This window comes from Cupressus sempervirens, chromosome 2, assembly GCF_028749045.1.
Source record: "Cupressus sempervirens isolate cs-2001-9-10 chromosome 2, ASM2874904v1, whole genome shotgun sequence".
Taxonomy (NCBI): domain Eukaryota; kingdom Viridiplantae; phylum Streptophyta; class Pinopsida; order Cupressales; family Cupressaceae; genus Cupressus; species Cupressus sempervirens.
Window position 1 is genome coordinate 491,290,994 of NC_143119.1, and position 72,089 is coordinate 491,363,082.

The window sequence follows — 72,089 nt, forward strand, 5'->3', positions numbered from 1 at the left end:
CTATTTGCTAGAATGAAAATTGCTTATAAGATCCAAGTACTATCACTTAGTTGATTGATGAAGATGATTTAATCAATAAGATGTAACAAAAGCACCTAATGGAAAGGTTGAGTTATGGTTTTGTAATGAAGTACAAGGATCAGGTAAGACAATGATAAAATGATGTATTGATAATATGCTTGAAGATATAGAGGTTGGCTACACTTAGAAACTCTAGAAGAATACATTGTAACAAAGTTGTCTACAAAGCTTGACTAAGTTCATCAGTGGGTGCCAAGAAAATTATTAGTAAGTGCCAAGAAAATGTAAAATCTAGTGTGTGTCGAGTGAAATAGAAGGTGCCAAGAAAGTTCAAGTGCTGAGCAAGTAATAGGTGTCGGGCATCAGCAAAAGTTAGTTGATGCCGAGTGAATCCAAAAAGGTGTTGAGCATCAGTAAAACATAGTTGGTGCCAAGTAACACAACATGTGTCGAGCATCAAAAATTCAATAGTGTTGAGCTGTTGAATTAATTGAAAAGTCAAAGATTTGCTAGATCTAAGCCGACAAGTTTGTTACCTTGAAGTTTGTGAACCAAATGGAAGATAAGGATAATGAACTAGTGGCATAGAATTTTAGGTTAACTATTTTTGGGTGAATATAGGTGGACTCTACATGATGTTTCTAGAAGAAAAAATATTAAAAGTAGATTCATTGAATCTTACCTAAGCCATTCAAAATAAAATTAAGAGCAAAAAATTAGAGCAGGAAAAGTATTCTAGAATTCTATTTAAGGAGTTACAAGTCAAAAAGTAAGAGTGGTTGGTTGGAGAGCGTGTGTGGTCTCAAGGACAAGGCATTGAAAGGGAGGAATAGAGTATAGAGACTTTGCTTCGATAGGTGACCGCAAAGGAGATTGCATTGGCACAACGAGCATGAAGACTCAAGGAGACAAAGATTGAAAGAAGGATAAGCTATTAGAGATATAGAGACTGAAAGCCAAGAAAATTTGTGAGCTTAACTAAGGTTTGAAATCTACAAGTTATGTTGTGAGTCATATTAGATCAAAAGCCCTTATTGTTACTCTCTAGAAAATGTATCAGTTATGCTAAAATCCTATGGACTTAGGTTGGTCTAACAGCCATTTTGTAAATCCTTTAATAGGGTGACATTCCAAGTGAATTTTCTAAAGTCCTTTAACCATGCCCACTTCTAACAGGGTGGTCAAAATCCTTTAACCAGGTCACATTTAATAGTGTGTTGTAGCCTTTAACAAGGTAGGCCTTTCACAAGGAATCACTTTAGAAGTGTGAGAAAAGAGTAGCATGTTACTAGTGGTTTTTCCCCAATTGGTTTTCCATGTACATCACTATGTTATGTGTTGATCTTTCAATAATTTTCTAAGAGGAATGTTTAGCTTGGATGCATGGTTAGTTTAATTGGGCATAGTATACTTACTGAAAAAAGTTTTATTAGGACATTTGGATCTTGAATAACTGATTCAACCCCCCTCTCAGTTATTCTAAAGCATTTCTAACAATGTCATGATGAAATGGGTCAAAGTGGGTCATAGGTTAGAACTACGACTCCCTTTAGCCCATTTGATCGATTACAATATGTCCCTAGGGGTCTTGGGACCCCTAGGGATAGATTTCATGATGAGATGGGTCAAAGGGGGTCATCGATTAGCTTATGACCTCCTTTGACTGATATAATCAATTATAATATGTCCTAGGACCCCTAGGGACATATGTCATGATGAAATGAGCTGAAGGGGGATGTAGGTTAGCCTATAACCCCATTGGACTCATATAATCAATTACAATATATCCTGGGGGGGCCTAAGATCCCTCGGGATATATATCATGATAAAATGGGTAGGAAGGGATCATAGGTTATCTTATAACCCTATTCAACTCATATGATTGACTACAATATGTCTCATCATGAAATAGGTTGAAGGGGCCCTAGGCTAGCTTATGACCCTTTTGGAATCATATGATCGATTAAAAATATGTCCTTAGGGGTCCTAGGGACATATATCATGATGAAATATCTCAGAGGAGGTCGTAGGTTACTCTATGACCCCATTCGACCCATATGATCAATTATAATATGTCTTTAGGGGTCTTATGACCCCTAGGGACACATGTCATGACAAAATGGGTTAGAGGGGGTCCTAGGCTAGTCTACAACACCATTGGACCCACAAGATCAATTACAATATTTTTCTAGGGGTCCTAGGAACCCTAGGCACACATATTGTGATGAAATGGGTCAAAGGAGTTTACAAGTTAGCCTACGACCCCCTTTGACTCATATGATTGATTACAATATGTCTTTGAAAATCTTAGGACCCCTAGGGACACAAGTCATGATGAAATGGATTGGAGGGGGATTTAGGTTAGCCTACAACCCCGTTTGACCCATATGATTGATTACAATATGTCCCTAGTAGACTAGGGGTCCTAGGACCCCTAGCAACTCATGTCATGATGAAATGGGTCAGAGGGTGTCGTAGGGTATCCCACGATTCCCTTCGACCAATACGATTGATTACAACATGTCCCTAGGGGTCCTGTTACCCCTAGCAACACATTTCTTGATCGAATGGGTTAGAGTGGGTCATAGGTTAGCATATGACTCAATTAGGCCCATATGACCAATTACAATATGTACCTAGGGGTCCTAGAACCCCCAAGGAAACATATCATGATGAAATGGGTTAGAGGGGGTTGTAGGTTAGCCTTCAACCTCATTCAACCCATATGATCGATAATGATATGTAGGTCCTAGAACCCCTAAGGATATATGTCATGGTGAAATGGGTTAGAGGGGGTTGTAGGTTAGCCTTTAAACTCATTCGACCCATGCAATTGATTATAATATGTCCCTAGGGGTCCTAGGACCCGTAAGGATACCTGTCATGGTGAAATAGGTCAAAGAGGGTTGTAGGTTTTCCTACAACCCCATTGGACCCATATGATTGATTACAATATGTCCCTAGGGGTCCCCTAGGGACACATGTCATGATGAAAGAGGTTGGAGGGGGTTGTAGTTTAGCATATGACCCCATTGGACCCATACAATTGAGTACAATATGTCCTTAGGGGTCCTAAGACCCCTACAGACACATGTCATGATGAAATGGGTCAAAGTATTTGACCCATATGATCAATTATAGTATGTCCTTAGGGGTCCTAGGACCCCTAGGGACACATGTCGTGATGAAATAGGTCAAAGGGAGTTGTAGGTTAGCCTATGACCCCATTCAAACTAGATGATGATTACAATATGTCCCTAGGGGTCCTAGGACTCCTTAGGGACACATGTCATGACGAAATGGGTTGAAAGAGGTCGTAGGTTAGCTTATAACCCCATTAGATCCATACAATTGATTACAATATGTCCCTAGGGGTCCTAAGACCCCTAGAGACACATGTCATGATTAAATGGGTCAAAGGGCATCGTAGGTTAGCCTTCAACTGCATTTGACCCATATGATCAATAATTATGTAATTATAATTAATATTAATATATATATCAAATGTAGTTATAATTTATATAAATTATATATAATAATAATATATCTATACATATGATTATAAATACTAAGATATACGATAGAACTATTATATATTAAATAATATATACATAATAATATATAATAAATGGTTATAATAATATGTAATATATAATAACTGTTAGAGTAAAGGGTTAATTTCATTTTATTTATTAAATTACCTTTACTCCTTTCTTAAAATTTTCATTTACGTACTTGCATTTCAATTTAATAATTAATGAGTAATTATTATATGTCATTTACCTCTTAGGTTTTCCCTTTTAGGTTTTATGATCTCCTTCTATAAGGATTGATTAATTGTATATTTCATTTATCTTTTTAGTTTGACAATATAATTTTCTATATTTTTAGAGAAAAACTCTTGTCTCTTCTTTGTCTTTTATTCTCTGTGATAGGTTCATGCATGTAGGTGTTCTTTAGGTTTTGTGCATTTGTATTGCTCAAATCCTTCATTGTATCAGAGCTTGACCTCTTGTAGCTTGTTCTTGTTTGGAGAAAATGAAGAATGAGGGATTGACAAAATAGATTTGGCTATTTTTGGGTATTTTTTGTGAAATTAGAGGGGTCTCTAAATTTCGGGGTACTTTGAGGCCAAACATACCTCACAAATGAATTTAGAAGATGTCAAAACCACCATTTTTACATATAATTTGTCAATTTTGGACATTGATTAGGGAGGAAATATTTTTCTACATACTAGGGTCATACAGCCTATGACACACAAATTGAGATGAAAAAATAAAATAAATTAAAAATAAAATTAATAGAGCACTTGAAGCACCGGTGGCTTAGAAAACTACAATGATTTTCTCAAAACTGTCTAGTGGCACTACTTTGATCTCCCTCAAACTACCAATGGCGGTTATTTTCTCGGTGACCATCTTCTTTCTCCTAGCACCATCTTCATTTTACTAGCCACCTCTCCTTAGCTACTGAGCTTCACCATTACTCAACTGAGTCACATCCGTTGTGCAACCTTCGCTATACCGCAACCATCAAGCAGCTGACAGGTGCCCCTATTCCACCTATTTTTAGTCACATGGGTGACTAGGGGCTTAAATTTTGGGTTTTAACCCTTTTTTCATTTTTTTGGGGGGTTTGAACTTTTTTCTTTGCTATACAGAGGCCCTATAAATTTCTTTGCTCTAACTTGAGCATACGAAGGTGTTTTTTGGATCTGAAAAAATTGTCAAAAAGTTGATTTAGAGACAAACATGATCATAAAGGTATTTTTAATTTTTTTTCTATTTTAGTACTTTTTTTTTTCTTGAAGTAACATGATTCTTACTATCTTTCAGAGGGGTGTAAATTGCTCAACACCATTTTCTAATCCAAAAGAAGCACCAGAAAGCTCTTCTTGATAACTATCTAGAATCTCTATTATTTTTATTAGTATTTCTCAAAGCTACATGTGATTCTTAAATTGACTCTTTTTTTTTTCCTTTTCTTGTATACGCATTCCTTCTAGCAGGTAGTGTTCAATTTTTTGCATTGTGGGGGGCGTTTTGTATTATTGTTTGTGTTATTTACATTAGTAAACCATAATTTTTTCAAAAGAAAATCCAAAACCTTCTAAAACAATCTTTAGCACCTCTTCTTGTCTAGAATTTTTGACCCCTCATAAATATCACACAAGGAAGTCCTTGATGACATGGCTTCTCTAGTCAAAAGGGTTGTGGTCTTGTTTAGACGTAGTGCGAGAGTTTTATAGAGGCCTTTTGAGGTCATGCATCACAAGAACAAGATGGATGAGGTAATGGGGTTGATTTCTTTACACATATATGACATTCTATAGTTTCATCTTAATTGGTGCAATACCCCTCTAGCTATGTGGATCAAGCTTGATGACTTATTTGGTACAGTGAATGAGTTCAAGGAACTTTAGATTGAAGAAGAGATTATATCTCTTGTACCAGATGTTTTTCCTTCCATCAAGGACTTCTTGATGAAGTTCAAAAAATAGACATATTTATTATAGTGTTATATGAAAGCCAAGACTGATACTAAGTGCATTTACCTAGTTCTTTCTAAGCTTCATGGATACTTTGAAATTTTTCTTCTACCTTGTATTCCACAAAGGATGCTTTGGGCACTAGATTTACCATGCCATTCTTTGAGGTTTTTTATGATCATTTGACTCAAGAGAAAGCTAAGCTCTCTTAGTTGGTTTCTCTCTTAGGTTCACAGACTTATGTATTAGTAGCTCAACCATCTTTTGGGATGAAGGAGAAGAAATATAAGTCACATCCTATAGAGTCTTAGATTGATTCTAGCCCTCACATCACATCAGACCCACCTCTTGCTAAGGGAGATAAACCAAAGTCAGATAGACCAAAGTGTGCTTATTGTAATAAGCCCAATCATCATGAGTCACATTGCTATGAGAAGAAGTTAGATGGTTATTCCAAATAGGTTTTAGATTTCACAACTCTCCTTTAGAAGAGAAACATTAACCTTGCTTCTACTTCTCATAGATCTTCATCATCATCATCATCATTCCAATCAAATGCTAAAGACATAGGAAAGGGTCATGCACTATTTACAACTACTACTCCACATTCTTCTAGATGTTTACTAGATTCAAGTGCTTCACACTATATGAAATCTTCTCAGGATTTGTTCTCTTCTTTTGAGGCTTCTCCTGCTCCACACATTTTGATGAGGAACAAAATTGTTATTATTGTATGTAGAAAAGGTTTAATTGAAATTGATGATGGTACATTTCATGATGTACTATGTGTTCCATCTTTGTCCTCTAGAATTTTGTCTATTTATTAGATTACATAGAGTGGGATAGGGAAGACAATTGAGTTTGCATAAGACTCAGTGCACATCAGAGATAGTGAGATAGGAAATATTTTTGCTATAGGGACTGTTGACCACTCTTCTCACCTATACATTTTCTCTCATTTTGGTCCACCATATCCACTATTGGAGACTCATTCTCCTTCTTGACAAGAGACTACTGAGGTGAAGTTGGGTCACTTGAACTTATGTGTTGTTCTAGAGACCAGCATTGTGACTTCTACACCTCCACCTCTTATTCAAATTCCATCTATTACATAGGATTACTCTTCAACATTACATACCATTGTAGCTCTAGTCATCAACCCACCTACTATAGTTATTGAGGAAATATCAGAGGACACACATCTCCTCTTAGATGATAGATTCAACACACCTGTTATCCCACCTCCATTGGAGATTCTATTTTAGGATTCTCATGCATTATCCTTTGATCATTAGCTAGGTCTTCCAGCTTCACCTTACATTTGGTGGTTTTTACCCTCCTTTCCTACTACCTTTGTTTCTTTTAGATTGGAGCCACATTGGTATGTTCATCGATACATGAGTTCTACCATTCTAGGGGCTATGGAGTCTCAAGCCTCTATCATGGGGGGTTTCATTGTACTTATGGTTTTAAGAGAGTCTTTTGAGACATATCATTTGTACTTTTTCTTTCTATCTCTTATTGGAGTAGGAATTTTCCCATGTGGTTTTCCTTTTTTCTTAATTTCATAGAAATTTGGTTATGATTGGGTACCTCATCAAGCCTTATTTCCAAGACCCAAGTTATCTTTCAACATTGTAGTTTCCTTGCTTTTTCTTGTATTGTTTGTACCTACATTTTTTCTCATCTTAAGTCTTGGGTGTTAGAGTAAAGGGTTAATTTTATTTAATTTATTAAATTACCTTTACTCCCTTCTTAAGATATCCCTTTATGCACTTACATTTTCATTTAATAATTAATTAGTAATTATTAAATGTCATTTACCTCTTAGGGTTTCCCATTTAGATTTTATGATCTCCTTCTATAAGGATTGATCAATTATAAAATTTCATTTATCTTTTCAGTCTGATAATATAACTTTTCATATTTTTAGAGAAAAACCCTTGCCCCTTCTTTGTGTCTTCTTCTCTATAATAGGTTCTTGCATGTTGGTGTTCTTTGAGTTTTGTGGATTTTATTGCTCTAATCCTTCAATAGCTATATTATATAATAATATATAATAAGTAAATTCTATATATCTATATAATTATCCCCTCTTTATTTCCCCCCAAATATAATAATATAGAATAAGTAAATTCTATATACTTATATAATTGGCTCTACTTGGTTTCCCTCCAAATTTTGGGCACAGCTTTTGGGTACCCGATATGAGATCGAGTATTTGATATGGGATCAAATACCTAAAATGGGATCAGGTACCTGAATATGTTTACTAGCATACTTTTACCAAAAGATTCTTTATAATTACAAACCCAACAATCATGCTTTTTTGGCTTTTTCATAGGGTTCAACTGTGTTTTTGCAATTGTTTGGGGCCCATTGTTTGAAAAGGTGACTATAAAACTTGATAAGGTGTCTAATATTGTTGTTTGAATGTGGAGCAGTAGTCATCAAAAGGCTAAATGCAAAAGGAAGGTATCAAACGAAGACATTGCAACATATAGGGAAAGAGATAGGGAAAATCATCAAAGGAAGAGACAAGGTATGTTAAGTGTCAATCAAGTTGATGTTGTATTCATCAAAGGTGATGTTGGTGTTTTAAAATGCACAAAAAAAACTACTAAGCGACAAAAGGCTTAATACCAAGATAACAGTACACACACAATCTAAAGACTAGCCAATTCTTATTGACAATTGCATATGCAAAGTACTTGGACCCAACTTTAACAAAACCATAGATGCTTTTCTGCTCTTTTGGCTCTGCAAAACCAGGGTGGGTATGCCCAGAGATGATTCAAAACTGGAAAACTTGTATGAGGTTTATTCTTAGTTTTATTATAATTCTCATCTCACAATCCTCAAAACATATACATAATTCCTACTAACTGGATAAACACATCCCATGAAACAGATATGGCCAAGAATTCTTCTATAGATCTGCAGATGTCCTTAACAATAGTGGCTAACTGTAGTTAAAACATTTCATGCAGACAAGTGCTGGCCAACTTTGAAGATCTACAGGAAATAAAAGTAAAATTTGATTTGATGATGCATTTGAATAACCATTTATAATATATTTCTCCTTCAGCTGAAATAACTTGATCAGTGCCTAATCCATTAGGGTTCAGAGTCTATAGAAAATTCTTAGATCTAAATTGTTGTCTAACAACAAATTCTATCAACAATTCTTATCAAAATTTATCATTCAAAATCCTTTTCAATACTTAAGGAATCTCATCACATCACCAAATCCTTTATTTAATCCATTGAATTAACAAAAATGATAAATGGATACACAACCTAACTAGATTGCATTCAATTGCACAAGCTTTTACTCATACAACATCAAGGTAGCTGAGTATTTAAAAGGAGACAAAATTTAGAAAGAACTAATATGGGGACAGTTCACAATTTGTATTCATTTCCTTTGAAAATGGTATATCCTTTACAATAGACTCAGAATGGCCTTCAGAAAGAAACACAGCTCATTCTATATTCATTTCTTCTCAGAGAATTGACAAAAAAATACATTATAAACTTGCTTTCAAAATTTGGACCAAAAATAGACTAAGCATAGTACTTAGAAGAAATAGAATTCGGACCATTCTTTAGCCTTGGGATCTCACTTAAATAGTGTGAGATGCAACAAGCTTCAGGCTAAAAGAAAAGATAGGTGTCCTTTACAAAGAATATTTACATACACCTGTCACAAAAAGACAAAATGCACGTAATAGAAGATATACTAGATCAAAACATTCTTTTAAGTGAATCAACTTTTGTTATACGATTTTGTGTTGATGATTGGTTATTGATCCATTTTCTCTGCATAAGTAACTGCCAAATTAGACAATGATGAAACTTGTTCTGATGATGGCATATTAACTTCCACCTATAGGCTTTCTTTGTCTTTATCTCGGGTGGTAGGAACAACTTCTATCTTTTCTTCTTCTCTAGCCGTATTAGCATCCTGTGGTCCCTGGTTTGTAACTGAAAGTGACAGGTTTCTCTTGTCTTCTTCTGATTGGTTTTGAGAAATGATAGTATCAGTGGTTTGGAATCCCTCATCCTGCACATCATCACTGTCAGAGTCATCTGTATACAACTGTTTGCTAGAAACCATTTCTGCCATCCATCTGTCAAATAATGCATCGTCTGGCCAGCTAAAATGCAAAATGTCATTCTATTTTTTTATTACATAATCAGCCATATTATCAATATCAATGAAATCCTATTTTAAAGAATCAAAGAATATTTTAGCTTTCACCATCTCCTCTGTTGTGGTGGCCCACCATGCATGCCTAGTTTCATTTATTACTTGATTCATTCTTAAACAGAATGCATCATCAAGTTCTTTCGTCCATCCCTCTTTGCTTTTCAAATTATTTTTCTTATCCAGGGCATGAGGAAATAATTTGAAATTCTGACTTCTATATTTATCTAAATGATTTATTGCTATCCTCTATAAATGTGTCCTTTTATTATCAAAGTTAGCAAGGTCAAAAACCATATCAAAGATTTTTTCAATCTGATCATGGGAATTATCTATAATAGATAAACACAAAAAGGTTACTTCCTTTTCTCTTCTTACCCACTTGTCCACAATAGGCTTCAGAGCCTCATCATTTCCTTTCAATTCCTCCCAGATGTTCATCACCCTGACCAATTGCTGATGGATTAATGGCCATTCAACTCTGTCTCCCAGATATGTAAGAGCTTTTCTGAGTTTATCTTCATATTTAGACTCCAACTCTATATGTAAGGCCCATAGTTTAGCCTTTTCTTCTTCAAATTCCTTAGCAGTATAATATTGTGGTCCCTGGGGTGTATCTGGCATTTCAATGAGGGGGGTAGACTTGAAAGGTTCTACTGGGGGACGAGGATAGGTTATTCTAGGCCTGCTGGATTATTCCAATAGCTTATTTTCAAGCTCAATCCTCCTCTTTACCTCTTTGTTGTATGCCTCCACCACTATCTCATACTTGCTTTGTAACTCAAACATAACATGTTCCTCTTTCTTAGTAGTGGCCAAAAGAAACTGGGAAGACTCCACATTCCAATAGGCTGCCTGTACATGGGAAGTGTCAGTAATCCTTCTTAAAAGTATGTTTCCCATAAACCCAGACTCATCTGGTTGCGATGATGTGGCTCTAGATCCTTTTTTCAATGACCAACTGACCAAAGCAGCTTGATCCTCGATGAATGTAGTTCCTTGGAAATCCTTTTTATTTTGGTCTTGCAATTCCAATTTTCTTGAAACAGAATTGAAAATTAAAGCATCTGCAATATCCCAATTTCGCAACAATAATATGTTAGAGGTCTTTACCATTTGCCTTCCTTCTTCAGGAGTAATGTTCTAGAATTCCTTCATCATTTCTTCTTTTATCTAGTTTTGTATGGAAGCTTCATCCATTTCTAGATGCTCTGTCTTCATCCTTTTGCATTTGTCCTCAAAGATGTTCATGTTTGTTCTCCATGCAAATTGCTGAAAAGCTCTTGATTTTACAAAATTGTCATCAATCAAAAATTGATGACTTGCTTGCTCTAATACAGGGTCCAATTCCCTACCTCTATAATCAGCTCTTGTCAGATCCAAACTTGGGAGAGGAGGCTCTGGAGGATTACCTTCATCCAATTCTGCTTGGGTAATAAAAACACCTCCTTGTGATCCAATCTCTTTAACTTGCTCACCTGTAAGCTGCTCTTCTCCAATTCTCAAACAAGATTGGGTGGGTGAATATTCCTCAACTTGAGGCCTCCCTTCTCTTATTACCCTATGCCTCTTTGGGCTAGGTTCATTAGGTCTCTCCTCTAAAACTATACTGGTGGATCCCATTATTTGTTTTCCTTTATATATAGGAGCCTTTTTATTCTAAATTATAGTGTAACCAAGTTTTTTCTGTACAATTATTTGACCAACTCCTATATTAGGAGTGAAGGCTAACCTCTTCATGACTTCTGTAGCCTTATTAGGAGAAGAATTAATAAAGAATTGTTTCTTCTCATTCATGGTTTCCATTATTGCAGAGAAGTTATTTATGAGCTTATTTATTCTGTCAGCCTCTATATTAGCATTGTCTAAAGTACTATAATTCTGATCAAAACAATGAATACATTCTAGGACCTGGGTGTATACTCTCCATTTTTCTTTTTTAGTTTCTTGTTCTTGTAAAGAAAAATCATTTCTTATAATGTCTTCTGGGTAATATGAATCATGCTTTACTAGTCCTAGCTTGATCCTATGCCTTAGAGTCTGATTGAAAAATCCCTCAGAATCACAAAAATGGGGGTGGGAGACAGCCATCATATACTGATCCAAAATTTTGTACAAAAAGAGCCATCCTCCTTTAGTAATCACAAACTGATGGGCCACTGTGCAAGTAGGGAAAAATGACCCTAGTTGCCTCTTTGACAAGAGCATTTCCTCTACTCCTCCTAGTTGCCATAAGACTTTTGCCATCCCTATCTTTAGGGGTACTTGGTAAGGAAGGACATGAGGGCTCCCTTTAAAACCATAAATTCTAAAAATTGTGGAAACAAGGTATGGAATAATATCTCCCCAATTGTGTGAAACTTTCAAATTATGGGGGCTATCCATAGGTCTTATGAGATTCATTAATACTTTAGGGATCTTGGGATTATCACTCAAAAATAGACATCTCAATTTAGAGGCAAAATATCTATCAAATCTGACAAAATTGGCTTTCTTTGCATCCCAAGTCATATCTGCACTCCACAACTGGACTGGCAATGTTTCCCCATTTTCTTCTCTATTTAATTTCATCTCATTACCAAAATATGTTACCCCCTTGAACAAGAACATGTGCATTAATATGGAATAGTGGCCAAAATCTTTCTCCACCTTACCTCTCACAATTCCAACCAAGCCAATGTGAATTTCTTTAGCTAGAAAGGAAGCAAAATAAAAAATGACATCTACACCAAAAGAGGCAATTTGAATCATCATATACATGAGGTCAATGGGCATGAAATCCTGCTCATCTTCACCAAGAACACAGCACAGGGTCCTATATATCTCCATAGCCTGGGAACTGAAAAGGCTCTTCTTAAAAGGTTCTTTAGAGGCCACAGTTATTACTGGTAGAGTTCCTATGGTACCAATGTGTGCCCTCAATGCACCTCCCCTAATTATATCCTTTTTCGCTTTGTATTCCTTTTCCAATTCCCACAAATTGAGTGGCATGTAGAAATCTGATAATGGTTCTAAGTGAAAAACCTCTCTAATTTCTTCAGGGTTAATTGATACTAGAGGCACACCATCACTTCTTCTCACAACCCTAATGGCTTGGTCATAGTTTTTGGCAATATCTTCTAGCAAGTTGTAGTCCATGAAAACACTAGGAACTACTAACTTTCCCAAGTCAAAATTCCATATATTAGTGTGAGGGGCAAACAGATTCCTCTCTGAAAACCATTTTTTAAACAAAACAAGGCTAGTTTGATTGGTTACTACATCCCTTACCCAGTTCCCCTTTTCATACAAGCCATCGGCAATTTTAAGCCTAGGATTCAATGAAATTAATCTTTTGACTTGTGCAAACTCTGTAGTGGATCCTGGGAGTAATTCTAAGAAATCATCGTGGACATTCCTATTCATATAATTAACTTGACCAGAGAATGATTTCTTAGGAGGCATCTTGATTGTAATAATTGGGATATTACAAAAGTTATGATCAAATACTTACTTGATTTCGCCAAAGTTATCCTCTTTTGAACTTCTGCAACTGCTTTCAAATAGATATGAAACTGTCTTTGCGTCTTCACCAATGCTTAGTCACGAAATGATCAACAGGTGCCTATGCTCAAAGAAAATAAAATCTTTGCTGGAGTGGACTGTAGTAAATAATAAAAGAAAATATTACATATTATACTCTACCTTTTTCTCACATGTGAAATCTTCATTCATCATAAATGCACGAGACAAAATGTCACCACCCTTCTCCTTTTTTTAAAATGTGCTGTCAATTCTTGGAATAACTTGCGATCTGGTAATGACAACTAAGTTGGCTCATTTCCTCACTTAAAATATTTGCAATCAAACCAATGGGATAGCTCCACCTGCACCTTTCCTTCAATGCTAGTGCTTTAGACTGGGCCCATGGATGACCACGTACATGTGTCATCACATCGCTAACTCGCTATGCTTATCTCTCAAGCATCTTCCCATGGCGAGCTAGTGACAACCTTTGATCTTATATTAATCATATGGCATACATTTGAATGACTTTTCAAAGAATCAATGGTGGGCCATCACGTCGCTAACTTGCTATGCTTAACTTCTGAGCATTTCTTCATAGCGAGCTAACGACAACCCTCGATCTTGGCCCAATCTTGCGGTCAAAAAACCTAGTATTATATTTCTAGGAAGTGGGTCCATGGTACATCTATTGCTGAGCTGGTGGAACACGTTGGCATGCACAAATATATTTTAATAATACTTTATCTTAGGTTCTGCCATGTTTTTTGACTGTTGGGTCAGTCGTTATGTCACTACCGGCAAAACATAACAATATTCGGCTAGCGATGTAACGACCCACCAGAAAATAGGTGCCGAAAAAAGTAGCACAGTCTGCAAAGAAATTTTTCGAGCATTTCCAAATCATTTCTGGTTATAAAAAACAACTGCCTTTAGCACTGATTTAGTCCTCGCTATGTTGCTACTGGAAACTTGCTTGTATATTCTGATAGCGACTTAGCAACTTGTCAGAGTAATTTGGATACCATATTTATTACTCCCAATGACCACGTACATGTGTCATAACGTCACCAACTCACTATGCTTAATTTTCTCACATCTCCTCATGGAGAGCTAGCGACAACCGTAGATTTAAAAGAAATTCGATGGTGTGGTAACATAGGTGAATAAAATCATTTGCTTAATCTTCCTTCCCTCCCCCTTTTTTTTAAAAATCTCGTGCTAAGGAAAATTTTAAAAGGAAGAAAGGACTAGCCCAATAAAACACACACTTAGTTGGAAACCTAATCACCATCTAAAGGATCAAAACCTAAAATTTTATATGGGCAAGATGAAACCTATTATATAGAATTTCAGGCCAACAGGTGAAATTATAGAGTCAAGAAATAAAAATGTTTACTTGGGGAATGAAAATGTAACAATTGATAATGACAATGCTAGAATTGAAAATTTGGAGGATGAAAATTTACCAGTTCATAATATGAATGCCAGGATTGACCATGTCAAAAATGAAAATGGAGAGGAACGTTACATATTTCCTAATTATAACCAAAATTAAGGTCCTAGAACACAAAAATGGTTAATTGAAATTGATAAAATGATTATTAGTAATTTAGACGAAAAAAATCACAAAGAATCATTCAATTATGGGCTTCAAGACTATATAAGATACTTTTCAGCAACAAGACAGTAGTGGAGCAATGTCAACTTTTTATGAACTTATTAAAGATGCAAAAGATGATACCTATGCTTTCTAAATTAAAGATTCATGTCTATAAGAAAATGGAAAGAAATCTCATTATTGTGAAGAATATTTTTAGTGCTCTCAATTGCATTGGGAAAAATAATAGGGAGAAAGATAAGAGAGCTTCTCCTAGGGTTATTACAACCTCTTTGGTAAGTCATCATTTGATAAAGGGTAGATATATGAGAAAAAATTGTATTGAATTGAATCTAAATCATACTAATTTGAGAAGAGAACTTTCTAGACAAGAGAGAATTGATGATCCTCTTCAAAATGAGACATGAACTTTTGGTGGGAGACTTCCATGTTTTGATAAGAAGCTAACCGATGATGTGAAGAAAGAAATTACACAATTTTGGCACTCTAGCTCATGGGGGCTATCAGTGAAATGTTGAATACTTTAGGATGGTGATTTTGAGCTCTATAATAACCTCTCTCATTTTGGAGAGATCACATTCTATTTTGATTTGGCACAATGGTCTCACTCGACACCAAAACTTCTAGTTTCTCTCAGTTTATTAGTGCATCACATTGTTACATTAAAATCACTCATCATGGTATCAAATCATCAACACCATTAGCTCTAGATGTGTGGCTTAACCCTAGTGACACCCTTGTTCTGACCATGGAAAGCCTACAATGTTTGTAACCATGCTATACCAAGGAGTCTCTAAGATGCTCTAAGTAGGTTTGGAGATCAATCTTTTGAGGGTTGTAACTTGAAGCTTGTGAGGGCTATCAGTGAAATGTAGAAGGCTACAATATGGTTATTTTGAGCTCTACAATAACCTCTCATTTTAGAGAGATCACATTCCATTTGGATTTGGCACAATGATCTTGCCTGATGCCAAAACTTGCATTGTATGTCACTTCATTGGTGCATCATTGCCCTACTTTCAAACTGATGATCATGGCATCGAATCATTAGTTTTATTAACTCTAGATGGATAGGTGAACCCTATAGAAAACCCTATTTTTACAACAAACACCCTATAACATTTGCAACCACTACATACATAAGCATCTCCTAAGACAAAAGATGGGTTGCTAAGACCAAATTGGCCATGAATTTGGATAACTATAGACATCTTAAGGGACCACAGACATCATTTCAAATTAAACATTGCATTAAAATTTTATAATAAAGCTGATAAAATGAACTCTTCACAAATTAGTACATTAGAATCAAATATAAAAAACATAATCAAAATGAAAGATATTCCATAAACATGAACAATACACACGATCAATGATAAATTAAACAATACTATACTAAATTAAAATGTATATCCTTTTGTATATAAATGACAAAAATCTATATCAAAATACATGTATCCATAGATGAATTATACAAATATATATCAAAATACATGTATCCACTGACAAATTACACAAATATATATATTAAAACACATAGATCCATATATAAAATGTGGCTGATCATGCCATCAAAATGTGGCATATGTCATATAAAAATCTCTCATTATGCATCCTATGACAACTATATTAGCCTATGTTGTTGGTGGATCATCAAAATGCAACATCTTCACTAAACTAGGTGGATCAAATGCCTCCTAAACAAACCAAAGAGGAAAACTCAAAGTTGGACTACTAAATTTATATGATTCTATGTATCTATTATTGAATTACTCATAATGATCCATTTCTTAATGAAGATTTATAGTCTTAAACTTTCATTATAAATACCTCTCTCGTCAACCTTTTGTGACTGTGATGAGTCCTCTCTATGTCCTCAACAATGCTCAAATCTCATTGGTTGTGTCCTATATATGATCAAGTATGGTTGTGATATGGATCCACAACTTAAAATATAACATTATAATGGAAAGAATACTATATTTATAATATATAATAAACACTAGTACAAAAATACCAATATGTGACTAAAAAACTACTAAAATTTGTATATATGTGACTAAAATTAGTCACGTGACTAATAGTAGTTAATATCTAGTCATTTATAATGCTACCAAATATACTACTAAATGATTTTACTCACTTATTTGATCACTACTTTTGATCATCGATTTAATCACATATTTAGTCATATATTTGATAGTGGATTTACTCACATATATAGTGGTATATTTAGTAGCATATTTAATCACATATTTATTATATCTACTCACACATTTGGTAGTGTATTTAGTAGCATATTTAATAGTATATTTGGTCACATATTTAGTAGCATATTCAATAGCATATTTAGTCACATATTTGGTACATATTTGATAGTGTATTTAGTAGCATATTTAATAGTATATTTGGTCATATATTTAGTAGCATATTCAATAGTATATTTAGTCACATATTTGGTAGTGTACTTGGTCATAATACGGCACGATGGAATCAAACCACCATCCTCCTACTTGTAAAGAAGGTGCTCTTCCATTGAGATGGCATCCTTTAAAAAATATATAAAAAATTATTATTTGTTTCATTTCATTCTCAATATAGCACCCAAAAAGGTTATATAACAAAGAGTCAAAGATAAGAAATTCACATTGCATGTACAAGGAATTTAAGAATAATTAAATGAAATCTTACACCTTAGCAACTATTTGGGACCAAAGAGACATTATAGCAACTATTAGTGAATAGAAAAAAAAATTATATCCAAAATTCACCTTCAAATGATCAAGATGGACAAACATTAGAACTGACCCATCTTGATGTAAAACACCCCTGTAATCTACCTCATCAACCTGTACATGTAAAAGGAATTCAATTAATGATAAGCATGAAAATCATCTGTAGAAAGAGATACAAAAACATAATGTAATTTTCTTAAAAATGTATTGACATCAAGACCAACTCACTTTTACAATTTGAGGCTCCTAGATCAAGTGTTAATATTTTAAATGACTACAAATAAGAATGATAAAATTTAATGAATTAATTAAGAAGTTCAAACAACACAAAATTGAATTCCTTCAGTCAAGACATTGACTGAGTAGAAGTAAAAAAAGAAATAATTAAACAACATTTCCATTGTGGAAAAATAAAAATTGATATAATTTGAAATGGAGAATATCAAAAAAACAGGAAGGGAAGTATAAAGATTCTACAAAAAGAAAGCCTGCAAGAATAAAGTGACACACCTCCTTCTGAATGGGAAGTTGGTTGGTTCTCCTTTGGAAATCAAACTAGTAGTGATGCTTCTCCTCAGAAGGAGCCTATGAAAAGAATAGCTTCTAAAATATCAATACTAAATTTAAAAGTAAAATGATGATTTAGAAAAACATTAACACCATACATGTACAAAGAAGATAGTTGCAAGCTTACCACTCCTTTCTCGAGCTTGGTAGCTTGCATTCCAAGATTCTCAAGTCTTCTACATGGATCTATCTACTCTTTTGTAGCTTCCATCAAGGAAATTAGAATTTTTCTATATTAACCAATGATAAAACTCTCTTTAAAATGATTAGTGGAAACTCCCAAATATTTATAACATATATAAATAATATAATCTAAAAAGTGATACTTGAATGGCCTTACCAATGGTGAATTTCCTCCTACAAGTCATGATCTTCTACTGGGAGTTGATGGCCTACCATATGGTTGTTATCCAACTTGTGGGGATGGTATTCTCATATTTCCTGTAGCCATAGGCCACTAGTTTCTAGGTGCACCCAATCCTCCTATGTGGTCTCAACCACTCATAGTAGGCCTACATGAGCAACACAAATGATTCTACTAAATACGTTATTTAAAGCTTCCAACTCAAACACATTAAATTACTAATGGCTTACCCGGATCCAAATGACCTTTTTTGTTCAACAATAAAGCCTAGTCCTCCAAACATAGGGCCATTTATAGATAATATAACATAAAATTTAACACCTAAAATAAATTGGGAATACACTAGTATTTCAAGATACATGTTGATGTAACATGTTTTAGGTGACAAGATAAATAGAAGTCTGAACCTTACATCTCCAACTTTGGATCTTTTAGGCTCTACAAACTGTACAGTCAAAGGTTGATTGCATCCCTCAAATAATACATTTGCATAAGGCTAAAATGTAGTTTATATTTGAGAACTATATCAAAAATAAGCACCCATTGAAGGAAATATTAGCAATTGAAAACACAATGTTTACCTTCATTGTGAAAGCTCCATGTAATTTTTTAATAGTTGCCACATCCATTTCTCTAGATGGATATTTAACAAATGCACATCCTACACCTATAATTTAATAGTTAACAAAGCCAATATCAACCTTGAAACACTTTTATGAATCAAACTATTAAAAATAGTAAAATTTCCCCACCTTTGTTTTGTTTCTATTCATCTTTCATGATATATATGTCATCAATAGGACCAAATTCAACAGAGATCTATCTATCAAAAAATAAAGGATTTTGTGAGCATCAGCACTAAACTACCATGCCTAATATTTTAAAATTTCAATTATCCACATTGCTCATTGAAAAATGCATTTAGTACTTGTGAAAAACTTTATAAAGATTACCAATACCATAGAACATTCCAACTTACCTACCCCATATATTTATTGATAGTACACTTTTGTCACAAAAAGGAGGTGTTGAAAACAAGTAGTGAGGAGGTTAAGGTTAATACAGTTTGTATTTTAGTTGAACCTACTTCAAATTCCTCCATGTGCTCAAAAAAAGTTGTGAAACTTAAGGAAAAAAGGAGGAGAAGGAGGTGACTACTAGTTTTGAAGAAAGCAAGATTGATATTGTTCATGTTTTAGATGAACTAGTAGTGAAACAAAGAGAACAAAAGGGTAGAAAGAAGGAAAGGTTAATTGTAACAAATAGTATTGAGGAGGCCAAGAACATAGTAACTGGTGTTCCTGTTGAAGCCATCATGAATGATTTTGGGTCTCCCAAACAAGTGATCACTCGAAAGGGTTGTAAGCCTAAGCACAAGAAGGAGATGTTGCAAATTAGTAGTGAAGAGAATAAGGTAGATGCAACTTTTGTCATAGCTAAGCCTACTAAAAGTTCTTTAAAGTCCCTAAGACAAATTTTGACTCAAAGGGGACAATAGTCAAGCCACAAGGAGGAGACACAGACAAATGCTAGCTTTGAAGAAGACAAGATTGGTGTGGTAAATATTTCAGATGAATCTACTATTAATCAAAGAGGATGGAAGGGCAGGAGGAAGGGAGAGCTAGTGATAGCCACCAGTGTTGTTTTCGTGCCCATATTTTCTTACCTAGAATAAAAAATAGATTCTTTTTAAAGGAATGCATGATTTAGATAACTAGTTTCTACTACGAATTTCATATTTGCCCTATAAGGGAAAAAAAAATTGATTAATTAATTTATTTCAACTCAAAAGAGAATTAGATTTAGATTTCTATTTTAAAGTCTTTCAAATTCAAATCTTAATTAGATACAGAACTACCTTTTTTTCTCCTCTTGTTTCCATATATTCAAATGGGAAACCTTTTATACATCACAAATGTAAGATCAAAAACTTCCCTTTTGCATAGAGTCATATACACAAGCTTAAAAAAAATAACAAGACTTAGCTTTTATAATTTTTATTTACATTTCTTTGCAAGATACAATAAAGAAAACTACAAATACTCAAACAATGCTCATTTTCCACCCTAGCAATTAATGGCATCATGAGGCCTCTTGTGCCCTAGCCATACCCCCAAGAAAGAACTCACTGCATCTAAGGATAATAGATGTTATCATATGACTGAGTTCCTAATACAATAACAATGTTTTAAACTACACTTTTTACACATTTCAGACTTACATGAATCCAACTCAAAGAGAAATACTACAAAAGAAAAGGGATAGAAAGACTCATCTCTCTCTCAAGTTCCCCTTGATCTTCTTCTCATCATACTGGTTCTACCATCATCTCTCCCCTTCTCCCTCCCCTTATTTTGTATATAACTTCCCCTTTTCATCTCCAACAATGGTGAATGGTTCATCCTCCAAAGTCTTCCTCCCTTTTAATGAAGGCACATGGCTCTCTTATCAATGTGTCATAACCCATTGTTTCCCACTATTCATTTTTGTTGCATTTGAAGTGGGGCCCTTTTGAGGTGTCATAATGTAAGTTTTAACCATGATTTGACCCTCAACTAACCCCCAACCTTAGGTAGTATAAGTGGGTTAGGTTATTTTAACCCATAATGCACTTTAGGATCCATTTTAACCCCTCTAAAGTCCAACTTTAGTTCATATCCGATTTTACAAAAAGTTTGCATTGAGGTCGACTTTGATTGTTGTACAAGAGTTTGCATAGTTTTCTTGAAGGTCTTCATAATCATCCAATTAGGCCTTCATAATCATCTGCTACACAAATTCAAATTTAGCATCAATAACTCAAACATATAAATATAAATAAAGATTAATACATATACTTGAATTAACCATAAATCAACCCATTAGATCAATATCATATTCCAACATAATTTCTTCAAAATCATTTGCATATGAAATTCATTTACAAATAAGTATCATTCTTTCTACTTTAACTGGTCCAATTACAAATTTTTCAAGAATAATAACCACATTAATAATTCATAGCATATGTATCAAAACACCTTACACCTTACACATACATTAATCAAATTCATCAAGCATGAGTATTTACTCTCACTAATTATAGGATTCAAATCATAACATCTCTTAGAATGATATAACAAGTATCATTGGTATTGATTGTGTTATCTATATTCTATTCATTTTTGTACTTCTTTATTTAGAATTAAATGATACATAATTTACTTCAAAACAAAAATCAAATAACCCAAACTTGATTTCCATTTTCACAGTCACCTTATGTAGAATGTATTCACTACAACACAATATCTATTCAATTCAATTGGCCATAATTTCAATTATTAAAACTATCTAATTATCATGATGAGATAAGATGAACAATATAAGGTATTTATCCATAAGGTAACTCACATTAGCTAATCAAGATGTTAACATAAATTAGACAACCCATCATAGTGTGAATTAGTTCTAATGCTACTAGTCTCATAAACTATCTAAACTATCATATCATATGTAAAGAGGTCCAACCATTTCTATTTGTAATCAATGTCAATTTTATGAAAAAAATCTATAGTTTATCATAAGTTGAGTCTAACTTTGCACATTGATTAAATAAGCAAGATTCTACTATACAATGTATCACATATAGATTTGCACCTAATATTCATATGGTTACAAATGATAAGTCAATCTTATTTAAACAATACTAATTATAGCAAGTCACATAAGGATCCTCCCTAATCATGTTATTGCATAAGCCATATAATGTTCTCTAATGAAAGAATTAATATTTACTTCTAATCAAATTATATTGTAGACAAATTAATGATCCTTCTAGTCCTTACTTGGTTGGGACCTTAGAGTTGTGGTGGCCAAGAACATTGTACCTGATGTTCCCATTTAATCCATTGTGCATGCTTCTGAATCTCCCAAAGGAGTGATCACTCGCAATGGCTATAAAGGTGAGCAGAAGGAGGTATTAAAAACTAGCAGTGAGGAGGATAAGGTTAATGTAGTCTGTGTCTTAGTTGAACCCACTTCAACTTCTGTGGAGTGCCTAAAACAAGTCATGTCTTGAAGGGGACAAAAATTCATCCTCAAGGAGGAGAAGTTGATGAATGTTAGCTCTAAATAATATAAGATTGATGTGATTAATGTTCTAGATGAACCTACTTTTAATCAAAGATGATGAAAGGGTGGTAAGAATGCAGAGCTATTTGTAACTAATAATATTGAGGAGGCCAAGATCACTATAACTGATGTTCCTGTTGAAGCCATTGTGAATGTTTTTGAATCTCCCAAAGGAGTGGTCACTCACATGGGTCATAAGGGTGAGCATAAGGAAGATTTGAAAATTAGAAATGAAGAGGATAAATTATTGCCTTTTGTGTCTCAAATGAACCCACGTCAACTTCTTTGCAATGCGTAAAACAAATTGTCACTTGAAGGGGACATAAGAGCAGTCACAATGAGGAGAGGGCAATCAATGCTAGCTTTGAAGATGTTTTCAATGTACCTACTGTTAATTGAAGAGGATGACATGGTGGGCAGAAGAAAGAATCAGTTGTTACTAAAGGTTCTCAAGAGATCAAAAAAATTGGAACTGATGTTCCTATTGAAGTCACTGTCAATGTTTCTAAATCTAGCAAACAAGTGGTTATTCAGAAGGGCTATAAGGGTGAGCACAAGAAGGAAGAGTTTTTGAAAGCTAATACTAAACTAACTATGAATTCTTATGAGAGCCTGAAATAAGTAGTAACTCAAAGGGGTGTAACATGTGATGAATTATGGGTAAATGATGTTATCAAGGAGTCCAAGAATGACACAACTGACGTTTCTATTGAAGATAATGTGAGTGCTTCTGAGTACCCTGAGAGACTGGTGCATAAGAAGGTATTAGATGTTGAAGAGAGAAAGTCCAACACAGTTAGTATCCTAGAAAAACTCACTATTAAGTGTTCTAAAAATCTCAAGCACATGGTCACTTGAAGAGGAAGAATCAATAAATAGGAGGGGAGCAAAGTAGTCACTATGATTTCTTGTGAGTGCTAGACACTAGTAGTGGTAACTCATTTATCAAATGAACATTAATAGGTTACAAGAAAGTCTCCTTCACATATTTGGCCAAACAATGTGGTCTCCATATTCGTGATCACAGAATAAAAACTTAGCCTATGTATGTAAATTTCAAAAGGGAGAACACATCAGATGTAATTGCAAAAAAAGTGCTAGCCAAAGGTACATTCTTAGCAAAAAAACCTCGACAGTATTGTTAATATGACCACTCAACTCAATAAGAGAAATATCCCTCTCCATGTTGGAGCAAGCTACACTAATTGTGTCCTCAAATAGTGTATCAAACTAATCATGTGAACTACCAAATACATCTTCATAGTTTTCAAATGTGAGATCAACACTTGACATATTAAAACCATCACCATTATCATTGCCATCATAGAGGTCGAGATCTTGCATGTGGGAATCACACAACTGCAGATTCTAATAAAATTGAGCTTTGTTAGACAACACCAAATCATATAAGGGTCTAATCCAAGATAGAATATGTTATATAGCCCTTTTCAAGTGCACATTTAGATGTATATCATATGGATAACTGAGGACAAGGAAAAGAAAAAAGAGATGGAAATAAATAAAATCCCTATCTTATCACAATTTTAATTTGTACTTTTACTTTATCAAAAACATGAAGCTTTGTAACTACAATAGATATCAAAATAATTTATGATTTATTAAAAAAAAATCAATTTATTTTATTTCTTCGAAGAGAACAAGCTATAATAACATATAAAATTACCACTTTAGGAATCATATTTCTTCTTAGTTTAAATCCATTTTTCTAGGACTATCATTAATTTATCTGCAAGGTAATGACTCTGAAAGTAACTTTCATCATTCTAAAATATCTGAAGAATTCATAACTAAATCAATAAGATCAACCATCAAGAATATCAAATATCCACTATGCTTGTAACACACCTAGTTAGTATCATTTGCAGGATTGCATTGCTAATGTGCATCTCCTTCCATGATATGTTCTATATTAGCATCAGGTAATAGTTGTTGCATTCCTAGTAGAAATAATGAAACTAATGGGCTCTCCTTCCACACTGATGGTAGAAATAATATTGAAACATAACTGTGTTCACTGCAACTTCTATGTAGTCTTGGTAGCATGAAGCACTGTTGAAGTCACTAGTAAATCCTAGCTCAGTTAATGAAATGAATTCTATCTATAAGACTACAACAAGTCTCTTTACAATTGATTCTTTTTCACTTCTATGTGGTTGGGAACAAGAAAAATGGCCTTGTATTTTCAACTTCATTTACTCTTCTCTACAAAATATAACTACATCCAATGTTTGACTTCAAATAACCAAAACAATTTAGCACTAACATTTTGTATGTTGTAGGAATGTCACAACTGGAATGAGAAAAATCTACTTGGAAGTATCTGAATTGTAAGCATCAAAGAGATATATTATTAATCTCATGTCTACATCAATTTTTTTTGAGAGGGTTATTGTCAATGAGTTTCATTTCTTTGATGACTCCAAGCTCAGTCCAATCCAAGATGCTTTCCTTATCCTCAATAACCCAATTGCAAGTGAAAAAAATTTAACCAAATAATAACTACCAGGGTTAATTTATATATGATTTAAATATTAATATTTGTAGGTCTAATTTAGTTGCCTAATACAGGGTGCAGGTGCTATTTAAAGAACATAGAAGATTTCTAGAGTGAAGTAGTTCCATGAAAAATTTAAAAATAAAAATATGTTGCTAAATTATTTTTCAAACATTTAGAATTATTCAAAATTATCCTCAAGAAATTTTTATTATTACTTAGAATTATCCTCTAGAATTTATATGACCTTGACCATCAAAGGTTCATATGTATTCACACCTTTTGGAAAATATTGACAAGGCATAACTTCTAACTTGGCAAGGAAGAGGACAAGCTGCTAAAGTAGACACACAACCATCATAAGAATCTCAAAAAAACTCTTTAATATTTAGAATAATCCTCTAGAAGACAATTGTTCATCAACCTTTGACATCAATGCCAACATATAATCTTAGTGTGGGAAAGGTTCAAAGATGGCACTGTTGAAAATGTATCGAATGTCTAAATTCTATTTATAATAGCACATTTATGTTACACAACATACATAGGGTTGATGAAATAGGAATTTTAAAGTACATGAGATTTAAAGAGAAACAAATCTAGGATTAATTGGTGCCAATAAAATTTAATAAGAGAAAATGAAGAGTTATGTTGGTTTGTCTTTATAGTAGTCACCAAAGGTTAAACATGACATATGAAGACTTGAAGTTATGAACTATATTATAGATAGATCCAAACTCACAAAAAAGTTGGTGGTGTAGTATCATCTGGATTGTAAGCATCAAAGAAATACGTTATTAATCTCATGTCTACATTAGAAAATTTTTAGAGGGTTACTATCAATGAGTTTCATTGCTTTGATGACTCCAAGCTCAATCCAATCCAAGAGGCTTTCCTTATCCTCAATAACCCAATTGCAAGTGAAGACAATTTAATCAAACACTAATTGCTAGGGTTAATTTATATATGATTTAAATATTAATATTTGTAGGTCTAATTTAGTGGCCTAATACAGGGTGTAGGTGCTACTTAAAGAACATAGATGATTTTCAAAGTGAAACAGTTCCATGAAAAAATTAAAATTAAAAATATGTTGCTAAACTATTTTTGAAACATTCAAAATTATTCAAAATTATCCTCAAGAGAATTCTTTTATTATTTAGAATTATCCTCTAGAATTTATATGACCTTGATCATCAAAGGTTCATATGTATTCACACCTTTTGGAAAATATTAACAAGGCATAACTTCTAACTTGGCAAGCAAGAGGAAAAGCTACTGAAGTAGACACACAATCATCATAAGAATCTCAAACAAATTCTTTAATATTTAGAATAATCCTCTAGAAGACATTGCTCATCAACCTTTGACATCAATGCCAACATATAATCTTGGTGTGGGTGAGTTTTAAATATGGCACTCTTGAACATGTATTGGATGTCTAAATTTTATTTTTAATAGCACATTTATGTTACACAACATACACAGGGTTGATGAAATAGGAATTTAAAACTACATGAGATTTAAAGAGAAACAAATCTAGGATTAACTGGTGCCAATAAAATTTAATAAGAGAAAATGAAGATTTACATTGCTTTGTCTTTATAGCAGTCACCAAAGGTTAAACATGATATATGAAGACTTGAAGTTATGAACTATATTATTGATAGATCCACACTCACAAAAAGTTGGTAGTGTAGTATCATCTAGACTACTAGCATGTAGAAAATTAAATTATGATGAAAATTAGAATCATTTCAATCAAATAATATCATCATATACAAAAAAATTAAAAAATCAACCTCTTAAAAAAAAAAACTTTACCTATAAAATGCAAATATAGGAAACATTATGATGCCAATTCAAAATAAAAAGAAATATAAAGCCCCTTTTGAAAGGAATATGCATACCAATTACAATAATATACACCATTATCTCTAGACAAAGATATTGCCAATGTATAAATATCAATTGCCTCATAATATCTTTTTGATGACATGGTTGAATTACCTGCCCAATAGCCAACCATTGGAGTAAAAATTGCAAAATTACCTTTTATAACCCTTATATGCTTTGCAACAACATCCAAAGTCGTTCTTTTTTAGGATCTTCAAATTTAGTAACACAATAATTTTTTAAGCCTTATATAATAAACTAGAGCAAGACATCTATATTTCTAATACATAAAGCATGCAATTATGGAATCCAAATGTATGACATAAAAACATGAAATAAAAGAAATGAAATGATGTTTTCAAGAATTACCTTTACAAATAGGTCCTTGAATTAAATTCTAAAGTTCAAGGTCCATATCCTCCAAAATTAATAAATCATCATTTAGTATTTGAAATCCATATTGAAAGGAAATACGTTTGTACTATTTGATGAAATCTTCTTTTCCTAGCTAAGAAAGAAACATGAATAGTAAACAAACCAAAATTAGAAGACTCTAGAAAGGAAAAAGTTGTTGAAACTAAAATAATTACCATACTTCTGATGCCAAAGTCAAATGAAATCCTATGATGAAGTAGTAAAAAGGGTCAACAACAAAGTACACATAACTAACTTGCAACCATTCAAATTGAAGTGGATCTAAAGTGTTAACCATTTATCATGCACTCTAACATTGTGCAAATCTTCAGTAAGCTCCATTATTTTATCTACAAAGAAATTTATACCAAAATAATATCAACTTACTTTGTGGCAACATCGCAAAACATTAGATTAAAAATGATAATCGAACTTGCCAAATTAAGAAGAGAGATTTCTAAAAGTAATGGTAATGAGAATTGTCTATAAGAGAAGCTTGATGTTTCTTTTGGAATCATATTGTCCCTCCCTAGTTCCGTTACATATAGCACAACAATGTAGTCTATAATTGTTTCCAAAACTATACCATTTTCTTTAGGAGATATGAAAATAATTAAGGCTAATAAATCATTGTTGGTCTCTAACAAGGTTTTGATAACCTTTTCTAGGAACCCATGGAGGTTTGAGAACTCTATCAAATTTCTAATAAGCATTAAAATGAATGTATAACTTAGCTCAGCCATCATATTCATTATTTTTCAAAAAGGCTTGTCAAACTTTGATAAGGATAATAATCTGAAATGGCATAGTTCAAAATATCACTAGTTCTCATCTCATATTTTGGAGTTATACACTTTTGAGCACTTCTCTAATTAGAAACTTGGGCTACATGGCTTTATTCCATCTATCAAAGAAAATACTATCATTGTTGCTAGAATACATAATCAGACCAGTATATATAGAAATTTAGAGGTGGATTTAATTCCTTAAAGTCACTTGTAAGCATCCCATCATTTAAATTTTCAATCCTATTTCTGATGAACCATAACATTGGGCTATCTAATAAATATATTTGATTAAAATGACAACCTTAGAGGAATCAATTAAACATAGCTCAATAATACACCCAATTAGCAACAATAATTGAAGTACATCAAAATTGAAATCTGACTACATAGGAGTGAACTTGATAATGAAAGATGATAAATGAACCTAAGTGCATGAATTAATAAAAATAGAGCCCCTCTACATGAATATTTTAGCCTAAACTAGAAGCCAAAAATAACTTCTAAAAGTGTCATATGACTCTTCTAAACCCTCTAAGATCACTAGAAACATCAAATTACCTCTCTAATCAAGTTGATACAAACCCCAAAATTCAAAAACTATACTGCTACAGAACCTAAAAATGGGGACATTATATTGAAGTTGTGTGAATTCATAATATAAGCTACACTTGTAGATGAAACATAATGTCAAGCTTGCAAGCCAATTATTCAATATAGTTTTAAAGTTGTTTGATATCACTGACTTTAATCCTAATATTGGGTGTTATTTGGACGTAAATATGGTGAAATGAGGTAACTTTAGTGAAAATTTTGAACCTACAATGATTTTATTCTAGATCTATAATGTGATTCTCAGTTGTATGGACTTTCTTACGCTTTAATTTACATACTAGATTAGTCTATCCTCTGAACATAAAGTTTTAAGGTGACTACAAATATGATTTTGTGTTTGACTTCAGATTTTAGTCCATCAAATATGGCTTTTGGATTTTTAGAGCTTGATGGTTATGATTCATAAGCTAATGCAGACATGTAACTCACTATTTCTTCAATTATTGGTGAGTTACAAAGGTTGTTTGAATTATATGTTTCTATTGCTATCATTTGGAAACAATCTATGATACTTAGCAGGAGTGATGAGTTTCTTAGCTGGACTGGACCTACAAACTTCCTAGCCTCCCACATCAACAATAATAGTTCAGATTGAGTTTACATGCTTTTCATGATTACACTAACTTATTAGTTTTTGGCACCTTTTCTATGATTATATTTTATGTTTTGAAATAATGTATCAAAGCTGTGGGTTCTAATTTAATGGTATCAAAGTTGGTTGGATGTCTACTTGTGTTGCTTGACTATCTTTGCACATTCTAAGTTAGGTTTTATGCCATGTCAACATTGGAATATTCAAAGTGTCAATTTATTTTCTTAGATGCTGCATTAGTCTTAGTAAATGTTAGCTAATTTTAAACTTATCATATATTCTCAATTCTAGATGACTTTAGAAATTTAAGCTGGGGCAGTTGCATTGAAAATAACTTATTTATCCATATATCTTCTTTTAGTGTGATAACAGTTTTGAGGCAACTTCCAATATTATCTTTGGACCTTATTTGATATATTAAGAGAAAATTCTACATTTTATAGGAGTATCTATTTAGCCATTGCACTTTATGGGAGTCCTTTTTTCCTTAAGAGTGTTGACTATTCTTGGAAAAAAAAGTTTCTTGGAAGGGAGTTGAGTAAGATTTTGAATGTTGTGTTATTCTTTTATTAGAGTTGAAGTTTTTTTGAAATACATAAATCCAATTGGGCATGGTGTGTTGTTCATCCTTTGACATACTAATCTTAATATTTACATTCTTCCATTGTATATGAACTCTGATCTTTGGTTAATTGTTACCTCTACAACTTTGGATGCTAAAAAATTCTTAGGGTATTTCTTTAACTACAATATATTCACTATTCTTGGGAGGACTTTTCCTATAGAGATATTATATACCAAACAACCAGAGAGTGACTATCTAGACGCTGCATTGATCACAATTATGCAGATTTATTTGAAGAAACCTAAAGGTGACCACCTTGTCTTCTTACCTAGCCAAGAGGAAATTGATATTGCATGTCGAATTCTTTATGAGTTAATGAAAGGACTTTGGAAGAAGGTTCTTGAACTAATCATATTTCCAGTATATAGTGTCCTACTCGGTGAGATGCAATCAAGATTTTTTTATCCTGCTCCCCCAAGTAAAAGGAAAGTGGTTGTTGCTATCAATATTGTTGAGGCTTCTCTTATAATAGATAAAATCTATTATGTTGTGGATCCTAGTTTTTCTAAGAAAAATGTAGACAATCCTAAGCTTAGATTGGACTCTCTCATCATCACCCCAATTTCTCAAGCATTAGCCAAGCAATGATCTGGTTGTACTAGTTGTATAGGTCCTAGAAAGTGTTATAGGTTGTATATTAAAAGTTCATATAGTAATGAGATGTTACCTACAACTGTGCTAGAAATTTAGAGGATTAACCTTGGTCTTACTATTAAAGCCATGGGGATTAATGATCGCCTATCTTTTGATTTTATGGATCCCTCTCCTCAGACTCTCATATTGGCAATGAAAAAACTATACAACTTAGGGGCTTTGGATGAGGAAGGTCTTTTAACTAAGCTTGGAAGGAAGATGGTGGAATTTCCATTAGACTCTCTTGCCTTAAAAATGCTCCTCGCTAGTGTGCATCTAGCCTGCATTAATGAGATCCTAACTATCATAGCTATGCTTTAGAGAGAAAAGATTTTCTACAGGCCATGAGATAAGCAGGCTCAGGTTGATCAAAAAGGAGAAAAGTTTTTCCAGCTAGAAGGAGACCATTTAACTTTGTTGGCAGCATACAAGGCTTGGAAGGCTAAGAACTTCTTAGGCCCTGGTGTTTTGAAAACTTTGTTGAGGTTCTATCTTTAAGGAGGGCTCAAGATGTGAGAAAGTAGTCACTCACCACTATGGATAGATATAAGCTAAATTTTGTGAGTGTTGGAAGGAACTTTACTAAGATTAGGAAGGCAATCATTGCAAGGTATTTCTTCCATGCAACTAGGAAGGATATAGGACTTTCGTTAAGAATCAACTAGTCTATATTCATTCTAGCAGTGCTCTTTTCCAAAGGTAGCCTGACTAGGTGATGTATCATGGACTTGTAATGACTACCAAAGAGTACATGAGAGAGGTCACTATTGTTGATCCAAAATAGAGTTCATATACTATTTTGTGTATATATGTGTTGTGCAAAATGTATGTCATTGTTTTGTCATGATAAGGTGTAACAAAAATTGTGATATCTTGACACATAAATGAGGAATAGAATCATTAGAAGAAACTTATAAAAGTGTTCCAATGCCAATTATAGATTTTATTCACCCATCTTCACCTTCACCAGATTTAGTAATTCCCAAATGCAATGGATAATCCCTTCTAAACCAAGGGTATGTTTGGACCATAATTAGTGGGTTTCTTTCTTTCATTGATAAGATGAAGTTGTGGAAATCTAGGTTCCAACAAATGAGTGCAAATTTAAATGTTGATTCCACCTGTTTTAAGACAATGGACATTAGTATGTTGGAAAAATATAATTAACATTATTTATGAACATAAAACAATTTTATAGCAGAGTAAAATAAAGTATACTTAAACATACAATCTATACACCCAACATAATAGAAATATAAATAATAGAATAACTTACCATTCCCCTAGGAGAATCACCATAGTAACTCATGATCTGATCAAAAAGATGTCCATGGTTTGTACCAATGCAGATCACCCTTCCAAGGAAGTTGTAAAATCAGTCCTTGTGCATATGACATGTGAGTTCATCACTATCACTCTACATCATCACTACATCATAGGTTAGAAAATATTTGATGACAAAAACTAGGTTGCTAAAATCATGTTATATTGTTCACTCCTTCCTCTAGGATTTATATCACTCTTCCACCTAATAGTTCACAACTACACCTATTCTCGCAACTCTACTTAGGGCCATTCCCTATCTCCACTTATCCCATTCCAAAGCCACTATTTTCTTAAGCCTTCATCATTACCTAACTCTACTATGACATACCACACTCCTATTACTTCAACACTTACATTTAGAATTCTTCATTATACAAGCCCTTGTCTTCTTTAAACTCTAACTCCCAAACACCCTAAGTCATCTTAGATATTACCCATTCCTTCATTTCTAACATGCAATCCCCTGGTGAAAATTATAACATTATTTTACTATCTAACTAGTTTTCTTGATAGTTCACATGCTTTCTCTATTATTCTGTAGTTGGGAATAGTACTAAAGCAATTTGGAACAAAGAGAATTCTATTAGTTGTGAAACACTTTTTTGTTGGAAAAGTTCGTAACAAATTTTGAAATAGATATTGAAGAGATACCAAAGGAAAAATAGAGATCCCAACTATGAGATCTTTGTAAGCTTACTTTTTACATCATCATTAGTAGATGTATGGCCCCATCTTGTTGAGTTTTACCTGCTCTAACACAAACATATTTAAGGGGCCCATTCTCAAACTTCTTAAGAGATAAACTCAAAATAGCACATGAACTTAATTTAGCTGCTTTCAATTGTCTAAGAAAATTGCAAATAAGGATTTAGCCTTTGAAAGATAGCCATACCCATAACCATCTCTATTATCCCCGTCCCCATGCAACATTGATTTTACTCTATTTTTAGAAAGCGTTCTTTGTCCATTATTAGATCAAATGTATGGCCATCAAAAAACCAAAGTGGTAAATGGAATCAACAATTTTTCTTCATGATAATAGTGTGATATAAAAAGTATTAAATGCTTTTTAATTCTAATAAAATACCTTACCGATTGATAATACTCCTCTTCTAACTCTAAAAGGATGTCTATCATATTAGGATCTAACTCGATGGTTGAATTAACCTACATACTTGAAAAGTATAGATTTATATTAGAAAAAATAAACAATCATTTAATTCCTATTTGATAATGAATAATTTCTTAGAATCACTATATTTTTTCTTCTTAAGTTAAAAATAGCAATTCATTGATCATTCGGCTCCATAATCAGAAGCAATAGTCACAATACAAATATGAATAGAGAAATAAAATGAATCTTCTATCCCATTGGGGTAAGATCTTTCAACCATGGATCTAGAGCCTTACATTGAAATTGATAATGAAATCAATCTCCCTAAGCCTTTGTATGTCCACATAGTTGCACCCATCAAAAATAAAAGTAGTTTTTGCATACTATAATAGATCTTCTAGTACTTTAGAAGTTAAATTCATCTCTCCTCGTTAGAATGCACACTCCATGAGAATCCCTTGTAGCTTCATAGGCATCCCAAACAACTTGAACTTGTTTCATAGTTGAAGGGCTCATTAAATGATCATAAATGAATTTGTTCATAGAAAGGGATCTCTGAATTCACTCCTCTATTACTTGTGGGTCATAAATGTTAATAATTTCTTGGTCTTCAACAAGACTCTTGCATACATCAATTACCAAATTATCAGCTATGCCCCTGTTGAATGTAAACCTAATAATGGCAATCTTCTTCCCCAAAAGTGTATTAAATTTGAGGAAATTACCTTGTTCATCAAACATCTTTTTTGAAAATAATTTATCTTCATAACCTATTTCTAGTAGTTTGCTACCTTAATTATCCCATTGCATTCACACATGTAAACCAAGTTCAAAATTTCCTTTAGATTTGAACCACCAAAGCCAACATCGACATTAAAAAAAATTGGCCCAATTCTTGAATCCCTCCTAATAGGAATTAGCAACCTCTGTAACATCTCCCCCAGCTACTCCACACAGAGTAGAAATAACATTCATTGATGAAATCCTCTAAGCCAAAAGTGCATTTTCATCAATTTTGGAGATTTTTGTAGACCAAAAATTTGTACTAATGATCTTTTTCTGAGGAACCCAATTTGTGTACACTACTCTCAAAGCTTCAACTACTTTCTACCCTTGAGGACTCTTTTTTCCTCCAATGACCACAAGTTTTGGATTGAAAATATCCAAAACAACACTCTCTTTTGCAAAACACTCTTGATTTGAAAGAACCTCAAATTTTAATCCCTTCTTGTTATTCATGAGAACCTTTTCAATTATCAATGTTGTTTTTATGGGTACAATACCCTTTTCAAACATAATTTTGTCTGAGATTGAAACATTTGCAATCATTATTGCAACACTTTCCCAATAGCTCAAATCTATGGCTTTTCCAACCCCCAAACATCCAACTTTTATTAGGGTATTGACAAAAATGAATACAAAGTCTACTTCAATGATATGCTTTTGTAAATCAGTACTGAAAATGAGGTTTTTTCCCCTGCAACTTCTTACAACCTCATGAAGCCCAGCCTCATAAATGGGCAATTGGTCACTATTCTAGGTAGCAATTTTGGCTACTAAGATATGAGGGCATCTTAGTGCAATGACAATCATTGTTGGCCCCCCTACATATCCAGCTCCAAGGAAACATATTTTCACCATCTTTAACTCCTCTATAATTGCAAAATAAAATAATTCTCTTCTACTTCATAATATAGAGTTTAGAATAATAATTAATTTATGTAGCATAAAACAAACAAATAGGTGATTACAACCATAAAAATATTGGTATTTTATGTAGCTTACAATTTGAATGAGTAGTAGAATCATCAAACAACACACATTGATGATTCAATTCATAGATCCAAATTCAATATATTTGGGAATTATAGTAAGACCATAAAGAAAATAAAGAAAAAAATGAGAGAATAGGACGTACAAGGGAAGAAGATGTAAAATTATAACAAAAACTAAAAGAAAGGATCAACTATAATGATAGTTGGAAGTAGGGAAAAAATGAGAAGAAAAGAGGAGGGAGGAAGGATGTCTACAACCACATGAATGAAAACAAAAACCATCAACAACCCAAGAACATATTGGATTTTAACAACATACCTTAATAATCATAGGCTCCTTATCCCTTTGGATCCTCCTATATCAGAATCCTCATTCACCAATGCTTCCTCATACAAAACTTCCTGCCAAAAAGAGGCATGTAATATGGGTGACTCTTATTGTACCACAAAAGAATCTACTTGACTCTTATTGTACCACAAAAGAATCTACTTTTTTAATTCATGATCTAAACTAAATGCAGTTAAAACTAGTGTTAAATTAAATTTAATAATAAATAAACTATGCGATGTTAGTTCACCACAACTTACAAATTAAACATGAAAATTGAAGTTTTGAAATTCTAGTAGTTATAATTTGAACAAGAAAATACATAAATTGTATTCTAGAATTGTTGGATTCAAAATAATTATGTGTAACATCTGCCCCAAGGATAATGGTTGACACACCAGTCATTAAAATGTAGTTCCATCTGAGAGAAACCAAAAGAACATTTTTTCTTCCATCCATCAGAGAGTTAGGCCTAGTTACCTTTAAATTGAATAATGAATGATTTCATGAGTAATAAAAATCAAAGCACTAAAAGAGTTACTAACAAGAAATAATTGATAAAAAGAGAGTGATACTACACATTATTCCAGATTGTGTAACTTACAACCACCCAAATTTCTATTTGGCATCCAACACTACAATTTGAAGCATATGACTTTTTGTTTTCTCAAGTTACAATTTACCTATATAAGTTTTATTGCAATGTCTAGCAATTTGGAAAATAGAAAAAAAACACAATATCACTGATTTAGCTTCATATAATGAAAGTGTATTTCCTTAGAAAACTAGTAGCCTCAAACTCTTGGGGACTTTCTGGTTAGGAAACACTAAGGTGTCTAGAGATATGCTCTAAGAAACTATTATTTCTAATAGTTATAACTATTGCACTCCACATGCATAAAATAGTATGCACATCTGATACTTGAGATTTATGAATGAAAGAAACAAGTGGAGGAGGTCAATGAGCCATTAATAACTTATGTAAAATGAAAAAGGACTGTTTGTACCTATTCACATATGAACCAATCATTGCTAATATCTTCATGAATTAAATAGGATTAATTGAAGTAGTAGACAAAAATTGAGATCAAAATCATAGACAGTGAGGAATCTCTCAAACAAATAAAGGCAAGGAAGAATAAATAATATGCATATGTCATCCTTGTTTTAATTGGGTGCAAGTAATAAGATTTGGAACATTCTAATATTTTCACAATCAAAATAGACCATACCAAACTTGTTATAACTAGGAAGGAGAAGTCATCGGGAATTTGTAAAATCAACAAAACATGGTAGCATTGAAGGATATTTGAAGACTATAAAAGAATCCAATACATGGTTTCATCCTTGGTCTAAACCTCTTAATTTGAAAGGGACATGAACACTAGGAATGGAGTTTTTCATCCAAAATAATGGAGTTGAAATTCATCAAGGTCAAATTCAGGGTAGTTTTTAATGAATATAAGATGCCATTCAAAATGTTTATTACAGATCCCATGTGTGACATCTATGGAAGGAGAGTTCAAACATCAAGAGGAAGTATGGAAGAATGAGTAAATTTCTCTTTATCTATAATATGAGAGAGTAACAACAATAAGAGACAAGGAAGACAAGAGTGAAGTTGTACTTGCAACACATGCATTCTTCCTTATACAAAACATTTATTGTAGAGATGAACGTGTCTGAGATATTTCCATCATTTTGATAGCTAAATTGCAAAATAAATTCCCATAGGTAGGTTTGATTTCTCTTTTTGAATTTTTTTTTTATACTTTTGAACAGTTGATTTAAATGTAAATTAGTTGACTTAAAAGTGTGATGTTGTGGATTTGAAATTCTGACAGATTGTCTTTGTGCAAGTTCTCTAGAGTACATCATGCTTAGACTCATTTCTCTTCTTAGTTAATAATCAAGTGCCATCTAGTCTCGTTATAGATCCTAGTTGGGACTCATAACTTATACGTTTATCTTTTAGAACCTCAAACTTCATGCTCTAATTCCTTGAGTTTACACCTCTTTTCAGTTCCCTATATATTTTCTTGTCATTGAAAGAGATAGTGTGAGTGCTATTAAAAGATATGGTAATGAACACATTGTCTAAAAAATGATAGTAAATAGTGCTTCTAAAGCCTAAGAACAATTTTTTGGCTAAGGTAATATAGTTGTTTCTTTTTGGCCAGCTTAGTAGTTGATATAAACAAAATAACATTAGAATGTTGACTGTTAAGTCAAAATTGTACCTATGGTATGGGGATAATTTATCAACTCATAGAATAATTTTAGTTATCTTAAAATTGGGGTCGAGATATTTCACTTTCATTTTTTTAGCTTCTCTACGCAAAAAATTAGTGTTGATAGAAAGTCATTCCAAAAGGATTGGTGCCACAAATTGTGCTTCTCAAATGTGACAAGTGTTATAGTTTTCTTAAGGTGCAATTGATGGTATTTTTGCACATATTTTTATGGTTTCAAGGGGTACGCTTACTATTTCTACATAGATTTTCTTGAAGCCTAGATAAGCATTGGGTGATTACATGAGAGGAAGGAATTTTTTTTGGCATGGGCATGCTTTATGGAGCTATCTATTTCACTCCATTTCTTAATGTTTCTATTTTATACCATCTACTGAAACATCAGATAGATATCATTTAAGTAATGACCTAAATAGTTTGTAGGAAAAGCCAATTCATTAGAAAAGTTATTCACCAGATACAAATTTAAACAATATTTATTGAACTTATCCTATGCTTTTAGTAGGAAATATATTCAACCATTCAATATGTTATCATTCTTAACACACCTACTAAGTAGATTACATTCATCGACTGGCCTGGCTCCAAGCATTAATGTGCCTCAAGAAAAGGTATTGATTGAGAGTAGGAAATAAAGGTTAGGGATAATATTAGATGTATATGAAGAGAGGTTGTCAAAGAGAATTTTTTTGTAGGGGACATACACAGGCTCATTGATCTATCTTATCTTCAATTTACTAAGTATACAATGAATGCTATTGATAAGGGATATCTAGTTAAGCATAGGCAACATGTGAATGCCTGGTGAGAAGATTTTTCCTCCAAACCTGTATGGAAGAAGGTCTTGGTTATGTAAAATTGTAGATCATGTGATTGAGGTTTTAAAATTTTACTGGGTTTTCTAAACAATACCACCCTCACCTAGTTTCTAGATGGTGGAATGTTGTAAGGACTATTTTTTATAGGAAATGTTGCCTACTGGTATTAAATTCATGTTGGCTTTAAATTTCTATGAGAAATACTGAGGTTATGTAGGCCTCTCATGGTTGCAATTGTGGACAAAGCCTTAGGGTTTTTTCATTGCACCTTTTCTAATAAAATAAAGGAACACTAAGCTATTGTTGACTGTCATGTTGACATAATTAGGATAGTAGAAGTCTTTATTTTCTATGAACCCAAAGTAGGAATGTGGATGGATGAATTGATAGGGTGTGGGGATTTGGTGGTAGATTTATTCAATGCAAAGTGTGAATTTTTTATATGGAGAATAGTAGAGTCAAGATTTTGATCAAGTTTTGGGATCCTTATATACATAAATTGTCCAATAGAATGTGGGGTCATGATAGTGGAAAAAAGAAAGTCTTCAACACTTTGTTTATGATTAGAGGTTGGGTGTAACTAGCATATGTAGTAAGGTGGATGTGGGAGTTGGTAAGTGAATAGAGGTGCCTTTGGAAGGTCTTGTGAGTGTGAGGATAAAGAGGGTTGGTTGATGGAAACTTGAGTTGTTCCTAATTAGTAATATCTAGTTAGTATCTTAGAAAAGGAATTTTGATGTGAAGTTGTTCCTAATTAGTAATATCCTATTTTGGGCATTGGTTCATGAGGATCTAGGTAGGGTCTATGATCCTACCTATGCATTTGTTGGGATCCATGGGATGCAGACCTCAACACATCCACATGTAGGATCATGGACCCTACCTAAAACAATCTCAAGTTCGGGTAGCTGCACAAGTATCCAACACAAATCTATGGGAATCTATGTGAAATGGCGGGTAAAAGGTGGGCCCAACTTGAAAATATTGTATTTTTTAATATATATTTTTCCCTCCAAACCCCAAAAAGGACTCTTTTATTCAACATGTAAACACATTTAATAGCACATTTGCTCTCTATTTTCAAATGATTTAGTTTTAGAATTATGTATATTTCTTTGATTTTTTTTAAATATATAATCCACATATATATTCACGCATCCTAATTGGGGAAAAAATCACAAATCCATGGATCCAATTCACATGCCTGAATTGGATTCATATCCCAAATTGACAACTAAGGTTACAAGAAGTTGATCGGTAAGGTAAATACAAGAGAGGCTTTATAGGTACATGAAATCTTGAGGTAAGAAATAGGGAAGAGTACTGAATAATGTAATAATAATTGAAACCAATAAGATACATGCTTTTCTAGTATTCTAATTTTCACTCACTATGACAGTAAGTTTCTTGGTGTTCTCAGCAATCCAAACATTACTGATTTGATAGATCATTGTTTGAGGAGGACATATGGATGAGATAAGAGTATTGAGTCTTTTGAATGAATTTATTTCATATATTCTTTTAACTCAAAATTTTTCAAAACCCTCAAATTGGAAACTCATGGGTGCAAGATGTAAGTTTCTAATGCATTTCACATATAATAAGGCCTCAATCCTAACCATTAGGGACTTAAAAGAATTTACTTTATTGTAAAAAGATTCCAGAAAGTCATGCAACACTTGGCATGTGGATTCAATGTGAGAAAGTGACTATGATCAGTTATAAGAAGAAGGTCTTGGCAGTCATAATTAAGAGTATTGGCTTTGTCTACGAAATAGAAGTGAGGGATAGCCTTGTGGGGTTTGAGAGGGCTATAAGATGGTGGTGTTTGACATGCTCAAGGTTTCAAAGAATACTAGAGAACTTGAGAAGAGGGTTAAGTCAGTAGGAGTTGCAAAATGTTTAACTACCATGTTAGGGTAGGATTAAGTCCATAGACTCGATCTAGCAAACCAATCTATGGAGATTCTATTATTCTTGTTGTAGGTTATACATGTGGCAGTTTTAAGAAAATATTTTTTTGTTTCCTATAGGTAATATATGAGTATAGCTTAATAATTTCTAATATTATTGTGTTTATTGATACATCATATTTGCAACTTATGTTCTTTCAAATAAATCTATGTGCAAGCACACAGGTGTAGAAAAGTTCAAATAAAATAGTGATTGACCGAAGATAAGAGAAATTAAAAATATACCTGCATAAATTCATGTTCAAATTCATCTCGGCCCAATCTTAGCTAAGAAAACTTGATGCATTGACAGGCTTAGGAACCTATTCCTATTAGTCACCACATTAGTGCGGCCATATCATAATCAAACAAACACAAAATATTGATGTAATTAGAAAAACAAACCCTAGCATCTTACCATTGTTTTAGCTTTATCCTTGCATAGATTAGAGGAGGGAAAATCAATTGAATTTTGGTTGAATTCTCTTTGTTGATGGAGTAAGAAGATTAAGCACTTGTGTTCCTACCCATATGAAAAATGATCATTCTCTCCCATCTCTAGCACGAAAATTGAAGTGTCGCGTCTTCCCTCTTTTTTCAAAGGAAAATCATTGAGTTTTATTTAAAATAATAAATATCAATTATAATAATTTTAATTTTAATTATTATATAATGAGTATTTATAGACAAATGATAATGCATAGATATTAATAGAGAACAATGGTTAAATAGTAATAATGTATTTTCTCTCTCTTAGTATATATATAATAAGATGTCTTCAATTTTTTAATTTTTAATGATTATAGAAAATAAATATCAATACTAATTTTTATTTATAATAATAAATATTAATTAATTGTGATATTTTTTACAATTTTGTATTTATGGTACTAAGTTTTAATTTTAAAGAAAGATCTAAATTCTTTATAATAATCAAAGTAATAACTTAAATATTTAAACTAAATTATTAATTTTATCTCAAAATATCTCTTTTAAGGAGGAGTGTGCTTGGAGATGATATGACTATATTATATATTTTTTTTCTTGATCAATTTATTTCAAGGACATAATAATTAAGTAGAACTAGGCATTGCCTAACTAATGCATATAATTGTTTGAAAATAATTAATACATAATTACATAACCCATATTATCATAACATTATAATATTTTAAAATAACTACATTATACTTTAAAAGAAAAGTTATCTTCTAGATGATTGTCGAATAAAATCTATCAAGCCAAGCCATTTAACAAAGTGTACTCCTTAACTAGAATATGGAAAGTGAAACCACAAATAGTATAAGAAAGAGAAGCTCCAAGGGCCATGAATGGACTATGGAAATAAAATTATCTTAATCCATTAATAAATAAACCTTAGAAAATTTGAAAGGAGAAATTACAAATGACTAATTATTTGTGAGTTACTTATTAAGTCATTTATTAGGTAAGTTAGTTTAGTCACTTGTATTTGGTTGACTAATTATCTAGCCACTTATTTAGTCATTTCTATATGGTTGATCTTGTGATTTTACCTAGTGGCAAACTTAATCACTTATATAATCACTTATGCTTGTAAATTAAAAATAAATAATAGAATGTGATCAATTTTAGTCACATGACTAAAATTTTTAGTCACATAGTCACATATTTGCCAAAATGTACTAGTGAAAGAATTCAAACTAAAACCTACCTTTGTTGACTCATCCTCTAGAAATAATGGTTATGTGAGAAAAGATACAAAACTCTAACATCTAGCCTCATGCACTAGGTTTTTCCTATGAGATACAATAGCTTAATTGTTAATATCATGGAAATTAGTTTTGAATTATTTTATGAAAATAAGGAAATTAACAAATAAATGATAGTTATACATACAATGGGGCTCTCACTGCAAATGGAAATGCTAGAGGGTCTATGATGCCAAATCTATCTAGACTCGTCACCAGTAGCCACACCCTATCAAATAAAGAGTTGGGTGATTGAAGTGGTGGATTCAACATTTGAAGTAAATTACCCAATCCAAACTTTCAAATTCTCCATTTATTCAAGACCCATAGAATAAAAGGCAATCTTCTCTCATTGATGCAATTTTTTCTACCATAATAGTGAAATAGAGAAATTCTCAACCAAGATAGAAGATCCATACATCCATGCTTCTCTCACATTCTCCATTGCGATCTAGGATTACAAAGTATAGACGAATTCATTTGTAAATGCATCCTTGATTCTTCAATACATCTCAAGAATATACATACACACATCTTCATGTATTTGATAGATCTCAATATCCATTAATATGGATTTTACATGTGAGGCAATTACAACATTCATCTTGTTTACATGAGTTTACTTTATGTAAATTTCTCTTTTTTATTTTAAGGTTGATTCCTATAAAAGGTTTTGACATGGATGATCCTATTTACACAAATATTTATCCTTCACTTTATGTGTGGGTACTAGTTGAGGAGTTGTAGATCTAGATTTGGGAGTCTCAAAACTAGTTACAAGCCCTTTTAATTTTTCACTAGTTGGCTTTCACAACCTTTTCCAAGAATATAATGACTTACATAACCCTATCATATACTCTCTAGCTGAAGCTTTCATGAATGACAAGTACAATTATCAAAGTCTCAAATTTGGAGTTATACTTTGATAGTAAATATTATGTTTGAAGGTCATTTTCCCTCTTCTATACTCAAGGTAAGTTCATCCCTCCATTTTTCTCTTGCAATTAATTTTATAGGTTAGATTTGATATCATACTCTACCTTTCATCTTTTTGTTCACCATAATACCAATTTCATAATCCATCAAAAGAAAATAAACCTCAATTCCTCCCGACTCTCATCTAGATCTTGCATTAGTATCTTTTCATCCTTTTTGAGTTGTGCTAATTTTATTTATTTGAAGGTGAGTCGTTGGTGGGACTTTCCTAATGTCTACTACAATTTGGTGATCGATCTTCATTCTTAGCATCATTCACCACAACTTTTAAAATGTACATATTCATTATCTATTGTGATACATGTGTCTATGTGTGTACGTAAGTACATACATGTACATGATGAATACACGATTCATCTATTTGTTTCTTTTGCAAGAACATTTAATATATACCATCTGGGTCTTCTTCAACTTGGCCGAATTAGAGATGAGTAAGCCCAAAATCCTTTATATGAATCTTCTACAGTAAATCTTACCAATCTAGAGACAAATAAATATCCCAAAAACCAAGAGTTAAATGGGAACACAATTACTCTTATGTTGTCATTATTTCTGGATAGGACTACGCCAAAGATTTCACTTTTCCTTGTGTAGGTAAGCAAGAAAAATATTATTTACACCCATATATAGTATCATAACCTTGTTGGAATATTAAATGCAAAAGGTCATTTGCCCCTAGAGCCAAATGCCCACCTACTATCCTTGATGACCTGCACAACAGTCATAAACATGAATGTGATCGGTGAGTTTTCAAATTTGGAAAAGAGGGGGAAATTTTTTGTTGTAGAAAACAAAAGGAATGTCTCACATTCAATTGAGATTAGAGAGAGAGTAGAAGTTGAAGTTCAACAGAGTAGAGAAGATTAGAAGTTGTAGAGAGAAGAGAAGTGATCACCAGATCTAGTCATCAGAGTGCAGAGACAGAACAAAGTTCATTTCGTGCCTGTAGATGCATGTGTTTCTTCTCTGGTCATTCTGTAAGTTTATTATTTGTTTGTTTCAACCTATTGAAGTAGTGATTTCTCTAGGCATTATTGTAAGCAGCCATTAGAGCTCCAAGTTTGAGGTTTTGAAGTATTGAAGTTGTTCAAGTTTTACTAGTTTAGGGTTATTTTAGGGTTTTCAAGTTGAAGCCGAATGCTCCCATATTTTGTAATATTTATAATCCAAGTTGAATAGAAATCAAGAAGGCATACTTGATTCCATTGTCCTTCTTCTATTCATTGCATTTGTGAAGTTTTTTTACAAGCTTCAAGTTTTGGTTCTCTATTTTTAATGGTGGAAAAGGTTACGTTATAGTTCTGTCACTCAGTATTGTCTTTGGTAGAAGTCATTTTCTGTAGTTCAAGTCGAGCTCACTCGGTGCCTTCTTCTACCAAGCTCCACCCTCCTATGGCTACCGAGCTCGCTTAGCATCTATTGTTGCTGAGTTTTTCTTCATCTACTAAGCTAAATCAGTACACTCTTGCCACTCGATTTAGTAAGGTGCCGAGTAAATCTGGCACTCAGCAATAGTTAATGCTGAGTAAAAATTATTAAAGGTTATAAATTTATTTTAATATTTCTTCACATGGTATCAGAGCTTTGAGGCCCCACATCTAAAGTGAGTTAGGGAATTTTTTTTTGGAATATTTAACATGGCAAAAGATGTAGGAAAGATATGGCAGCAACCACCACCCTTCAATGGACAAAATTATGATAAATGGGCAAAGAAGATGAAAACCATAATGGTTGCAAATGATTTATGGGTGTTTGTTATAAATGGGTTCAATGATGTGATAGACCCAACTTAGTATGCTGCCCTCACAAATGTACAAAAGAATCATTTGAAAGAGTCAAGGAGGAAGGATGCTAAGGCATTAAGTTTGATTGAAGCAGCAATGATAGAGACAGTATTCCCAATGATTATAGAAGAAAATTATGCAAAGGAAGCTTGGGATATCCTTGAGATGAACTTCAAGGGGACTGATAAAGTCTATACAGTAAAGTTATAGAATATAAGGAGGGAGTTTGAGAACCTTCAAATGAAGGAAAATGAATCAGTTGCAGACTTTAGTTCAAGGACCTCCAATGTGATTAACCAACTGAAGTCAAATGGAAAATACTATCAGGAGTAGAGGATAGTGGAGAAGATATTGAGGAGTTTACCTCATAAATATGACAACTTGGTCATGACCATAGAAGATGCAAAAGACCTCACTATTTTGACAATGTATGAGTTGATGGGTACTCTTCAAACCCATGAGCATAGGATCAACACATCTGCATCTTCTTCTTCCTAAGAGCATGCATTCAATGCCCAATCAAATCCAAGAGGAAGGGGGAGAGGAAGAAATGGCCCAAGCAGAAACTCTAGAGGTAGACGCTGAGGTAATGGAGGACAAATAAATGTTTCAACAGAAAGCTCAGGAAGAGCAGATGGAGCAAGTAACTCAAAAAATACTTCAAGAGGAGGTAATAAAAACTACAACTCAAATAGGAGTAATGTAGAATGCTGCTACTATCATAAATATGAGCATTATGCAAGTGAATGCTAGAAGAAGAAAAATGATCAGTCAAGACAAGAAAATGTGGTTGATGTGAACATAGGAAGTGGAAATAATGCCACTGCCTTCATCATGTGTAATGTTGGTGAAGAAGGAAGCCCTGAGGTTTGGCACCTTGATAGTGCATGTAGCAACCACATGAGTGGTAATGAAACTTTATTTTAATTCATTGACAAGAGTTTCAAATCTAAGATTAAAATGGGTAACAATGGAACCCTACCAGTTGTGGGCAAAGGATCTATTATGGTTTGCACCAAGAAAGGTGAGAAGAAGGAAATACAAAATGTGTATTTTACCCCTAGTATGAAGCACAATCTAATGAGCATTGGTTAGCTCATTCAAAATGGATACAAAGTGCTGATGGAGAATGACATGTGTGTCATTCATGAAAAAGATGGGAGCAAGAACTTACTTGCAGTAGTTCAAATGAATTGAAGATAGCGACATGTTTCTCATCTCAAGTTGGTGTTGCACCTCCCACACAATCAGGTCTAAGGAGTGTGATTGAAGACCCCTCATGGCTATGGCACCTCAGGTATGGTCATCTTGGCTATGCTAGTTTAAATTTGTTGTCAAATAAAAGAATGGTAGAAGGTTTGCCACGTATAGGAAATTCATGTGACAAGTGTGAGGCTTGTATTTTGGGTCAACAACATAGGCTTCCCTTTAATTCTAAAAATTCTAGGAGGGCTAGATATCCATTAGAGTTAGTGCATACTGAACTAGTCGATCCTATGCAAGTTACATCCATTGGAGGGAGTACTTATTTCATGACATTCATTGATGATTTTGGTCATAGGACATGGGCATATTTTCTAAAGAATAAATCTAAAGCATTTGATAAATTTGTAGAATTTAAAGCCTAGGTTGAAAAAGAATGTGGACACTATATCAAGGTCATAAGATCAGATAGAGGAAGGGACTATACCTCCAATTCTTTTATAATTTTTTGTAGGAAACATGGTATAAAGAAAGAGCTCACAACCAGCTATACACCACAACACCAACAACAACAACAATAGGTCTACAGTTGAGCAAGGAAGACTCTAGCAAGAGAGTGGATCCAACACTATACAAGAGTATGGTTGGAAGTTTAATGTATTTGACTGCAACTCGGCCAGACCTAATGCATGCAATAAGTTTGATTTTTAGATTTATGGAAACACCAAAGGATTCCCATTGGCAAGCAGGAAAGAGGATCCTGAGATATGTGAAAGGTACCAAGGGATTTGGAATTTTGTATACTGCATCAAATAAATTCAAGTTGGTTGATTACACTGATAGTGATTGGGCTAGAAGTTTAGATGATTGGAAGAACACTTTTGAATACATGTTTCATACAGGATTGGGTGCAATTTCATGGGCATCCAAGAAGTAACCTATTGTTGCTCAATCTACAACAAAGGCTGAATACATAGCAGAAAATACAGTAGCATGTCAAACAATTTGGTTAAGGAGGATCTTGACAAACTTGAATGAAAGGCAAGAGGATGGAACCACAATTTATTGTGACAACATCTTTTCAATTGCATTGTCCAAAAATCCAGTCTTTCATGGTAGAAGTAAGCATATTGAGATCAGATATCACTTCATCAGAGAGTTGGTGGAAAATTGGATATTAAAATGAAATTTTGTAAGTCTGAGCAGTAGCTAGCAGACATTTTCACAAAGCCATTAGGCATTGGAAGTTTTGTAAACCTAAGAGAGTGTCTTGGTGTAGTTGATGTGGATCAGTAGTGATCCTTAATTGTTTGGCTTGGGACAAAGGGGGAGTGTTGGAATATTAAATGCAAAAGGCCATTTTCCCCTGGAGCCAAATACCCACCTACCATCCCTGATGACTTGTACAACAGTCATAAACATGAATGCAGTAGGTGAGTTTTCAAATTTGGAAAAGAGGGGGAAATTTTTTGTGGTAGAAGACAAAAGGAATGTCTCAAATTCATTTGAGATTAGAGAGAGAGAGAGAGAGTAGAAGTTGAATTTCAACAGAGCAGAGAAGATTAGAAGTTGTAGAGAGAAGAGAAGTGATCATCAGATCCAGTCATCAGAGTGCAGAGATAGAAGGAAGTTCATTTTGTGCCTGTAGATGCATGTGTTTCTTCTCTAGTCATTCTGTAAGTTTATTATTTGTTTGTTTCGACCTGTTGAAGTAATGATTGCTACAGGCATTATTGTAAGAAGCCATTAGAGCTACAAGTTTAAGGCTTTGAAGTATTGAAGTTGTTCAAGTTTTACCAGTTTAGGGTTATTTTAGGGTTTTTTGGTTGAAGCCAAATGCTCATAGATTTTGTAATATTTATAATCAAAGTTGAATAGAAAGCAAGCAGTCATACTTGATTCCATTTTCCTTCTTCTATTAAATGCATTTGTGAATATTTTTTAGAAGTTTCAAGTTTTGGTTCTCTATTTTTAATGGTGGAAAAGTTTACGTTATAGTTTTGTCACTCGGTATTGTCTTTGGTAGAAGTCATTTTCTATAGTTCAAGTGAAGCTCACTCGGTGCCTTCTTCTACTGAGCTCCACCCTCCTGTGGCTATCAAGCTCACTCACATCCATTTTTTCCGAGTTGTTGTTCATCTACCAAGTTCACTCGATACACTCCTACCACTCAGTTTGTTAAGGTGCCAAGTAATTCTAGCACTCGGCAATAGTTAGTGCAGAATAAAAATTATTAAAGGTTGTGAATTTATTTTAATATTTCTTCACAAACCTGAGATATTAGGTTAAAGACATTAGATAAATGGTAGCACACAATCTCAAAAACATGTGAGCATATTTAGACCACAAAACTAATCTAAATCTAGACATGCATCAAGCCATGCTTATCTCATACAATAATAAGCTAGAGTCAAGTTGTCAATCATCCAAACTAAAATAATGAGATCAATATAATCATTTTGACATGGTATACATAGTAGATAATTCATAGTATTATTCACATCTTAGTATAAATTTTATTCTTATTAAAGGTTTCTAGAGTTTGTCCTCTTGAAATAATTTATTATTACCAAATAGTTTTGTATATTGCGAAGATCAAAATAAGGAATCCTTTCTAAAATATGCAACAAATCAAACAATAGGTGAAGAGTTGGTAAAATTAGAAGAAAATATTAATAACTTATAAAATTTACTTTCTACTTTCTTCTATTATCTATTTAGCTATTACTACTTTAGATACTTATAGTTTCAACATTAGATTTAATATAATTTTTATTGTATTTTCAAATAATAAATAATTTATTCATGACTTCTTTTAACCATTTAGACATTAAAAAAGACACACATACACATATAAAGTTAAAATCAACTATTAAATAGAACAAAATATAACTTTTAAATTTTATAACCTCTAGTAGAAGTGTTAGAATCTAATGAACAAGAGCTCTTGGGAGAGCTTATGTGCCTTATGCAATAAGTAAATAAAGTATGAATTGAATAGATATGATTATTTAATGAATGATTTGAAACCAAAAATTATATTCATGCATAAGAGACAAGTATCAAAATATACAATATGACATATAAAATCTTGATGATTATATTTCATTTTATTATGTGGGGGAATTTAGTATCCAATTAATAGTTCTACTTAGATGTCATTTATGATAACTTATAATAATTATTTAATGTAAGAAAGTAATATACTTGGTTCAATAATCAAAACTGACAACAAAAGAAAAATATTTCTTATAATCAAGAACAAATAATACAAATTTAACTAGACCATTTCTCTCAATGTTAAAGGCTTGCTAATATTCATATGCACCTTCATAAAACTATCCATATGTCACAAAAAGATATGTTCAGTAAAATGACCCATAAAAATGTATCTAAAATATTGAAGAAGGTTAAAGCTTAAACATTGTATATAAAAATAATTATTTTTTTAAAATTTAATAAAATAAGAATGTATAAATGTATTTATAAAATTAAAAATTGTTGAAACATGCTAAAAAAATTGTTACAAAATTAGGTAGAAAGAAAGCACTACTCAAATTATCTTTCGAGCATAGAATTTTGGTTTTGTTTACTCAGATTGTACTTGCTTGTAAATTTCAGAGAAAAATAATTTGGAAGAGATGGTGAAGTCTCATATTGTCAATTTCATAGCAAGAAGATAGCTTAATACTTACCTTATTGTACTTGTCATAGGCTAGTACTATTGTATTCAATATGCACTTTTACTCAATTAGTTTAAGAACTGTACACCAATCATTGTGAATTATTTTTTGATGGATCAAATATTCATAAAGTTTAATAAAAAATTATTTATATTTAATTTATTATTAAAATCATTTCTCTCAATAATTATTGGTTAATTTGATTTTGTCTTATAAGACCCCTTTTTGCGAAGGTCTCCACCATATTGCTATATGTTTGGCTATGTTTTTGCTTAATTATGTTTTTGTTATATTTTCACCTAATTTGTTGTTCTCATGAAATTATTTATAAATTTTTGATAATTAATTTTATCTACCTTTTTATTAGTTGATACTTACTTTCTCTCATTTCAAAATCATATATAACATTACTATTTCAAATTTATCTTTTATTAATTTTATCCTAATTTTTTTTATTAAATAACATGTTGTATATTATATTTTGTTTAATATTTTACTATAAATAGTGCATGGTAAAAAATATTAATAAAATAGTCCTCTTATTTTAAAAAATGAACTAACATTAATCTATATTATTTTATTTTAGAATATATTTTATAATACTATACTACATAATTAAAAAGGATGATTTATTTATTTATCTATTTTAAAATATTTTATCTACTATATTGATTAATTATAATAATAATATTGAATAACTATTTCTATTACAATACATTTATAGCAAGTACATGCCACTACGTGGCACTTGTTCTATTTTACTATGATTAAGTAACAAATACTATTCATGCTTTACATTTTGATGTTGCCATAATTTCCACCCCTTATATCTTAACTTCCATATGTTTTGAAAAGCATTTTGACCCACTTCCAAATTTGTCTAAACACACCATTTACATCTAGATTCAAGTGAGAGAAAATAATAGTAAAATAACATTCCACTTCCCTTTCACTTATAAGCTCATCTAAATAACTCTTAAGTAACAAGCTTTGAACCCATTAAAATGACATTTTATTACTGCAATCCATACTAAAGGTGAACAATTTTATCGATACCTCCCTTGGCTGGCATTCCTTTAGTGGCCTGAGGGGTTGCCTAAGTTTTTTTGATGTATAGTTGATGATTCTAGCTATGACCGTGTGAACTCTCGCAGAGTGATCTTGTATCCTCAACCCCATTTTTTTTTTGTGAATTTGTAACTAAGATACTAATAAATTATTAATAGGAAAGGACTATTCATCAAAAAAATGTCTTTATTGTGGTTGTGGTTATTGATTTGAATTTGTATAATTAAAGAAAAAATATACTACACTTGCACCAAAGGTGCAATATGTACGCCGATAGTACCATATACTATACGGTTTCTTAAATGTGACAAATGAAGGGAAATCTTTTTTGTCCTTATCAAGTGTCTTTTCAAGTGTGGGACAACTTACATTTGGATTCTTTGGTACCCTCACTTTTCATATAAGCATATCCTTGTTTATTGTTTTCCAATTCAATGGTTGTATTGGAGACTCTCTACTTCAATCCATACAAGTGAGCATAATCTTAGACATAATCAATCTATCTATTTTGAGATTATTACCTAAATTATGTTCAACTCATTGCTTTCTTTAATTCTATTTTTCATTGTTGGGATTGTTAATTGTAAGTGCAAAACTAAATAACATTTGAAACTTGGATGTTTCACTATGTTATAAGATAAGTAGGTGATACTATGAAAGAAATCCTAACTCACAACTCTATTATACTAATTGTAGTAAAATTAATATATATTTATAAGAATACTCCATTCATAAAAATATATTTTATAATTTAACCAAACCTTCTTTCATAATACTTACAATAATTTATACTTCATTTCATACACAAAAAAACAAACAAACACAAGACATACAAAATAAAACTAATCTTAACAATTATACTTTAAACCCAAAGAATGAACTAATATATTTTTAAATATATCTAAAGCTCTTCAAGATAGTTAAATAACATTATTAACAATTTAAAATTTAAAATCTAATTAACTAATCTAATCTAGATAATTCTCTTGATATTTAGCTAAATTGACTTAGTTTGTGACCAAATAAAAATAATAATTATAAATTAATTTAAGATTTTAAAGAATCAATGTTCTTTACTCTCTAAAAACTAAACTAATAAGAAACTTCATTTGGAATTAATTTACCAAACTTATATGGATATGATATTTTATGGTATTTTAGTGCATTAGTTTGCATGGAAGCAGAGGAGGGAAATGATTAATAATTTTTACTTCATTTTGTACACAAACAAAGAGAAGACATTAAAAAAAAACTTATCTTAACAAATTTACTTTAAACCTCAAGAATTAATTAATATATTCTTAAGTACATCTACAGATCTTCTAGAGAGTTAAATACCATTATTAACAATTTAAAATCTAAAATCTAATTAACTAATCTAATCTAATTAATTAAATTCAACTAACATATAATGTGCAAAACAATGGTCTTGATATTTAGCTAACTTGACTAAAAACTAAACTAATAAGAAACTTCCTTTGGAATTAATTTGCCAAAATTATGAATCTAAGATTTTAATTCTTAAAAGAAAGGGAATATATTTTAAAGGATAGGAAAAATAACTTCTAAATTAATGTTCTACAAATACTATCTTTTAAGGTAATAGAACACAACGATTCAAAAGAAATAAATGCAACCCAGACTCAATATTAGAAAACAATTTATCTTTAATAATTCATATAAAATATTCTTTAAATGTATTTCTATTGAGCTTTTCACATTTACTTCATAACCTAATTTATTGTGGTCCTAATTTCACTCTTTAGACCATTGTGTGCCACAATAAAAAAAGCCTATTGGCTTAATAAAATTGAAGTCATAGACCTTTAAAATATTAATTTAAATTAGAGATTGTTTAAAAATAAGAAAATATTTTTTAATTTGATTATTGTATATTTTTTTATTATAGACTTATTTTCAAATTAATAATTTTATATGTCAATGAAATGTTTAATAAAGTTGTTAAATATATTTCCTTTAGTATTAATTTGGTAGATCTAGTAATTTTTATTTTAAATATTATTTATAGAATGAACTAAAACATTCAATAATATTTTTTCTAAAAAAAAACATATTTAAAAAATAATTAGTAAAGAAATTAGATTTTTATATCTATACTATCTAAAATGATTTTTGCAATCTAGAATGTAAACACCCAAAAAAATATAGACATGATGTTTCCATAAACACTAACTTGATTTGAGTGAAAGCCCAATATATAGTTAGTGATGGTAGAACTATTTTCTTCAATGAAGCCCTTTATCAATTTTTATATATTTTATTTTGTTGTTTCACATTATTATACTAAAAATAGTTACAACTTCCTCCACACTATAGCCTTGTTTTTAGAAATTAAAAAATTATGATTTTCAAAGTATACAAAACAATTAATGTATTAAAAAAAAACAATATTACTATAGATTGAAATAAATTAAATTGGTAAACTAAACTTATTTCATAATTTTTATTTTTTAACCTAAAATCGAAATGATTATCTCTATCGGTTGCAGAGCTCTCTAAAAGACTTAGATAAACATATGGCATCCTTTAGCTATTGTATCATTATAGCTAATGAAATATAAATGACCTCGAGGGAGGTTTTCTATAAGTGACATGAAGGTAGAAATGATAGGCCAGTCATAAGATGGAAAAGAGATATCTCTTCTAAAATATGTACAACAAAACACAAAGAATGGCATTACAGAATCTATGTTATCTACCATTGATGGTTTCAGCCATCATACATAGTTGATGACTATAGGAAAGGAAAACAACTTTATTCTTGAATCTCCAATCCAAAAGTTAACCCAAATTGATAGTTGTGTTGAGTGTGAAATTAAAAACCTTTGGGTTGGCATACTATTGGGAATTTCATTGCATTTCTGAAATGATTGTGGTGCTTGATGAGCCTCCTAGAGGATTCTAGAACTTAAGATGTTTCTGGAGAATTTTTTTTCTAATTTTCTTACTTCAAAATTTAATTTTATCCCCTATTGCTAGCCAATCAGAAAATTGGATTTTTTAGGTCTATAAATTTCATAGTTTTGGTTAATGAAATTAATTGCAAAGTGCAATAGGGAACATTAGTTCCTTGCCTATATATAGGTAGTAGGTAAGGACTAACAATTAGCTGATAGGATATTATCCTGATGAAGCCCATTCTATTCATTTCTATCATGCTTAATAGTCTGATGGAGGAGCCTTAGTAGGTGTCGCACTTGCACCTCTACCTCCTAACAATACCCATCCATATCTGCCCCTTTCGTGAAGCCTCTATCATGCATTGGTATTGAGGTTCTTGGAGGAAGGTCCCTAGACCAGCTTGTCCGCCTTGCACTCTTCCATGAATCGCATGCCCTGGTCTTGTGCCCATCCATCTACACTATTGTAAGTGGCTTTTTGCCTCATACACAGGGGTGTTTCTCTTTAGTGGCCCTTGCACCCTTAGATTTATTAGTGGTGTTCAGCCCTCCCTTATTCCCCATTTGTTGATACTCCTTTCTCCCAATCTTCTCCTTTCTCATCTGTCGGACTTTGCTGAAAGGGAAAGGTCTCCCAACTGAATTTTGGGGAAAGACTGTGACAAGAGTAGTTTACCTAATTAATAGGTTTCCTACAAAGGCAGTCCATGATAGAATTCCAATGGAAGCATGGTCACAAGGAAGATAGATAGTTGAACACCTAAGGGTGTTTGGATGTGTTGCATATGCAAATGTGCCTAAAGAGAAAAGGAAAAAATTGAATGACAAAGGTGTGAAATGCATCTTCACAGGGTACAACTCATAATCAAAAGCATACAGATTGTATGACCCATTGATGTACAAGATGACTCTTTCAAGAGATGTGGAATTTCTTGAAAATTAGTCTTGGTATGGTTCAACTAATGAATCACTAAGCACCTCAAGTAAAGTGCCAATTATGAGTGAAGAAGATGTTGATGAATAGCAAGAAGAAGGAGTAGATAGAAGAAAAGGCAAGCAACCTTAGTCATTACTGAGCTCCTCTAGGAATGACCAAGTGCTAGTGCCAAGTAACAATAGTGAAGATTCGGATCCCACACTCTCCTCCCTATTACCAAGAAAGACCAAGAGTCTTAGGGAGATATACCAAGATGAAAGGTATGAAGATGATGATAAGTGTTAATTTTGCATTATTTTCTCATAGTGATCCGATATATTTGGAAGAAGCTGTTAAGGAGAAGAAATGGTGTAAGGCCATGGATGAAGAGATAGATGCTATAGAAAGGAATGAGACATGGGAGCTAACTGAATTGCCTCCCAAGAAGCAAGTGATTGGAGTGAAATGGGTCTATAAGACCAAATGCAATGCTGAAAGCAAGATTGATAGGCATAAGTCAAGGCTGGTAGTCAAGGGCTACAAACAATAGTATGGCAGAGATTATGATGAGACATATGCCCCAGTTGAAAGAATGGAAATTGTGCATGCTGTCATAGCAATTGCAGCTCAGCACAAATGGAAGGTATACCAAATGGATGTGAAGTCCACCTTTGTAAATGGTTTATTGAAGGAAGAAGTATATGTGGAGCAACCACCTGGTTATGAAGTTGCAGGTGAAGAGAATAAAGTATATAGATTGAAGAGAGCTCTTTATGGGCTCAAGCAAGCTCCAAGGGCCTAGTACAGTAGAATTGACTCATATTTGATGAGCAATGGCTTTAGCAAAAGCAATGGTGAGCCTACTCTCTACATCAAGCCAACAAATGGAAATGTGTTGATTATTGTCTTGTATGTAGATGATTTGATTTTTTCTGGTAATGAAAAGGCTCTAATAGGTGAATTCAAAGAGGTCATGAAAAATGAGTTTTAAATGATAGACTTAGGTCTCTTGAAATACTTTCTAGGCATAGAAGTAAAACAAATGCATGATGGCATCTTCATCTCTCAAGAAAAGTATGCAGGGTAGATCTTGGAGAGATTTAAAATGTAGAACAACAAGGTAGCCCCCACACCAATAGTAGTAGGTCTAAAGTTGAGCAAGGAAGATTCTAGCAAGAGAGTGGATCCAACACTATATAAGAGTATGGTTGGAAGTTTAATGTATTTGACAACAACTTGGCCAGAACTAATGCATGCAGTAAGTTTGATTTCCAAATTTATGGAAACACCAAAGGATTCCCATTGGAAAGCGAAAAAGAGGATCCTAAGGTATGTGAAAGGTACCAAGGGATTTGGAATTTTGTATACTGCAAATAATGATTTCAAGTTGGTGGGTTATAATGATAGTGATTGGGCTAGACGTTTAGGTGATAGGAAGAGAACTTCTGGATATATGTTTCATATGGGATCAAATGCAATTTCATGGGCATCCAAGAAGCAACCTATTGTTGCTCAATCTATAGCAGAGGCTGAATATATAGCAGAAAATGTAGTAGCATGTCAAGCTATTTGGTTAAGAAGGATCTTGATAGATTTAACTGAAAGGCAAGAGGATGGAACCACAATTTATTGTGACAACATCTCATCAATTGCATTTTCCAAGAATCTAGTCTAACATGGTAGAAGCAAACATATAGATATTAGACATCACTTCATCAGAGAGTTGGTGGAGAATGGAGATATCAAAGTAGAATTTTGTAATTCTAAGTAGCAACTAGTAGAGATTTTTACCAAGCCATTAGGGATTGGAACTTTTTTACACTTAAGAGAGTGTCTTGGTGTAGTTGATTTGAATCAGTAGTGATCCTTATTTTTTTGGCTCGGGATAAAGGGGGAGTGTTGGAATATTAATTGTAGTTAGTCATTTCCCCTAGAGCCAAATGCCCAGCTACCACCCTTGACAGATTGCAGAACAGTCATAAACATGAATGTGGTAGGTGAAATTTTGAAATCTAGAAAGAGGGGGGGAAATATGACAAAAGGAATGTCCTATTCCATTCGACTAGTAGAAGAAGTTGGAAGAAGAGCAGGCAAAGAGAAGTTGTAAAGAAAGTGATCAAGAAATCCAGTTTGTTGTAGGGACAAAGGAAGTTTATTTTGTGACTGCAATTGCACGTGCTTCTTTGTGTTATCCTGTAAGTTTGTAGTTTCTTATTTGATTTGACATGTTGAAGCAATGATTTCTCTAGGCATTTTAGTATACAGCCATTAGAGCTATAAGTTTGAAGTTTAAAGTTTGAAGTTTTTCAGTTTTTCAGTTTTAAGGTTACTTTAGGGTTTTCTGGTTGAAGTCGAATGCTCCCAGATTTTGTAATGATTTAATCTAAGTTGAATAGAAAGCAAGCAAGCATACTTGAATCCATTGTTCTTCTTCTTCTATTCCTTGCATTTTAAACATTTATTTGAAAGCTTCAAGTTTTGGCTCTCTGGTTTTAATGGTGAAAGTTATTCACTTTATAAGTTTTTACTCAGTTAAGTCTTTTTAAAGGTTTTATCTCTACTATTTCTACCAAGTTCACTTGGTATCTTCATCTACCAAACACCACCCTATTGTGGCTACTGAGTTTACTTGGTAATCACACTACCGAGCTCACTTAGTGCTTTCTTCTACTGAGCTCCACCCTCATGTGGCTACCGAGTTCACTCGATAATCACACTATTGAGCTCACTCGGCATCCATTGGTGCCGAGTTTCCCTTCATTTTCCAAGTTCACTTGGCACTCTCCTGCCACTCAATTCCTTAAGCTACCGAGTAAATCTAACACTCAGCAATAGTGAGTGCCGAGCAAATTTTTAGGTTTAGGGTTGATTTTTAAAGTTGTGATTAATTTTTCACATGGTATCAGAGCTTTGAGGCCCCACATCCATAGTGAGTTAGGGCATTTTTTTTCTTGGGATATTTGACATGGCAAGAGATGCAGGAAAGATATGGTAGTAGGCACCACCCTTCAATGGACAAAATTATGATACATGGGCAAAGAAAATGAAAACCATAATGGTTGCAAATGATTTATGGGAGTTTGTAGTTAATGGGTTTAATGATGTGATAGACCCAACTCAGTATGTTGCCCTCAGAAATGGACAAAAGACTCATTTGAAAGAGTCAAGGAAGGATGGTAAGGCATTAAGTTTGATTGAAGCAATAATGATAGAGACAATATTCTCAAAGATTGTAGCAGAAAATTATGCAAAGGAAGCTTGGGATATCCTTGAGATGAACTTCAAGGGGACTAATAAAGTTTGCACAGTAAAGCTATAGAATATAAGGAGGGAGTTTGAGAACCTTCAAATGAAGGAAAATGAATTAGTTGTAGATTTTAGTTCAAGGATGTCCAATGTGATTAACCAACTGAAGTCAAATAGAGAAGACTATCAAGAGTAGAGGATAGTGGAGAAGATATTGAGGAGTTTACCTCATAAATATGACAATTTTTTCATGACCATAGAAGAGGCAAAAGACCTCACTGTGTTGACAATGGATGAGTTGATGGGTACTCTTCAAACCCATGAGCATAGGATCAATAGATCTACATCTTATTCTTCCCAAGAGAAAGAATTCAAGGCTAAGTTAAATCCAAGATTAAGGGGGAGAGGAAGAAATGGATCAAGCAAAAACTCCAGAGGTAGAGGTCGAGGAAATGGAGGACAAAGAAATGCTATAGCAGAAAGCTCAGGAAGAGAAAATGGAGAAAGTAGCTCACAAAATACCTCAAGAGGAGGTAAGAAAAACTACAACTCAAATAAGAGTAATGTAAAATGCTACTAATATCATAAATATGGGCATTATGCAAGTGAATGCTGGAAGAAGAAAAATGATCAGTTAGGACAAGCAAATGTGGCTGATGTGAACATGGGAAGTGGAAACAATGCCACTACCTTCAACATGTGTAATGTTGGTGAAGAAGGAAGCCTTGAAGTTTTGTACCTTGAAAATGGATATAGCAACCACATGAGTGGTAATGAAATCTTCTTTTCATTCATTGACAAGAGTTTCAAATCAGAAATTAAGATGGGTAACAATGGAACCCTACCAGTTGTTGGCAAAGGATCTATTATGGTCCGCACAAAGAAAGGTGAGAAGAAGGAAATACAAAATGTGTATTTTTCCCCTGGAATGAAGTAAAATTTGATGAGCATTGGTCAGCTCATTCAAAATAGATGCAAAGTGCTGATGGAGAATGCCATGTGTGTTATTCAAGAAAAGGATGGGAGCAAGAACTTACTTTCAGTAGTTCAAATGACAAAGAACAAAATGTTTCCCTTGAGGATAGAGACATGTTTCTCATCTCAAGTTAGTGTTGCACCTCACACACAATCAGCTCTAAGAAGTGTGATTGAAGACCCTTCATGGCTTTGGCATCTTAGGTATGGTCATCTTGGCGATGCTAGTTTAAATTTATTGTCAAATAAAAGAATGGTATAAGGTTTGCCACGAATAGGAAATTCATGTGACAAGTGTGAGGCTTGTATTTTGGGTAAGCAACATAGGCTTCCCTTAAATTCTAGAAATTCTAGGAGGGCTAGATATCCATTAGAGTTAGTGCATACTGACCTAGTCAATCCCATGCAAGTTACTTCCATTGGGGGGAGTACTTATTTCATGACATTTATTGATGATTTCAGTTATAGGACATGGGTGTATTTCTTAAAGAATAAATCTGAAGCATTTGATAAATTTGTAGAATTTAAAGCCCAATCTAAAAGAGAATGTGGACACTATATCAAAGTCATAAGATCAGATAGAGGAGGGGAGTATACCTCCAATTCTTTTGTAAGTTTTTGCATGAAACATGGCATAAACAAAGAGCTCATAGCTAGCTATACACCACTGTAGGATGGAGTGGCTGAAAGATAGAACATGACCATTGTTGAAATGGCAAGGAGCATGGTGAAAGAGAAAGGTATCCCAATCAAATTTTGGGGAGAGGCTATGGCAATAGTAGTTTACCTAATTAATAGGTATCCTACAAAGGTAGTTCATGATAGAATTCCAATGGAAACATGATCACGAGGAAGATGGACAGTTGAACACCTAAGGGTGTTTGGAAGTGTTGCATATGCACATGTGCCTAAAGAGGAAAGACAAAAATTGGATGACAAATGTGTGAAGTGCATCTTCATAGGGTACAGCTTAGACTCAAAGACATACAGATTGTATGACCCATTGAACAACAAGATGAATCTTTCAAGAGATGTGAAATTTCTTGGAAATTAGTCTTGGTATGGTTTAACTGATGAATTGCCAAGCACCTCAAGTAAAGTGTCAATTATGAGCAAAGAAGATGTTGATGAATAACAAGAAGAAGGAGTAGATAGAAGAAAAGGCAAGTAGCTTTAGTCATTATCGAGATCCTCTAAGCATGACCGAGTGCCAGTGCCTAGTAGCAGCAATGAAGATTTTGATCCCACACTCTCCTCCCTATTACAAAGAAATACCAAGAGTCTTAGGGAGATATACCAAGATGAAAGGTATGAAGATTATGATGAGAGTGTTAATTTTGTATTATTTTCTAATAGTGATCCAATATATTTTGAAGAAGCTATTAAGGAGAAGAAATGGTGTAAGGCCATGGATGAAGAGATAGATGCTATAGAAAGGAATGAAACATGGGAGCTAATTGAATTTCCTCCCAAGAAGTAAGTGATTGGAGTGAAATGGGTCTACAAGACCAAATACAATGTTGAAGGCAAGATTGATAGGCATAAGGCAAGGCTGGTAGTCAAGGGCTAAAAACAATAGTATGGTAGAGATTATGATGATACATATGCCTTGGTTGCTAGAATGGAAACCGTGCATGCTGTCATAGCAATTGTAGCTCAGCATAAATGGAAGGTATACCAAATAGATGTGAAGTCTACCTTCCTAAATGGTGTATTGAAGGAAGAAGTATATGTGGAGCAACCACTTGGTTATGAAGTTGTAGGTGAAGAGAATAAAGTATATAGATTGAAGAGAGCTCTTTATGGGCTCAAGCAAGCTCCAAGGGCCTGGTACAGCAAGATTGACTCTTATTTGATGAGCAATGGCTTTAGAAAAAGCAATGGTGAACCTACTCTCTACATCAAGGCAGAAAATAGAAATGTGTTGATTGTTGTCTTATATGTAGATGATTTGATTTTTTCTAGTAATGACAAGGCTCTAATATGTGAATTAGAAGAGGCCATGAAAAATGAGTTTGAAATGACAGACCTAGGTCTCTTGAAATACTTTCTAGGCATAGAAGTAAAAAATATGCATGATGGCATCTTCATTTCTCAAGAAAAGTATGCAGGGCGAATCTTGGAGAGATATAAAATGAAGAATAGCAAGGCAACCCCCACACCAACAATAGTAGGTCTGAAGTTGAGCAAGGAAGACTCTTGCAAGAGAGTGGATCCAACACTATATAAGAGTATGGTTGGAAGTTTAATGTATTTGACTGCAACTCGGCCAGACCTAATGCATGTAATAAGTCTAATTTCCAAATTTATGGAAACACCAAAGGATTCCTTTTGGCAAGCAGGAAAGAGGATTCTAAGGTATGTGAAAGATACCAAGGGATTTGGAATTTTGTATACTGCAAATAATGATTTTAAGTTGGTGGGTTATACTGATAGTGATTGGGCTGAAAGTTTAGATGATAGGAAGAGTACTTCTGGATATATGTTTCATATGGGATCGGGTACAATTTCTTGGGCATCCAAGAAGTAACCTATTGTTGCTCAATCTATAGAAGAGGTTCAATATATAACAGAAAATGTAGCAGCATGTCAAGCTATTTGGTTAAGGAGGATCTTGATAGATTTGAATGAAAGGCAAGAGGATGGAACCACAATTTATTGTGACAACATCTCATCAATTGCATTGTCCAAGAATCCAATCTTCCATGGTAGAAGAAAATATATAGAGATCAGATATCACTTCATCAAAGAGTTGGTGGAGAATGAAGATATCAAAGTAGAATTCTGTAAGTCTGAGCAACAACTAGCAGACATTTTTAGCAAGCCATTAGGGATTGGAACTTTTGTACACCTAAGAGAGTGTCTTGGTGTAGTTGATCTGAATCAGTAGTGATCCTTGTTTGTTTGGCTCAAGATAAAGGGGGAGTGTTGGAATATTAATTGCAGTTGGTTGTTTCTCCCTAGAGCCAAACACCCACCAACCACCCTTGATGGATTGCAAAACAGTCATAAACATGGATGTCGTAGGTGAAATTTTGAAATCTAAAAAGAGGGGGAAAATATAACAAAAGGAATGTCCTATTCCATTCGACCAATAGAAGAAGTTGGAAGAAGAGCAAGTAGAGAGAAGTTGCAGAGAAAGTGATCAACAAATCCAATTTGTTGTAGGGACAGAGGAAGTTTATTTCATGACTGCAGTTGCATGTGCTTCTTTGTGTTATCCTGTAAGTTCGTAGTTATTTGTTTGATTCAACATATTGAAGCAGTGATTCTCTGAGCATTGTAGTATGCAACCATTAGTGCTATAAGTTTGAAGTTTGAAGTTTGAAGTTTTCCAGTTTGAAGTTTTAGGGTTACTTTAGGTTTTTTTGGTTGAAGCCGAATGCTCCCAGATTTTGTAACGATTTAATCTAAGTTAAATAGAAAGCAAGTAGGCATACTTGAATCCATTGTTCTTCTTCTTCTATTCCTTGCATTTGAAAATTTTATTTGAAAGCTTCAAGTTTTGGCTCTCTAGTTTTAATGGTGAAAGTTATTCACGTTATAATTCTTCACTCAGTTAAGTCTTGTTAAAGGTTTTATCTCTACAGTGTCTACCGAGTTCACTCAGTATCTTCATCTACCGAACACCACCCTACTGTGGCTACCAAGTTCACTTGGTAACCACACTATTGATCTCACTCAGTACTTTCTTCTATTGAGCTCCACCCTCCCGTGGCTACTAAGTTCACTTGGTAATCACACTACCGAGCTCACTCGGCATCCATTGGTGCCGAGTTGCCCTTCATTTGCCGAGCTCACTCGGCACTCTCCTGTCACTCAGTTCCTTAAGCTACCAAGTAAATCTGGCACTCAACAATAGTGAGTGTCGAGAAAATTTTTAGGTTTAGAGTTGATTTTTAAAGTTGTGATTAATTTCTCACAAAATGCTTCTCCTTGAACATGTGATGTGCTTGATTTGTTGTTGCTCTATTTTAAATTCTCGACAGGTTTCTAAGGGCTTTTATTCCTCATAATTTTTCCTATTTGATTATGAGTTGATGAGAACCAGTGGTCAAATCTTAATTTGGACTCTTGTGCCAAAAATATTTCTAGCAAAAAATAAACACCCATGTTCAGAAGAAGGCAATCCAAGTGACCTGGCAAGTGTACCCAATTGAATGTCACCTTTGCATAATTGCTGAGAGGTTTTGGTCCACCAAATGGTGAATGATTGTTTGAACATCAATCACATAATGGTGAATGACTTAGCAAGGTGCATCATGTTTATACCTTCCTACATCAATTTAAAATGCTAAATATATTATGAATATTACTCAGATGGTTCAATCACACAGTCACATTTTTATGATAAATCAATTTGACAATGTATATAATCTTGATGCATTTCAAATAAAACATAACATAAGGCATACAAAACTTCTCCTATATGGAAAATGAATGGTTTTTGTATCTATAAAACAAGTGAATGGGTGAAAAAAAGAGTGAAGTTCACTTATTTTGACCATCATGCTTGTATGACTGAATGGTTTAATGTTTGAAAATAAATACAAGCATGCAAGCAGGCTATGCTTGTATATGAAGTTATGCCTTGGTCATATATGAAAGAGGCTTAAAACATGTGAAAATAATAGTAGAAGATTTATTATATTAGTCATCAGAAACCACTAACACTATTCATTTACTGGTATAAGTTTATAATGAAAAAGATGGCTCTTGAGTGGAGTTTGAATGTATGTCTACCTACCAGACTATATTTTGTTATAATATGTTCATTCAATCTTTGGGTATGTGTATGAGCAGATGCAATATGATTTAAAGGCCAAGAATGGTATCCAAATTTATAATCTATAGTGATGCACGCTTATAGGTGCTAGTGATTTTGTAGCCTGTTACATTTGGAGCTATCTACCAAGAAACAACAAAACAAAACAAACAAGATTATAGGTGTGTCTCCAGCTTATTTAAGCCTGTAATGGTTGTTTGAATTTTTCCACTTGATTTTGTTAGACCTGCTACAACCTAGTTACTAATTTTGATTTTGATTTTGTTAGTTTTGCTATAGCTTGGTTACCAAATTTGATAATTTATAAAATATAAAACATTAGGCCAGTCTATATTGAATTATTAGAAAAAAATTACTTGAAATGCATTTTGTACTCTATTTTGTTTTTTCTCTAAATTCATATACAAATAACAACCCCAAATTTAGGGTCCACTAAAACAAAAGTAAATTCAATAAGAGGATTGGAATTTGACTAACCTTACTTGCAGTTGCAAATAATAGATGTGATGAATGCTCAGGGCAAGGCATGTAACCAAGATTCCCTTACACGAGAAAACAAATAGAGGATTGGTCATGAGTGCTATGCACGTCATAGAGATCAAATCCTTTCTTGAAGGTGTACTAAGAGAGACAACCAAATTTAGACTCACCTAGAAAAGAGAGAACAAGAAGTTGCCAAAAGACTAAGGAGACATCAAGAACTATACACATCTCGTAGAGATGAAATAGAGGCAAACAAACAAACCCAATTAATAGGTTTGACCCAAAACAATGTTCCATGTGCACCAACAATACAACTCAAGAAATGCACTATGACTACCATGGCAACAACAAGAATATTTTGATAAAGGATCGATAAATTGTCGAATCTACAAATATGCATAGTTTGTAAAGAATGGTTCATGGCTATGTCACTGCTAAAAGTTTCCATACAAAAAAAGTATAGAAGATACTCTAGTGACAAAGACATACCATGGTTCTAAAAAATAAATAACATGGATCCAAGAGAACAACCACACATTCTAAATTGGTTAACACAAGTTGAGGAAATGTTCATTGCTAGGAGAACCTAATAATCCAAGTTACCCAAGTATTTGGTGGATAGTATAAATATCAAAACCACACCATAAACTTCACCCAAGACATCAAAAGTGTTGCTAAAGCTCTCCCATGTAAGATATAAAAACTAGATGTTCTCATTGTAAGATGGGCACATAATCAATTTTAACACTATGATTGCTATGTAAGCTGAATACACATAAGAGATGCTCTAGAGTACAAAATTTGACATGACCCATACTATTTAGATATACTTATTGATGACTCATGTGAACAAAGAACAAACATCTCTATAGTGATAAACACCATGGAGATAAAGGAGAAAATGGAAATAGATGATTATGAAGTAGATGATGACGAACACTATGACAAAGATGGTGGACCCTAGACATCGAGATTCATCTCCAAACTACCAAATGGAACCTGTGAACTTGAAAAGATAAGGGATTCCTTATAGCTAGATATCAGTCTAGAAGGAACCATCAAATGGCCACGGATGGAATCATCACCAATTAATGAATACAACATAGAGGGGCTACTAGATATGGCATTTCCTACACTGTTCCCTAATGGACAAGCACAACACGTGCAACCATGGCTATGAAATGTGAAATTTCATGAGTACATCCCACACTTGCTAAAGTTTCATGACCAAAGATTTGGAAGGTACCCTTGCTTCTGATACTTTGTTCATAATCTTGTGTTATGACATTGTACACAATGACTTGCCACCATTTTCATACAAAAAAATGTAGACAACAACATACTAGAGAAAATTGAAAACCTATGAACACACCTTCAAGATCTTCCAAATGCTCAACTTGCAGAACAACTCATGCTCTTTGAGTCTATGATTAGAGGTACAAGACCATATTGGACCAAATGTTGCTCAGGACTAAAGAATTTGGTAACCCAACTAGTCCAACCAATGCTATTCTTTACTTTGAGCATAGTAGATGCAAAATGGTTGGACCTGCAACACATTCTAATAGGAGGAGTACTTAGTAGGATAAAAATAAGTAGAGAGTGATTAGACAATATTGTCAAAAACCTACATACAACAGCCCTATACCTACAACAAAGGTTCACTATCTTCAAGGAACAAATTATCAAAAAACTACTCAGTGCAAAAGACTACTAGTATAGAACTGAGTAGCAAAGCAGGGCCACCTGGCACATACATGGGGTCATTTGGCTTCCAAATGCACTAGATGTTGACAAACTTGATTGGGACAACATACATGAGCTTGTAGTAGCAAGAGCATTCTATGATACATTGGTCACTGCTTCGAATCCTAGAGCATCCAACAAGTGCGACAACTCTATATTTCGATCAGCAAATGATGATCCTTGCCTTCTAGACACAAATGAAAGATTTGCAGTAGATCCCTCCTTAGACTACGAAGAAATTGTGAATCATATCTAGAGGCACACAAAATGTTGAGAAGGAACATGCCTACAACAAAAAGGAAGCAAAATGGAATGTCCCTACAAAGCACCATGGAAAGAGCAATAAGAATCTTTTCCAACACATGATGAAAAAGGAAACAAGAAGTATGCACCTACAGAGAATGATGATCGACTAAAAATTCATCATCATGGTATGCTATAGATTTGGAGAGCTAACATCAATTGCCAGCCTATTATATCATGCATGCATATCCTTAAGTACATAGAAAAATATGCAACTAAAGCAGAGAGGAAATCAAAGACATGCAATAATATGCTAAAAAGAATATGCTCAAGTCAAGAGGCAAGTAATCCAGCAATTGTAGCATATAGAAAATTCATGATAGAGATGATTATAGAGTGTGACATAGGGGCACAAGAAACATGCCACCTACTACTAAAATTGCCTCTTGTAGATTGCAATCGCTCTTTCAAATCACTAAATGTAGGTCGTAAGGTACTTCAAAGAATTGGAAGGGAAACTTCTGAGAGAAATATAAAGGACATGTACATTCATACATACACAAAATGGCAACATGAACTTGATACCATTACATTATTTGAATCAGCCAGATCATATTCCTACATTGCAAAGTGAAAACAAAGCAAATGGAAGCAATGGCCAATGGATGTTATAGTCAATGTATATCCTTGTTTCACTAGTATACTAGAGGAATCCTCTAAAGAATTTGAATTATTTTGTTGGACCAAACTTCTCTTATATAAGCACTTCCAAAGAATTGAAGAAGATATAGGTTTAACAAAGAATACACTTGAAGCAAATTGGAAAGAAATGAATGCTGCAAAATACAATGTGTGACACATTGAACATCTTGCACCAATACTGTTAGCATCAAAAAGTGATGAAGAAGATGACATTACTGTGTAACAAAAGCACACAACAAAGTAGTGAATGGTAGCTCATCAAAAAAAATCAAGAATAGCATTGCAGAATTTGTGTTATCTGCCATTGATGATTTCAGACATCATACATAGTTGATGACTGTAGGAAAGGAGTGTTGGAAAATTTAATATGGTGGTTGTCTTGATCCTAGAGCCAAATGCCCACCTACCACCTGACGACCAACAGAACAAATAGAAAAACATGAATATGGTAGGTGAGATTTTCAAATTTGGAAATGAGAGGGAAAATCATTTTAGATTAGAAGACAAAAGGAATGTTTCTACATTCATTCATAGCAAAGAGTTTTAGATCAAGCAGATCAGAGAAAAATTTGTAGAGCTGAGCAGAGAAGGAAGAAGGAAAGAAGTTTGTGTCTGCAGTTGCATGTGTTTCCTTTCCTCACTCAATAAGTTTGTTGTTGTTTGGATTTGTCCTATTGAAGTAGTGATTGCTCCAAGCACCTTTGTATGCAGCCATTAGAGTTGCAGGTTTAAAGTTTTTGAAGCATAATCAGTTTAGGGTTATTTTAGGGTTTTCTGGTTGAAGCCGAATGCTCCCAAATTTTGTATTATTTTAATGAAAGATTGAATAGAAAGAAAGAAGCATACTTAATCTATTGATCTTCCCTTGTATGTTGCATTTGAGAAATTTTTTTGAAAGCTTAAAGCTTTGGCTCTCTGGTTTTAATGGTGAATGCATTCACGTTGAAATTTTCTAAGTTATAAACTTTAGTTGGAGCTGATCTCACTCGACATCTATTGTTGCTGAGCATTTCCTTTGGAGTCGAGCATACTTGGCATCTATTGCTGCTGACCTATCAAGTGCTGAGCTCCTCTTTGTGCTGATTTCACTCGGCACCTATTGCCTATCACTCGGCACCACCAAGTGTCGAGTAAAACTGGCACTCAGCACCTTCATGTGCCGAGAAACTTTTATGTGCCGAGCAAAGATTTTAGGTTTAGGGTTGTGAGTTTAAGTTTGATTTTAATATAATTTCTCACATGGTATCAGAGCTTTAAGGCCCCATATCCAAAGTGAGTTAGGGCATTTGTTTCCTTGGGATATTTATCATGGCAAGAGATGCAGGAAAGATATGGTAGCAGCCACCATTATTTAATGGATAGAATTATGATACATTTGCAAAGAAGATGAAGACCATAATGGTTGCAAATGATTTGTGGGAATTTGTGGTTAATGGATTCAATGATGTGACTAATCCAACTCAGTATGTTGCCCTCACAAATGTATAGAAGACTCATTTGAAAGAGTCAAGGAGGAAGGATGCTAAGGCATTAAGTTTGATTGAAGCAGTAATGACAGAGACTATATTCCCTAAGATTGCAGCAACAAATTATGCAAAGAAAGCATGGGATATCCTTGAGATGAACTTCAAGGGGACTGATAAAGTTTTTACTATAAAGCTACAGAACATAAGGAGTTAGTTTGAGAACCTTCAGATGAAGGAGAATGAATTAGTTGCAGACTTTAGTTCAAGGACCTCCAATGTGATTAACCAATTGAAGTCAAATGGAGAAGACTATCAAGAGCATAGGATAGTGGAAAAGATATTGAGGAGTTTACCTCATAAATATCACCATTTGGTCATGATCATAGAAGAGGCAAAAGACCTCACTATTTTGACAATGGATGAGTTGATGGGTTCTCTTCAAACCCATGAGCATAGGATCAATAGATCTACATCTTCTACTTCCCAAGAGCAAGCATTCAAGGATCAGTCAAATCCAAGAGGAAGGGGGAGAGGAAAAAATGGCTCAGGTAGGAACTCCAGAGGTAGAGGCCAAGGAAATGGAGGACAAAGAAATGTTGTAGCAGAAAGTTCAGGAAGAGCAGATGGAGCAAGTAGCTAACAAAATACTTCAAGAGGAGGTAAGAAAAACTACAACTCAAATAAGAGTAATGTAGAATGCTACTATTATCATAAATATGGGCATTATGCAAATAAATGCTAGAAGAAGCAGAATGATCAGTTAGGACAAGCAAATGTGGCTGATGTGAACATGGGAAGTGAACCCAATGCTGTTGCCTTCATCATGTGTAATGTTGGTGAAGAAGGAAGCCCTGAGGTTTGGTACCTGGATAGTGGATGTAGTAACCACATGAGTGGCAATGAAACCTTGTTTTCATTCATTGACAAGAGTTTCAAATCAAAAATTAAGATGGGTAACAATGGAACCCTACCAGTTGTGGGCAAAGGATCTATTATGGTCTGCACCAAGAAAGGTGACAAAAGGGAAATACAAAATGTGTATTTCACCCTTTGTATGAAGCACAATTTGATGAGCATTGATCAGCTCATTCAAAATGGATACAAAGTGCTGATGGAGAAGGACACGTGTGTCATCCAAGAAAAAGATGGGAGTAAGAATCTACTTGCAGCAGTTCAAATGACAAAGAACAAAATGTTTCCCTTGAATATTGAGACATGTTTCTCATCTCAAGTTAGTGTTGCACCTCCCACACAATCAGCTCTAAGGAGTGTGATTGAAGACCCCTCACGGCTATGGCACCTCAGGTATGATCCTTTAGGCTATGCTGGTTTAAATTTATTGTCAAATAAAAGAATGGTAGAAGGTTTGCCACGTATAGGAAATTCATGTGACAAGTGTGAGGCTTTTATTTTGGGCAAGCAACATAGGCTTCCCTTTAATTCTAGAAATTCGAGGAGGGCAAGATATCCACTAGAATTAGTGCATACTGACCTAGTCGGTCCTATGCAAGTTACTTCCATTGGGGGGAGTACTTATTTCATGACATTCATAGATGATTTTAGTCATAGGACATGGGTGTATTTCTTAAAGAATAAATCTAAAGCATTTGATAAATTTGTAGAATTTAAAGCCCAGGCTGAAAGAGAATTTGGACACTATATCAAGGTCCTTAGATCAGATAGAGGAGGGGAGTATACCTCCAATTCTTTTGTAAATTTTTGTAGGAAACATGGCATTAAGAAAGAGCTCATAGTCAGCTATACACCACAGCAAAATGGAGTGGCTGAAAGAAAGAACAGGACCATTGTTGAAATGGCAAGGAGCATGATGAAAGAGAAAGGTGTCTCAACTGAATTTTGGGGAGAGGTTGTGGCAACATCAGTTTATCTAATTAATAGGTGTCCTACAAAGGCAGTCTGTGACAGAATTCCAATGGAAGCTTGGTCACGAATAAGATGGACAGTTGAACACTTAAGGGTGTTTGGATGTGTAGCATATGCACATGTGCCTAAAGAGCAAAGACAAAAAATTGATGATAAAGGTGTGAAGTGCATCTTCATAGGGTACAGCCCAGAATCAAAGGCATATAGATTGTATGACCTGTTGAACAACAAGATGATTCTTTCAAGAGATGTGGAATTTGTTGAAAATCATTCTTGGTATGGTTCCATTGATGAGTCACCGAGCACTTCAAGTAAAGTGCCAATTATGAGTGAAGAGGATGCTGATGAACAACAAGAAGAAGGAGAAAATAGAAGAAAAGGCAAGTGGGTTTAGACATTACTGAGCTCCTCTAGGCATGACCGAGTGACAGTGCCGAGTACTAGTGAAGATCGAGCTAGTTAGCAATGCAGTAGCAATGAAGATTCTAGTCCCACACTCTCCTCCCTGTTACCAAGAAAGACCAAGAGTCTTAGGGAGATATACCAAGATGAAAGTTATGAAGATTATGATGAGAGTGTTAATTTTGCATTATTTTCTCATAGTGATTCAGTATATTTTCAGGAAGCTATTAAGGAGAAGAAATGGTGTAATGCCATGGATGAGGAAATAGATGCCATAGAAAGGAATGAGACATGGGAGCTAACTGAATTGCCTCCCACGAAGCAAGTGATTGGTGTGAAATGGGTCTATAAGACCAGATGCAATGCTGAAGGCAAGATTGATAGGCATAAGGAAAGTATGGTAGTCAAGGGCTACAAACAATAGTATGGAAGAGACTATGATGAGACTTATGCCCCGGTTGCAAGAATGGAAACCGTGCGTGCTATCATAGCAATTGCAGCTTAGCACAAGTGGAAGGTATATCAAATGGATGTGAAGTCCGCCTTCCTTAATGGTGTATTGAAATAAGAAGTATATGTGGAGCAACCTCCTAGTTATGAAGTTGTAGGTAAAGAGAATAAATTATATAGATTGAAAAGAGCTCTTTATGGGCTCAAGAAAGCTCCACGAGCATGATACAGTAGGATTGACTCATATTTGATGAGCAATGGCTTTAGAAAAAGCAATGGTGAGCCTACTCTTTACATCAAGGCAGCAGATGGTAATGTATTGATTATTGTCTTGTATGTAGATGACTTGATTTTTACTGGTAATGACAAGGCTCTAATTAGTGAGTTTAAAGAGGCCATGAAAAATGAATTTGAAATGATAGACCTAGGTCTCTTGAAATACTTTCTAGGCATAGAAGTAAAATAAATGCATGATGGCATTTTCATCTCTCAAGAAAAATATGCAGGGCAGATCTTGGAGAGATTTAATATGTAGAATAGTAAGGCAGCCCCCACACCAACAACAATAGGTCTGAAGTTGAGCAAGGAAGACTCTAGCAAGAGAGTAGATTCAACATTATACAAGAGTATGGTTGGAAGTCTAATGTATTTGACTGCAACTCGGCCAGACCTAATGCATGCAGTAAGTCTGATTTATAGATTTATGGAAACACCAAAGGATTCCCATTGGCAAGTGGGAAAGAGGATCCTAAGGTATGTGAAAGGTACCAAGGGATTTGGCATTTTGTAGACTGCATCAAATGAATTCAAGTTGGTAGGTTATACTGATAGTGACTGGGCTAGAAGTTTAGATGATAGGAAGAGCACTTTTGGATACGTGTTTCATATGGGATTGGGTGCAATTTCATGGGCATCCAAAAAGCAACCTATTGTTGCTCAATCTAGAGCAGAGGCTAAATACATTGCAGCAAATGCAATAGCATGTCAAGCAATTTGGTTAAGGAGGATCTTGACAGATTTGAATGAAAGGTGAAAGGATGGAACCACAATTTATTGTGACAACATCTCATCAATTGCATTGTCCAAAAATCCAGTCTTCCATGGGAGAAGCAAGTAAATAGAAATAAGATATCACTTCATCA

General features: G+C 33.6%; 2 pseudogenes; one reads left to right on the top strand and one right to left on the bottom strand.

Annotated features, from left to right (window-relative positions):
• Positions 1 to 30,110: 30,110 nt before the first annotated feature.
• Positions 30,111 to 31,482, top strand: LOC149573154 (putative pre-mRNA-splicing factor ATP-dependent RNA helicase DEAH5 pseudogene; annotated as a pseudogene).
• A 1,905-nt stretch (positions 31,483 to 33,387) lies between these two features.
• On the bottom strand, positions 33,388 to 34,779 carry LOC149573155 (UDP-glucose 6-dehydrogenase 4-like; annotated as a pseudogene).
• Positions 34,780 to 72,089: the final 37,310 nt, after the last annotated feature.